The sequence below is a fragment of the Convolutriloba macropyga genome, chromosome 6 (assembly GCF_964194025.1).
Source record: "Convolutriloba macropyga chromosome 6, txConMacr16.3, whole genome shotgun sequence".
NCBI classification, from domain to species: Eukaryota; Metazoa; Xenacoelomorpha; order Acoela; family Convolutidae; genus Convolutriloba; species Convolutriloba macropyga.
Genome location: NC_134473.1, coordinates 75,230,593 through 75,302,681, shown reverse-complemented (window position 1 = coordinate 75,302,681; position 72,089 = coordinate 75,230,593). Strand labels below are relative to the sequence as shown.

The window sequence follows — 72,089 nt, the reverse complement described above, 5'->3', positions numbered from 1 at the left end:
CAAACGGATAAAATGGTACGGACACATCCAGAGAATGGAACCAGGAAGATTAGCCCGCAGTGCCTTCGATTGGGACCCGCCCGATCAATACGTCCATGCTAGACGCGCTCCTGGGGGGCAACGGAAAACGTGGATGAGTCAAATCGAAGGAGACTGTGTACGAAACAAAGTATCGTTCACCAGATTGCAGGAGAAAGCAGCAACCGGGTCAAAGAATGCCTTCAACAATTTCGTCGTACAGCACTTCACAGAATAACCAAACAAATAACTCTTCTTGTTTTGTTTGTATTTGTTGCCAACCGTGCCTTTATTTCATATTTGGAATTAAAGTGTTGAAACAGTAGTAGTAGTAGTAGTAGTAGTAGTAGTAGTAGTAGTAGTAGTAGTAGTAGTAGTAGTAGTAGAAGTAGTAGTGGTGGTGGTAGTAGTAGTAGTAGTGGTGGTGGTAGTAGTAGTAGTAGTAGTAGTAGTAGTAGTAGTAGTAGTAGTAGTAGTAGTAGTAGTTGTAGTAGTAGTAGTAGTAGTAGTAGTAGCAGCAGCAGCAGTAGTAGTAGTAGTAGTAGTAGTAGTAGTAGTGGTGGTAGTAGTAGTAGTAGTAGTAGTAGTAGTAGTAGTAGTAGTAGTAGTAGTAGTAGTAGTAGTATTAGTAGTAGTAGTAGTAGTAGTAGTAGTAGTAGTAGTCGTAGTAGTAGTAGTAGTAGTAGTAGTAGTAGTAGTAGTAGTAGTAGTAGCAGCTGTAGCAGGAGTGTAATATGGACCATTTTTCACCCATATTACACTTTGGCCACAGAATGTACCCTTATCCATAATAAGATGACCAAATTAAGCTTTGAAATAGGTACCCAAGGTACCCATACTAAGATCCGAGGTTGCCCATATTACACTTTTATTTTTTCGACCATTTTAAGATTTCGCCCGATACCCATTTTCACTCACAGTCATATGACTTAATTGACTAGAGTAAAATTTGGGTAGCATTTCGTAATTTTGTGGCCAACCACAAAAAAATGGCCGATAATAGGTCTAGATAAAGCAATTTTTTGAGGAAAAATCTGAAAATGTGTCGTTACTCCTGAATTGTGTTTTTTTGCTTCGAAAAAAAAGTTTTTTTGGTGAGTTGTCTTTTCGTTTCCTTCGCGTAAGAACAGTGCTCAGCTTCTTATTTTTTGCTGAAAATTAGAGAAAATTTACAAAAGCTAACTTCAGAAGACAAATTTTAATTGATTCCGAACTCACAGAAAATTGAGTGCTTTTTACAGAAGAAGCGTAGACAATTTCAGTCAAATTCCATCTGTCTGTTTGAAATGTGATGTCACATTTTTACAACAAAGGCAGGTTTTACATTTTATAACCAGGCTCATTTACAGCGTAATTAACCTTGTGAGTTGCATTTTGGACTACGAATCAATTTTATAAAATTCAAAAAAGGAAATCGGAGAAAAACGTTAAAAATCATCTTGATTGTTGCAGGTTGTTGTGTTTCTTACCACACGTTTTTCCGTTCTCTCAGTAACACTGTAATCTATGCTGCAGAAATTGTTGCCCGTTTTATCATAGTTTTATCAGTATGTCAGTAAGGTGTTAGTAAATTCAACTTCTCTTTTCGATAAATAGAATTGATCATCAACAGCTAAACGGCCACCTCTTCTGAATTTCCTGCATTTTGTCTTCTATACGTTAATTTTCAACTATCCAAAAATTATTTTTCTTGTTCTCTTTTGCCCATTTTTATTTAAGTTTTGCGGCAAAGTGTAAAAATCATTTCTTGGGTTAGTAATAATAATTTCAAACTTGTGTGTAGGCAACAGTGTGCTTGTTATTGGCAAAAAAAATTCAACTTCTCTTTTCGATATATTGAATTTTTCATCGACAGCTAAACGGCCACCTCTTCTGAATTTCCTGCATTTTGTCTTCTATACGTTAATTTTCAACTAGTTCCGGCTACAATACGTGTTCAGATTATTCAAACTTTGTTGCAATAGCTCCCAAGTAATAAGTCATCAGCGTAAAAAATAACATCTATACCCTTGCATTTCAGCTCAAAATACAAATCAGCCATGAATAAACTAAACAAGAGTGGTGAGAATTTGTCTCCTTGTGCTACTCCTGTTTTCTGTTCAATCTCGTTTGACAAGAAATCTTCATCAAGGATCTGCTGGAAGTTGCATTTTAGCACTGATTGTATTGTGTGTATAATGGTCCCATGCATCCCCACTATCAGTTTTGTAAGCAGCATATTCCTGTTCGCGAAGTCGTAAGCTTTTTCGTAGTCAATGGAACAGGCATAGTTTTTGCCACTGCAGCTGATGTTATGCTTGATTGCTCTTGTCAAGTGCGAAACTGCTTCGATTGTTGATGACAGTTTGTGTCTGAAACCATATTGGCTTGGTGATAAAATTTGATTTTTCTCGACCTATGTTTGCAAAGGCTGGTTAATGATACCCGTGAACAATTTGTTCATGCAACATAACAGGCTAATGCCTCTGTAGGAACTTGGTAAACTTTCAAAAACTGCTATTTGTGTTTGTCATTTTAAGCCTATTTCCAGAATCCAGAGACTCCTCCAGTATAAATTGAGACTTGTTTTAGCTTTTGTCCTGATAAAACTTAGCTCAACTGTAAACGTTAAGGTTGGTTAAGGCAAAGTATATGTTGCAAGCTTTAATCTTTTGTAAGCGTCAATAGCTCCGTACTTATAGTGAAGTTATCACTGTGTCTGTTTTTGATCCTTTTTAGAATTGTTGGCCTAGGTCTCTTGCGATAAGGTCCATCTTTTGTATCCAAAATTTATTTTTCTTGTTATCTTTTGTCCATTTTTATTTAAGTTTTGCAGCAAAGTGTAAAAATCATTTCATGGGTTACTAATAATAATTTCAAATTTGTGTGTAGGCAACAGTGTGCTTGTTATTGGCAAAAAAAAGTTGGGTTTTACTTGAAAAACTTGAAAAAAAAAGAAAAAAACTTCAAAAAAGGGGGACCGCCCGAATTGGAGGCTTGGCCTCCAATTTGGATGGTCCCCCATTTTTTCTGGCCGCCATAAGATCTGCTATTTGTGTTCGTTATTTTAAGCCTATTTCCAGAATCCAGAGACTCCTCCAGTATAAATTGTGACTTGTTTTAGCTTTTGTCCTGATAAAACTTTGCTCAACTGTAAACGTTAAGGTTGATTTAGGCAAAGCTTATGTTGCATGCTTTAGTCTTTTGTAAGCGTCAATGCTCCATATTTATAGTGAAGTTATCGATTTATTTTATTGTCAAATTTTACAAATAGTTTCTTCTCATTTTCGTCCAATTGACCTCAAATTTTGGTAATAGCTGTATTTTTCGCTTCAGAAACGTTGTTTTGATCCGTTTGACAACTTCACTACCTCTCATATAAGCGTTTTAAAATTGGCATTTTGTGGGTCGTTAACTTGTCTTTTTTGTAGACATATCTGTAACCCTGGCGCATTTGAGTTCAAACACCTCACAATTACCCATATTCCACTTTTCGGCCAAAATTGAAAAAAGTACTTTTTTGTCTCAAAAGTAATTAGAGGAAGTATTTGATCCATAATTGCTTTTTAAAAATCCTGAAAAACAGAAAAGGGCGTTGAGTTTTAACAAAAACAAAGTTAAACAGCTTCAAGTGTGGTTCAATTTTGTATATATTGTTTTAACAACTGTGCAGATTTTGGCAATTTTGTTGCCGATTTTGATTTGTTTTTATTCGAAAAATGGTTTCCCGATTCCCCGAAAGAGTTTGAAAAAAAGTTAAAAGATTTTGTTGATCAGAAAAATGAAAACACTATAACTTTTTTCGTTTTTTACTTTTGCTGTCGTAGAATTGTTTTCTGACGCATTAGGTTTTTTCTGTTTTTTTTATCGAGTTTAGTTTTGGCCAATATGGAGAGGATTCTTCAAAAATAAACTAGTTCCAAGGAATAGTACGATTGTAGTTCATTCTTCTTTAGGGAAAAACTTTTTTGAAACGGCCAAACGAACATCTCGAACAAGTTATCCATTTTAAAAAAAAATTGATTATAAGAGAAACGTACTTTAAATGGTTTTTTCAATAGATTTTGCCAGCTGCACACAGAGACACTAAAATATTATTTTGTTTATTTCATTTAGACAATTGGAAAAACTTCTTTCTGCTATCAAATTTTTCAAATAGTTTTTTTCTCATTTTCGTCCAACTGACCTCAAATTTTGGTAATAGCCGTTTTTTTTCGATTCAGATGCATTGTTTTGATGCATTCCATAGCTTAACTTCCTCTCAGATAACAATTGAAAGACCTCAGCGTTTTAGAATAGGCGTTTTTGGATCATTAATTGGTCTTTTTTGTAGACATTTTTGTAACCCTGGCGCATTTGAGTTCAAAAACCTCACCATTACCCATATTCCACTTTTTGACCAAAATTGAAAAAAGTACTTTTTTGTCCCAAAAATAATTAGAGGAAGGAATTGATCCATAATTGTTTTTAAAAATCCTGAGAAACAGAATAGTGCGTTGAGTTTTAACAAAAACAAAGTTAAACAGCCTCAAGTGTGGTTCAATTTTGTATATGTTGTTTTAACACCTGTGCAGATTTTGGCAATTTTCTTGCCGAATTTGGTTTGTTTTTATTCAAAAAATGGTTTCTCGATGCCCCGAAAGAGTTTGAGTAAAACCTAAAAAATTTCGTTGATCAGAAAAATGAAAACACTATAACTTTTTCGTTTTTTCTTTTGCTGTCGTAGAATTGTTTTCTGACGCATTAGGTTTTTTCTGTTTTTTTTTTAATTTTTTATCGAGTTTAGTTTTGCCAATATGGAGAGGATTCTTCAAAAATAAACTAGTTTCAAGGAATATTATGATTGTAGTTCATTCTTCTTTAGTGAAAAACTTTTTTGAAATGGCCAAACGAACATCTCGAACAAATTACCCATTTTTAAAAAAAATTGATTATCAGAGAAACGTGCTTTAAAAGGTTTTTTCAATAGATTTTTCCAGCTGCACACAGAGACACTAAAATATTATTTTGTTTATTTCATTTAGACAATTGGAAAAACATTTTTCTGCTATCAAATTTTTCAAATAGTTTTTTTCTCATTTTCGTCCAACTGACCTCAAATTTTAATAATAGCCGTTTTTTTTCGATTCAGAAGCATTGTTTTGATGCATTCCATAACTTAACTTCCTCTCAGATATCAATTGAAAGACCTCAGCGTTTTAGAATAGGCGTTTTTAGATAATTAATTGGTCTTTTTTGTAGACATTTTTGTAACTCTGGCGCATTTGAGTTCAAAAACCTCACCATTACCCATATTCCACTTTTTGACCAAAATTAAAAAAACTACTTTTTTTGTCCCAAAAATAATTAGAGGAAGGAATTGATCCATAATTGTTTTTTAAAAATCCTGAGAAACAGAATAGTGCGTTGAGTTTTAACAAAAACAAAGTTAAACAGCCTCAAGTGTGGTTCAATTTTGTATATGTTGTTTTAACAACTGTGCAGATTTTGGCAATTTTCTTGCCGGTTTTGGTTTGTTTTTATTCGAAAAATGGTTTCTCGATGCCCCGAAAGAGTTTGAGTAATACCTAAAAAATTTCGTTGATCAGAAAAATGAAAACACTATAACTTTTTTCGTTTTTTCTTTTGCTGTCGTAGAATTGTTTTCTGACGCATTAGGTTTTTTCTGTTTTTTTAAATTTTTTATCGAGTTTAGATTTGGTCAATATCGAGAGGATTCTTCAAAAATAAACTAGTTCCAAGGAACAGTACGATTGTAGTTCATTCTTCTTTAGGGAAAAACTTTTTTGAAATGGCCAAACGAACATCTCGAACAAGTTACCCATTTTTAAAAAAAATTGATTATCAGAGAAACGTGCTTTAAAAGGTTTTTTCAATAGATTTTGCCAGCTGCACACAGAGACACTAAAACATTTTTTTGTTTACTTCATTTAGTCAATTGGAAAAACTTCTTTCTGCTATCAAATTTTTCAAATAGTTTTTTTCTCATTTTCGTCCAACTGACCTCAAATTTTGGTAATAGCCGTTTTTTTTTGCTTCAGAAGCACTATTTTGATGCATTCCATTACTTAACTTCCTCTCAGATAACAATTGAAAGACCTCAGCGTTTTAGAATTGGCGTTTTTGGATCATTAAATGGTCTTCTTTGTAGACAATTTTGTAACCCTGGCGCATTTGAGTTCAAAAACCTCACCATTACCCATATTCCACTTTTTGACCAAAATTGAAAAAACTACTTTTTCTGTCCCAAAAACAATTAGAGGAAGGAATTGATCCATAATTGTTTTTTAAAAATCCTTAGAAACAGAATAGTGCGTTGAGTTTTAACAAAAACAAAGTTAAACAGCCTCAAGTGTGGTTCAATTTTGTATATGTTGTTTTAACAACTGTGCAGATTTTGGCAATTTTCTTGCCGATTTTGGTTTATTTTTATTCGAAAAATGGTTTCTCGATGCCCCGAAAGAGTTTGAGTAAAACCTAAAAAATTTCGTTGATCAGAAAAATGAAAACACTATTACTTTTTTCGTTTTTTCTTTTGCTCTCGTAGAATTGTTTTCTGACGCATTAGGTCTTTTCTGTTTTTTTAAATTTTTTTATCGAGTTTAGTTTTGGCCAATATGAAAAGGTCTTTTCAAATATAAACTAGTTCCAAAGAATAGTACGATTGTAGTTCATTCTTCTTTAGGGAAAAACTTTTTTGAAATTGCCAAAAGAACATCTCGAACAAGGTACCTATTTTTAAAAAAAATTGATTATCAGAGAAACGTGCTTTAAAAGGTTTTTTCAATAGATTTTGCCAGCTGCACACAGAGACACTAAAATATTATTTTGTTTACTTCATTTAGTCAATTGGAAAAACTTCTTTCTGCTATCAAATTTTTCAAATAGTTTTTTCTCATTTTCGTCCAACTGACCTCAAATTTTGCTGATAGCTGTTTTTTAAGCTTCAGAAGCGTTGTTTTGATGCATGCCATAACTTAAATTCCTCTCAGATAACAATTGAAAGACCTCAGCATTTTAGAATTGGCGTTTTTGGATCATTATATTGTTTTTTTTTTGTTGACATTTCTGTAACCCTTGCTCATTTGACTTCAAAATTCTCACCGTTACCCATTTTGCACATTCGTGCCAAAAAAAAATTGAGTATAAAAAATATTGATCTATTGATTTCTGAACCAATTTTCATACTGATCATTTAGAGATCACTAGATTTGCTTTTCAAAAAATCATTCTTTGGATAAGGAAACGGTCGAAATCAAGGATTTCCCGGCAACACATTAAAAAAAATTTCTTGTGTTTTTTTAGACTTTGGGGTTGTTTCTGAACAATTTTTTTTGCCTGAATTTGTCTTTTTTAATATGAGATTTGAAACGCAGCATTTTTAGTTTATGGAAAAGTTAGTTTTCCAACACTAGCACAATCCGGATCGAAATGGCCACAGTTTTTTATGAAAAACCTTTTTTTTTAATTTTCATTAATTATTTTTACAACAGTAAAACATATTTTTTTAACTTTTTTACACATGGCCAGCATGTCACCTCCTACTTTTCATCTTTGCGCTTCCAAAAAATTAAATTTGAGGCAAAAATCTGCAATCAATTAAAAAATATCAGAATTGGGCCAAAAATTATCCAAAAACTGTTACCCATATTTGAAGGCCGTTTTTTTCAAAGTGTTTTTTCTGCTTTTTCAATACATAAAAAGCTCCAATCTTTTGGGAGGTGGGTTGTCGTACTATTCCGAACTTGCATGCCAAATTTCAGAACTCTGTGGTCATTTATCAAAAATCACCTCATTTCGGATCTGAGGATGTCCAAACGCACTCGACTTAGTCAAACCGGTTTCATAGGCCGAAATTTTCACCGTATCTGAAAAAGCTACGTCAAACATTCATAAGACCAAAATGACAGAAAGTAGTCATACAAGACAGGAACAGAAAAAATTTTTTGGAAAAAAGTAGTTTTTCGTAGAGAAACTGCCTGTTCAATTTTCCTTACTGTTCGGCCAAAAAAGGCAACCTACTCCTATAGCTCAATATCTCAAAGAATACTTAACAGAAATTTAAAAAAACACATGTTTCAGAAAATAGAGTTAAAAATCTATCAAATAACGTTCAATTTTGATGGTCTTTTACTGTTAAAAAAGGAGAAAAACGCTAGAAAAGAAAAAACAATTAAATTTTTTGAAAGGCTATAGCACGAGCACTACTGGTTTGTTTTTAAGTCCGTTTCGGTAATCGTCAACTATAGCTCATAAAAATCAATCTCAGGGGTTGATTTGAGTTTAAACATCAAAATTGAGGCGGCTCGGACGTTTTCCAGAAACCGCGGCCGCCCTTACCCAAATTGCTCTCTGCTACAGTAGTAGCAGCAGCAGCAGCAGTAGTAGTAGTAGTAGTAGTAGTAGTAGTAGTAGTAGTGGTGGTGGTGGTAGTAGTAGTAGTAGTAGTAGTAGTAGTAGTAGTAGTAGTAGTAGTAGTAGCTGTAGTAGTAGTAGTAGTATTAGTAGTAGTAGTAGTAGTAGTAGTAGTAGCAGTAGTAGTAGCAGTAGTAGTAGTAGTAGTAGTAGTAGTAGCAGTAGTAGTAGCAGTAGTAGTAGTAGTAGTAGTAGTAGTGGTAGTAGTAGTAGTAGTAGTAGTAGTAGTAGTAGTAGTAGTAGTAGTAGTAGTAGTAGTAGTAGTAGTAGTAGTAGTAGTAGTAGTAGTAGTAGTAGTAGTAGTAGTAGTAGTAGTAGTAGTAGTGGCTTAGCCTCCGCTAAGCTTTTCAATCTTAGCTTCCGGCCATCTTGTGTTTCGAACCAGCCCGCTTTCTTTTTCGTTCCCAGCAGCACCTCCGTGCTGATGGTTAGTACTACTACTACTACTACTACTACTACTACTACTACTACTACTACTACTACTACTACTACCACTACTACTACTACTACTACTACTACTACTGCTACTACTACTGCTACTACTACTACTACTACTACTACTACTACTACTACTACTACTACTACTACTACTACTACTACTACTACTGCTACTACTACTACTACTTTTACTTCTTTGATTTATTCATGGTCCACGTTTCAGAGCTATATAAGACCACTGATAACACAAGAGCTCTGCATAACTTGCATTTGAGGGGAATACTAAGTTGTTTGCTCTTTCAAAGCTTCTGAAAGCTCGCAAATCGCTGTCTCCCTTCCGCCAGCTTGACACTGATTTCTTTAGATCCCCATGTTGCAAGCTCACGAAAGAACCGAGATACTTGAATGCTTCTACATTTTCGAACTCCACTCCATCTCGGTCGTGGACATTGCAGGAGAGAATGCGAGATCGTCTAGCTTTTTCTCTGCCGCAGTATCGTGATTCGTGAATTCGTCGGCCTTTCACAGTCGCGATTTTCATAGTGCACTTCTGACAAGTTCGGCTTTTCTCTAGCCCAACAAACTTTGACGCGCTGTCTTTGACACTCTTCGAATTCTTAGACTTGCAGAATCTGGCTTCATGCACTTTGCAGCCTCTTGCAGTGTCGAAGCGACCTTTACAACCTGAACATACACAACTCTCGTCATCAGAGACCGCAGATGATCTGTTACTCGCCGTAGACACTAAATCAGCAACCACTGACCTCTCGTCGCTGCTAACTGTCACAAGCTCAGCCTCCGCTGAACTTTTCAATCTCAGTTTCTCGCCAGCTAGTGTCTCGAACCAGCCCTCTTTCTGCTTCTTGCCCACCAGCACCTCCCTGACAATGAGTATCCGGGATTGGTTTTCGGCCTCAATAAGAGTCCCAAAACGGCCTTTGTGGTTTCCTGTAAGAACTTCCCCGTTTATTTGAGCAATGGGTACACTGGCTCCGGGTTTTTCGCATTTAACACCCATATTCTTTGTCTTCCCAACATTGATCATTAGGCCAACAGCCTCGGCGGAAGATTCAATTCGGTGTAGATTTGCTTGAACTTTGGATTCAGCGACGCCCAATAGGGCCACATCATCGGCGAAATCATGATCATCAACACAGCGTCCAATGTCGATTCCTCCTTGAACTGAATTAGCCAACACATAGTTTATCACAAGTCCAAAGAGAATAGGCGACCATACATCGCCCTGGCAAACACCAGTTTTTACATCGAACATCTGGCCCCTCACACCCTATGCCTTGACGGAGCACTTGAAGCCTTCGTAACTTGTTGCGGATGACATTCACAACTTTTTGTGGGAGCCCGTAATGTTTCATTATCTTTTACATCATCTCGCGGTACACCGAACGAAATGCAGCGCGGTAATCAATGAAACAAAAACTGACATCCAATTGGAAGGCCATGCATTTCTCTAGTATTTGCCTCAACGCAAACCATTGGTCAGTGCAGCCCCTACTCTTTCGGAATCCGCATTGTTCGTCTCTTAGCACTTGATCAAGTGCATCATTGCATCTATTCAGTATGATTGATGCAAAAACTTTTCCAGGTAACGAGAGCAGTGAAATTCCACAATAGTTCCCACACTCAGATCTTTTTCCTTTGTTTTTGTATAGCGGGACAACTTCTGCTAACTTCCAGATTTTCTTCAGTCCAGCACTTGTTGCAATGTCCTCACAGCCATTCAACGATTCCATTATGCGACTTTAGCATTTCGGTAGAAATATGGTCTGGTCCACTTGTTTTACCGTTTTTCAGTTTACGGACGGCATATAGAACTTCATCAAACCGAATTGGACCTAAGTCTATTTCAAGACTCTCGGATGCTTCCACTATGCTCAATACAGAATTGCCGCTTGTCGTGGCTGGATTTAATAGATGCTTAAAGTGCTCGGTTCAACGTTCCAACCTTTCTTCATTTGTTTTCAGAGACTCGCCTGTGGTTGAAACTTATTTTCTTATATGAGGACTCCACTTCCGGCATAACTGTTTTGACTCCTCGAATACTTCCTTCAGGTCACCTTTGTCTGAATGATCTTGTATTGTTTCATCTTTGTCTTTCAGCCACTGTCTTTGCTTTTCAGCCACTTTCTTTTGCCACAGATCTTAACGCTTTTCGTACTTCTTTGCAGCAATTAGAGAACACTAGCAGCGCCTCCGCGATACTATGCTTCATCTACTGTAACTCAGCCCGTTTCTTGGTCCTAACGTTGTGCAAACAACTCCTGGGCCTCGAACCGAATAAGATATAATCCAACATTTTCTTTCGCATCTCTTGGTCAGGTGGGTTAAATGTATACCAGTGCACTAACCGGTGTCGAAACCAGGTTCCACCAATCAACAGGTCATGAGAGACACAAAAGAACAAAAACTTTTCTGAATTATCATTCTCCTCGCCCATTCCAAATGGGCCTCGGCAAGGCACGTTGACATCAGATTCTTAACCAGGTTCCACATTGAAGTCTCCGACGAGGAAGACTCTCTCCCTTTGTTTGAAACTGGATACCAAGCTGCTCAACTGATTCCAAAAATTGTCTTTCGCTAAGTCGTCAGCTTCATTTTTGGGCTCATAACACACAATCACAAAAAGGTTAGCTCGTCTCTGAGCTGCAAACTTCACATAAGCCATTCGCTCACTAACAGCAACTTGCTCAATTATGCTACCAGCAAGTCTTTTCGTCACTGCAATACAAACTCCTCCTTGTCTCGCTTTTGCGGTCGATAGCCAGGAGTCTGTGAGAAAGAGCTTGTGATCGCCAAGATCTATTTCCTGCTCCTCCAGTCTTGTTTCCTGCACTACCAGAACGTCCAAATTGTACTTCTTCAGGTCCATTTTCAGGCTTTCTAGTGAACCTGATTGAGCCAGTGTCCTGACATTGAGGGTTCCAATTCTGAGATTTCTATTCCACGGGAGATTCTTCGTACCCCTTACCCGGAACTCGGGGCCAATTGTGTTTGAACTCATTGCATTGGGTTTTAAGGCTAGTATACAACTAGTCGAGCCACCAACTAGAGTTTTACAGAAACCTTTAACGTAGAAAGTGCATGGGTTATCAATAGGAAAATGAATCCAACTTAGCTTTTAGATATTCAGTTTAGAGGTTCTAAATGAAATTAATGGCATTTTGAAAGATTTTTTGCTTAGCTTTAAAAGCATGTTGGCAACCCAACCCTCGGAGCACAATTGAAGAAACTATTGTCACTCTGGGTTTTTCTTGTATATGGAAATTTAAAGTGTCAAGTTTGTCATTACCCAATTTCCACACTAAGATGAGATCAGTTTTTATTGTTGACAGCATATAAGAAGTTGTTTAAGTTGTTTGAGAGTAGCGTTATAGCAAACTGCGCTTTTGATCAATTTCACCACTCAACATTGAAATCTTTCCAGCAGTCGCAATTGGATGATTTTGAGTAACCAATGACTGAGTGTACTATAGAGACTTTTCTTCCGTTTCTCTGAAACATTAAACGGCATAACTTTTCTAAGAAAAAGAAAGACATGAAATGATTTGGTCATTTTTGTATCGATTTGAGTTTCCCAAGATAGATTTGACCTAATAAAAAAACTCAAGTCAGTTATTTGGCTCGATGAGGTGAGTGAGTTGTTGCCCAACGTTAAAGGCTAATCAAATCTATAATTAAAAGATAATACAGAACGCTTAAACGGGTAGAAGGTGAGACTATTGGAAGACGCCCAATAGAAAGGACATCCAGATCCACCTGCACTAGTTCTGTCTCTGCAGATGAAAGAACCTTAAAGAAGTCACAATAAAGAATTTATTTGCTGCTTTCAAAATTGTCGACAATGTCATTAATGAACAGAGGGAATAGTAAGAGCCCAAATACACTGCTCTGGGGAACACCAGATTTTTTCGGAATCTCCGAAGAAACAGAGGAGTGGAGTGTAAAACATTTTCTCCCGTTGAAAAAATAGGAATTCAATAATGCCAGAAAGTTGATGTCAAAACCATACTTCTCTAGTTTCGTCAATAATATGTTATTTTTAATGGAGTCAAACGCTTTCTTTACGTCAAAATATATTGCAACTACCGGCACGTTATTATCACATAAAGACTAGATATGGTCCCTGTACGATGATATATGAATCACAGTGCCGCAGGATTGCATTAAGCCATGCTGTTGATTTGAAATTGAAGAGCGAACCCTAGGATAGACATATTCAACAAGGAGACGTTCTTGTTCTAGTGTCAATTTAGATAAAATACTAATCGGACGACAATTGATGATGTGACTAATTGAACTACACTGTCACTAACTCTGAATGAGAGTTACATATGGTATGGATCTGACAACACATATGACTTTTTTAAATGAATATTACTTTTGTCGTTGTTGTTGTTGCTGGGAATATACGACTGCTTGTCGAGGGGTCGTTCTGACCCTTGAATCTTGCTTTTAGAGAATTTTCCGTAAAGTTCTGCATCGGTGACAATCGCAACACAGTTGCCACGTGCAGATATTTTGAGTGTCGATCGGGTTTGCTAGTCTGCAATTTTTGAAAACGAATTCATTTCGCGCCTTTTCGAGCCTTACTTTTCTTAGCGTGTATAATTCTGTGGATCTTCCTCGAACTTTGTTTATTTCAGGTATTTCAATATCGTCTCTTCCCTCTTGAGTAAGCTTTGAGAGAGTGAGGAGATCGTTCATCTGAATGTACATTGGTAATGGCAAGATGTTCAAAAGCCTCAGTTGATTCTCGTAGGGCTCGTTTTGTCCTGTTATCCACCTCACTGCTTTTTGCTGGAGTTTTTCAAGATTGACTAAATCAGATTTTGATGGCGTGGTACAGTTGATTCCGTATAACAAGACTGGCAGAACCAGTGATTTGTATAATCCCAGTTTTATGAAGGGTTTTACGGCATAGGCGACGTTCCTCCTGATCAGGTAAAGGACTCTGTTTGCTTTATTGAGTCTGGCCTTTATATGATCTTTCTTACTGACGTTGATACCAAGATCCTTGACTGCTTGCAGAGAGTTCAAATTTTGATTTAAGAGTTCAAAATCCTTTTCTGGCCCGCTTGTGTTTAGTATTGCACACTTGTCGACTGCAAGTTCCATTTTGTTTGTCGCTACCCAGTTTTGTACTGCATTTTTGTCCTCCTGGAATTCGGTGTCACTGTATCCTATTGAGAGAATCTTCAGGTCATCGGCAAACAGGTATGGATCGCTAAATTTTAGGACATCTGGGGGGTCATTGATGAGTATACAGAACAAAAGGGGTCCAAGAAGAGATCCTTGGGGGACGCCACTTGTGATTTCAAGAATCCGGGAGCTTGTATTATCAGCTCTGACGAATTGTCTTCTATTGTGGAGATAGTCAACCAAATCTTCGAGGAAGTATCCGCCCACACCAATTTGACCTACTTCGATGAGTAATTCTATATGCGGTACTTTGTTGAAAGCTTTGGAGAAGTCAGAGTAGAAGGTAACTATGTTGTCACTTGTGTTCTTGTCCATTGCCTCGTAAATCTTTTGCAGGAAGGAAAGCCTATTTGTAGTTACAGATCTACCTCGAACAAAACCATGCTGATGCTTGCTCAAGTGTTTTCCAAAGTGTTCATATAGTGGCTCGTACAAGCATTTTTCGAAAATTTTACTGTTGATATTCAATAGAGAATCCGGACGACAATTCGTGACCAGCCTCCTGTCGCCCTTCTTATAAATAGGGGTGATTGATGCGATTTTCCATTGGTCGGGAATTTTTCTCAAGCGCTTTATGTTCTTAAAGACTAGGTATAAGACATCAGTCATTGGTTTCGCTGTTTTTTGGTAGAAGATAGGGGGGTACCCGTTAGGGACACTAGTCTTAGTGATGTCGAGGTCCGATTGTATTTGATTAATTTTTTGTTTTGATATACAGAAGCTTGTTAAAGTTGGGTTCATAGAATTGATGTCTTCTATGCTAAAGGAATGTTTAGGAGTGTAGACAGAATGAAAGAAGTTGTTTAGTAAGTTAACTTTGTCTTCAATGTTGGATGCTGATCTTCCACAATTTATTAGAACTTTTGGGAGGTTTGGTGACTTATTAAGACTATTGAGATGTTTGAAGATCACACTGGTGTCTCTTGTGCTCATTATTTTCTCTTGATAATTACACCGGTTTATTTCTGCGGCCTCTGTCACAACGTTTTGAAATTTTCTTGCGATATTTTTCCGATATGACGTTGGTTTGTTCGCTACAAGTTTACGCTGAGTATTCAACTTTTTCATCAAATTGGACGTACTTTGTGTGATCCAAGGTGGTAGAGATTGCCTATGCCTGGTCCTTTTGGGAATCGTTGCTTGTGCTACCTTGTCGATAAAGTCGTACATCTCTTCGCACATGTTGTTTATGTTTGTGTAACACACTGGTTTGAAGTCAGCAATTTTGATCATTTCGCTTATTTCCGAGTAATCGGTTCTTCCAAAACTTCGAAAATTTCTCACTGTGGGTTTCATTTCCGTATGAAGGCACTCAACTAGAAGACTGATTGCCTTGTGATCTGAGCAGTTAAATGTTTTTGTGAATTCTTCGTCAAGAGCGGAGTGCATGTAACAATTTCGATAGAAGTCAACGTCCAGTATGTTGTTTTTGCGGTTGTTAAAACCAACACTTTGATGAAAAAAGTTGTTTTCGAAGAGTTCTAGCTTTTCTTGTTCGTCTCTGTCCTCACTTGAGAAGTTATGCCAGTTTGTGTTCGGAAAGTTAAGATCTCCACAGATTGTTGCTGTGCTGTTTTTTAGTAGGGCTGAGAGAAGTGTTCCGAAGTCCTCTTGTGTGTATCTGTACCCATTCCTTTTCGGGGGGTTGTAGAACACAGAAATAAAAAAGTGAGTTTGTTAATTTCTAGTCTGCAGGTGAGTGAACAGTCGGGGTGGTCAGTACTAAGTTTTTCAGATTCTAGGCTGTTTTTGACGGCAATCATTGCACCTCCGTGAGTGTTGTTTTCCGCATCTTCTTTTCTGTCTGATCTATATATGGTGTAGTTGTTCAAGAGTAGTTCAGATGATGAAATGTTGTCGTTTAACCATGTTTCGCAAGCACAAATTATCCGCAAGGGGAAAGATCCAACATCAACCAATTTTTTTTTATCAATCCATGGGAAGCTATCACAAAAGAATTTTGAATTTTGAATATCACTTTGTGTTTTCAACGAAACTGTTTGAGAGAAACAAATTCAATGTGTGAAGGCAGTTTTCTGAAATTTGTCCCCGATCAACTCAATCTCCTCCACCATCCGACATACCCCATTTCACTCTTAACTCAACAACACGCTCAACCCCCTCGGTTCCTTCTCACTGCGGCGCTCATAAATACCTCCCTAATGCTCACCACAAATTCCTTGATTTATGCTAAAGATAGCCTCCCTAAACTTAAATGAAGGCAACCACGCTCCAATTTTTCTGTTCGCATGTCCATGTGAATAATTGGATCACCAGAGGTGCTATTACATCGCATGACTGGTGAAGTACAAAACATGGGATTTCATCAGGACCCATTGAAAGGGAGTTTTCATTTTGACGCAGTAAGGATTCAATTTGAGCAGTAGTGAGAACGATGTTGCTTAGAACAACATTGGTAACATTGTTTGCCTCTGTAGACAGAGCCGAAAAACTTATTGAAAAGGGTCGCTTTGATGACAACGGAAGAAGACGATTCGCCCCTAGATGCATCGTTGTCGGGTAGTTCTGGGTCTTTGAGACTTCTAAGAAATTTGAAACACTCTTTCGGATCCTTTAAGTCCGATTTCTCAAAGAATAGGCCTTTATCGAGATCTATGGAATCTGCAACTTTTTTGTAGATCACGGCACCGCAGCGAGCCGAGGATAGCTCAAACTGCGGGAATGTTTGCGAGATGAGGCATGAGATAGTAGATGTAAAAATAGATAACATGAATCTATTAAAAAGAACAAATATGAACAAAGAACAGGTTGAGAAAGCAAGGTTTTGTCCGCTTACCTTTGCATGCACTGGTGGAGCTGGCCCATCAGCTGAAACAACTGGAATCAAAGCTCTCTGCGCGAAAATAGGAGATCTACACTGATATCATGTCGTATCTAAGGACAAAAATCAGCTTTGCTCTCCTGCGGAGCTCTATCCTCTGCAATCGTGGGTCAAGGACACTTAGGTGGCGCGAAATTGTAGATGCCTCGATGGGAGCTGTGGTTGAAGAAGGGAGGCTGTTAGTGTGACTAATCTACTTTCGTCATTATTTGTATGGTTTCTAATGGTCTGTCTTTTGTTTTTTTTCCTCAGCTGATGTTTGTATATATCATTTTATTGATAGATTTAAACAATACGAAATGCTTCATGAAGACGTAGTGCTGGGAGGGCCACGGACCAGCCAATATTCACCCAGTGTTGGGGAGGGGCATTTAATTTACCTATTTTATTAACAAAATTGCATAGTAAATCATTAACAATTACTTAGTAAATTTACATAGTAAAATAAAAAGTTGTTTAATAAAAAATTAGAACTGTAAATCACAGTAATATTAATAACAAACTGAAACTGTTCAGATCGCAGACCCTTGAGTAAACTGTAAATCCCATTCTACAACTACTAATCGAGTGTATATGATTCGCAACTGTTATTTTTTATAGTGATTTACTATGTAATTGCAAGTGTTCTATAACTTGGCAATTAATCTGCTATTTTTTAAAAAATATTTAATAAAGGGGGCTTGCTCTTAAGCCGCGTAGGATAATACAATGGATGAGTAGTGATCCCCCACTATGAGACATCACTGCATCTTATATAATTTAAGTCAAGGCACTATAACACTTTTAGAGCTGCGTCAAAAGAATTGAATTTCTATGTAAGCTGATTTGTTATGAATCTATTCTCCCCTCCCGCTCTATGGCACTGCATGAAATTTGGGCTCTGCTATTGAAATTTGGGGTCTTTCCCATGATAGCGTACCCCCCCCCCCCCCCAAGCTTAGTGGTCAGATAACATATAGTCCCCCCAATCTAATGAGAAAGACCCGAATTTCGCAGAAAAATTGCACATTGAGTTAATGACGACTTGTATAACTTCAATAATTGTCCAGTTTGTTGTTTTGTAGAAGGATAGCTTTTTCGTATGTGCAATATTAATGTTTTCCAGGTTTTATGGCAGCCGACGTAAAGTCAATATCTACTTCAGTCGCGGCGCATTACAACAAAATTGAGGAGATAGGTCTGCAAAAAAGAACCGAAACAAGAATTTATTATCTCAGAAATTTTAATAACTGGATTAAATCATGCCTAATCAACCACGTTGCAAGTAACTTTAAATCGGTCTGCGTGGAATCAAGAAAACGAAAATCGAATTTCGAGGACAGTGAAGTGGGCTCCAAGTATGCCAGAATGGAAAATGAAAACAGAAATTCCGTCCATAAAAACGAAGCTGATGGTATAGAGGTGTTAGACATGTGTTGTGGGAAAGGCGGAGACTTACTGAAATGGGCAAACTGCGCCGCACCTGTTAAACTTCTCATTGGTGTAGATATAGCCGATGTTTCAATCGAACAGTGTCGGACGCGGTACGAAAAAAGCAGAAACCGAAATCAGAGGTGATTCCTTTGCTTCCTGTATGAATGATTATTACTTGCACTGTGACTGAATATGTTTTAGTTGGTTATTTGGGAACAATTCGGAGATTAATTGGACATTGATTGTCTTAAATTATCGATTTCTTTTTCTACTTTAAAACGAAACCTCAAAGTAAGGGGCACTCAAAGCCGACATTGGGGGAAAAAGGGGGAAAGATCCAGCATCAACCAACTCTTTTTGTTCAATCTAGGGGAACTTGTGACTGAATTTGTGACTGAATTTGTGACGGAACTTGTGACTGAATCCAACTCTTATAAGACCCCATCTAATCTCTATGTTTCTCACAAAGTTCTGCAATCCCGAGAGGGAACTACTCAAGGCGACCCACTTGCAATGGCAATGTATGGACTAGCTATTCCTCATCGAAAAGGTTTCCGACGACAACCTGATTCAAAATGGTACGAGGATGACGGAAACGCCGCCGGATCGGCCGAAGCGCTGAAAGTCCTTCTATCGAAGTTGAAACTGCATGGTCCTTCATTCGGTTATAATGTTATCAAATGCCATCTTATCACCAAAGCAGAGTTCGTCAATGACGCAAAAAACGTGTTTAAAAGTGAAGAAGTAGATATTATTGATGGATCAAGAGTCCTTGGATCTGTTATCGGAAACGTGGACTCCTGCAGACAATACATAGAAGATCAAAAGCAAAACTATCTACGTATATTGCAAAAATTAGCCAAACACGCGAAAATTGCACCTCAAAATGTGTACAAATGCTTGACGAACTCTGTGCAGCATAAAAAAACCTTCTTATTGAGGACAACGCCAGACACGTTCGACTTGTTGGAAGAAGCCGAGAAAGTTATCAATGATAACCTAATCCCTAACCTTGTATGTAACACAAATTATGACGAGACCTATCGCGACATATTTTCTCTCCCCGTACGCGAAGGTGGACTCAACATCATTCGCCCTGAAGATAGAATTCTCGAATACGAACGTTCAAAAACCATTTCAGAGCCGCTATCCCTCGGGGACGTATCAAACATCGAGTCCGAACAATTAAAAAGAGTTGAGAAGATCAGAAAAGATAAATCAGTGAAAATGATTGAGAAAAAATCCAGCATTGAAAACTGTTTGAATGCAAACAAAATGTATGCAATTGATCTAGCCTCTGAAAAAGGAGCTTCATGTTGGCTTAATGCCATGCCATTGAAAAAGTATAACTTCAATCTGCCCAAGTCTGAATTCCGAGATGGTATTGCTCTTCGGTATGGTTGGGAGCCCCCCAAACTTGCGTTCAACTGTGTTTGTGGTGAGCCGTTCACAGTTGCCCATGCCCTTCACTGTCCCAGAGGCGGGTATACCCACTTAAGACATAACGACATCCGTGACTCTTTTGCCAATCTGCTTGAAGAAATTTGTTTTGATGTTGAAATCGAGCCTAATCTTCTGCCGTTGCAAGGTGAGTCCTTTGCAAATAAAACTACCAGCACTGAAGATGACGCACGATTGGATATTAAAGCCATTGGCCTCTGGGACAGCAGATTCACAAAAACGTTTTTCGATGTAAAAATCTTCAACCCCTTTGCCAAAAGCTGCCCGAAAAATATCGAAGACGCGAATAGCTACCATGAAAATATCAAAAAATTGAAATACGAGCCTCGAGTTATAAATGTTGAGAAGGGCGCTTTCAGTCCGTTGATTTTTTCTTGCACAGGAGGAGCAGGACCTTCAGCAACTCGGGTGATAAAGCAAGTTGCCAGCAAACTGAGCCTTAAGAACGACTACTCCTACGCCAACATCATCACGTTTATCCGAACGAAAATCAGCTTTGCGCTACTCCGGAGCTCCGTACTCTGCCTGCGCGGTTCCCGCTCGCTCCGACGATCGCAGCCGGTCGAGGCTTCCATGGGGGCGGTTGTCGAGGAAGGGAGGCTTTTAAGTTGATACTCCTTTATTTGATTTTCTTTTAGATTTGTTTTTCGTTCTGATAATTTTTATCTCACTTCAAGTTGATTGCTGGTTTGTAGCAAACCCTTCGCTGTACCCAACCTTCTCTCATCTCCTTTTTAAATTCGTTCTTTTTCTTAACTGGTACCGATTGAACTAATTTTTGCCACCATTTTTGTAAATACTGTTCTCGACCTTTCTGTAACTGTTCTGATTAAACCCCACATACATTTTGTCTCTATGCTATTGTAGTTTGTTCCCTTCTAATTTAAATTATTAATAGCCGCAAATTCTAGGGGAACCTAGCGCAAAAGAATTTGGAATATCAATTAGTGTACCAGTTAGAGTGTAACTGGTGTCAAAAATATCTATGTCGACAGTACAAGTCGATCGACATGTAGCCACTAGGTTTCAGAGCATCAGAAGAATTATTACCGGGTAGGCCATAATTTTAGAGAATGCTATGACTGGACAAGCAATATATTTTTCGGGAATTCCTGGTTCATGTAGTGTGGAAAAATTAAGGATAGAGGCTTCTGTTTTCACCGTAACTGTTTAGGAGAAATAAATTCCATATGTGATCGCAGTTCTCTAAAGTTTGTCCCCCCCGTCAACTCACTCCCCTCCACCTTCCGACACACGCCATTCCACCCGTAACCCAACAGGACGCTCGACCCCCTCGGTCCTCGGTTCCTTCTCACCGCGGTACTAATAAACACCTCCCCAATGCTCACCACACACTCCTTAATTTATGCTAAAGCTAGCCTCCTTAAACTGAAATGAAGGCAACCGCTCGCCAGTCGTTTGAGAAAAATTCACACGGCGTTTGTCGGTTACGTTTATCTTGATTTTTAGTAGGAATATTTTCAGAAGGTGACGATTGCGTTTTACTGGTGCATTCTTGTGATTTGTGGATTCATCATAGGGGGCCGTTAACGGTTTATTTAGGGGGCCGCATGTTAAAACAGCATCTGCTCCAACAATTCAAACTTGTATCGCTGGAAAGGAACGTTGGTGGCTTCAAAAGTTTTTTTACCTTTAAAAAACGGAACCACTAATTTTGATTTTTAACATTGTGCTAATTTTGAATATAATTTTAAACTTGTAATATTTAACCCCTGGGTTAGATTTTCAATTTACTTGTTTAAAAAAAACTTCGACACTAATTTTTTCATTAAATTTTACAGGTTTTTAATAGCCGCACAGCGATAGCTGGGGCTATTATTGGCCTTCTCTTGGTTTTTTTTACAATTCAAAGAATTTGAATTGTATTGGGGCGCTGTCCTTTTTACAATTCAAAGAATTTGAATTGTATTGAGGCGCTGTCTTTTTACGACTCGAAGAGGAGTATTGGAGAAGTCCTTTTTTTTAATCAATTTTATTGGAGTGATTCTTGAAGCGGGAAATGAAACGCGTGAAAAAATTTGGAGTGATTTTGGCGCAGAACAAAAGTGAAGAGCGGAGCGAAAAGAGTGGTTTTTGTTCATACCGCTGTTTTTGAGAGAGCGAAAAATTGGTGTGTGAAAAAATTTTCTCTAAGCGAGCGAAACTTTTTTGTTCACATGCGGCAATTTGAAGCAGTTTTTTTCATTTATTTTGGTTAAGAGGTTTGGTTATGATTTTGTTTTAATTTTAGGCTGGTTTCGGTAGTGGTTTGAAGGTTTCTGGATATTCATCTGAATTTTATGATAATTCGGAGGTTTTTAATGTATTTTGCTAATTTTTTTGGGCTAATTTTTGCGTTTTTTTGACGATTATTGTTTTACTGGCTCAAATGGGTATTGAAGAGACACCTTCTATTTGAGCAATTTTATGATAACTATTTTATTACTATTTATGATTACAATTTTGTGGGTAAGAATCATTTTTTTGTTGAGAATTGACAAAAAAATGGCGAAAATTGGAACTAATTTTCTTAATTTTTGCTGTTTTTCGTTTTTTTTTCCTGTTTCTAGCTAAGTCTCTCTGCCTATTATGACTTGCCTATTGTTTTTGCGAGCATCTGGATGACCTATTGGCTGAAGGGAATTTTTCTTTGGATTTATATGTGTTTGAAATATTAAAAAAATTTAGTAACTTTTTCCAGTTTTTCAGAGAAAGTTGTTTTTGAGCTTTTTTTTTCATAATTTTAGCCTAAAGTATTTTTTTTTTCAAAATTCTCATATGTGGTTTTTTGTAAGTACTAGTTGTTTTTGATGAAGTTATTTTTGCAAAGATAGTTTTTTCGGGATCTCTTATTTATCAGAACAAAATTTATCAGATTTTTTATCATATTTAAACAGATTTGATTTTATTGTTTTTACTTTTTTGTTTCATGACTTTGTTTCAAGATAATCATAAATTAGTGAAGGCACGTGTTGTTTGATGAGTAGTTGGATGGCGTTTAAATGGATTTTCACTTCGAGGCGTTTCCGGAATTCTTCCGGCTATGTTTTTTTTTAAGATCTGTTCACACATTTTCATGATTTTTGAAGTCAAATTGGAGTAGTGATTTTGGTCACGCCGAAAAAGGAAATGGAGCGAAAGAGCGAGTGGTTTTGCGGCGTGAAATGTTTTTCGCTCTAAGATTAATGTAGTGTGAGAAACGGTGTTTGAAGAAAAATTCGCTTTCTCGCTAGTGGTGTTTTGTTCACACGCGGCAATTACAAAAATTACACTCTGATTTTTACTGTTTTTTCGATTTTTTGGTTCGGATTTTTTTTCTAAATAGTTTTCCCAATCCTTTCACAGCTCATTGTGGACCTAGTTTTTTGTTAGAATCAAAATTACATATCCCACTAGTGGTTTTTGGTTCTCGCTAGCAGCATTTTGACATTGATTTTCTGTTTTTTTTTTATCTGATTTTTTTAGAAATGGTTTTCTCAATTCTCTCATTGTCCTTTCTAGGTCTAGTTGTTTGTTAAGTCAATGAAAATTCTTCGAATTGTACGTCAGGACTTGTCCTGCTATGTTTTTTATTTCGTCGTCATGATTTTTGTTAAGACCATATGACGTCACAGCCACTTTTTGTTCATTCGTTCATGCAATTTCAACTGAATTGCATGTGTGACGTCATTTTTCGCTCTTAGTGGAGCGAGTTTTTTTTGTTCATGCGCGTGATTAAATTATTGGTCAAACTTGACTTACCACACTCTCAAAAATGACTTCCTCACTTTGAAATTGACTTTTATTTACTTTAATTCAAAGAGATAAGGTCAAATGGGTGTGTGTCACTCTAACTGAAGGTTATTTGAGATCAGCTAATAGAGGCAGCAATAACTTATACAGATTTTTAATCAAAATATAACATATCAGCCTTCAATGAAAAGATGAATTTTTTTGGTCTGTCTTTTTTACTGTTTTCTTAGACTGTCGATCTACGAATCTATTGCGGCTATTTTCTGGCAATCTGCCAGCTATGTTTATAATTTTTACTTATAGCTGTAAGCTGAGCGGAGCTATATTGCGGTACCCTTGGCTTTTCATTTCGTCGTCTGACGCTGTTTAGCGTTTTACATTTTAATGTTTTTTTTTTCGTTTTTATTTTAATGACGTTGATAGCACTATTTTTAATGAATGGTACGTGAGAATTTTTTGCATGTCTTCTTCAATATATAACTCTTCAACTTTGACGTCTGTTTTTCTAATGGAGCTGATACCAAGATGTTAAGTATTCGGATTGATTGTATTGGTGTGCTGTCATTTTTAAAAGATCTGATCTTTTTCGGCTTTTTCACGTGTGAGAAATCAATTTTGCGTAATGATTTAAGTCACTCTGATTTAGTATATAAAGCTATAAAAGAAGTAGGCTTGAAGCGTGATTTTTAAAGTCGTACTATCTTTCAAGGGAAGAAATTGCTGTTTTTAAAAAAGTTCAGTTTTTGAGAATTTTTTTCACGTGCGTTATTTTTATGTCTCTTTTGGTTTTTTCTCTTGATAGCTGTTTATATGTTACAGATTTTGCTCAACTCCAAATGACATCAAAATGGTTCGCACTTTAAACTTGATTGTAAAAAATCATTTTTTGCTAGTTTTCTCTTCTTTCAATCCCAATCTTGGTTATGGGAATCAACGGCGGCCATTTTCCGGCAATCTGCCGGGTATGTTTTTCATTTATTCTCTGTAATGGCAGGTTGCATGGGTTGCTAACGAGGACTAAGTGAATATCCTTAAATGCTTTTTCATAGCAGTTGTTTTTAGGATTTTGACATTTTCTTTGCAAATAATAGAAGTAATTTTTTCCGTGCTTTTTATTTTGTCTTATCGCTTAGTCTCAAATTACTCCTCTCACTGGCCCTGTAGCGCAACGTAATTTTTTGTCAATTTATTCTCCGCAGTTATTGAGCCTACGTCTTCATTGACTGGGATGCCGTTTGTACTAGAAATGATGACGTGAACTTGTGAATCTTACCATCAATTGTAATTTGTCTCTTTCAGCCCTCTGACTCTCTAAAATGTTTTATGATCTCTTTCTCTCTCTCTCTCTACCTCTTTTTGTTGATGCCGCACTTCAGCTGCTGTTATGTGGCGTAATGTTGTCATCTTTTATCCTCATTAACACTCAGTTAAAGTAGAAATATTTTTATGGTAAATGATTTAACGGAAATCTTTGTTAATTGCTCTCAAAAGCAGTTTGTAGCAACTATATTAATCCTGTGTGTCTCTTTTATGCAGTTTTTCATTTGACCGATTTTTTGTCTGGCCCATTTGACTATTTGTCTTCAGAAACGGGATAAAGAGTTAGCGCCCTGTGGGCCATAAGTTCTCTTGGAGCCGTTCAGTCCTCTATTCTCCAAGTATGCGATTCACCGAAACTGTTTTGAAGACTTATACTTATGTTGTGAAGGGCGGTTCTTAGAAATTGATCCAACACGCACACCCACAGCCCCCACATCAGTCTTCCCCATTCTTCTTTTGCACCCCCGCTGCGCTAACCTGTTTTTCGGTGTGCTATCACTTAGTGTCGTTATTCGTACGACTCATTGGCTCTCTCATTCCTTATAGAAAACATAAAACATTTGACATGAAGGATACTTAGGGTTTGGGTACAGAATTTATGAGTAAACACTCTGTAAAGTCTCCCAGGGCTTGAGAATTGGTTTCGGGGTTCACACAAGCGAACGTTTCATTTCACACAAGCGAACGTTTCATTTTACTGTACAGTTGCTTCTACGTTTTAACTCGAATTGCTCTTTTAACCTCCATGTTTTAATGAGATGATTTTTGCTTAGATTAGATACATTATTTCGCTTGCTTTTACGAATTATACCCTTATTGTTAATATTGTTCCATCTGTAAATAAACAAATTGTACATTTCTACCGCAATGCTATCATTCCAATCCTTCGAAAAACTCTAAATGCGAACTTTATCAAATTTATGTTGACCTTTTCAAAAAAGTTGAAGAAAAAGATGACCTTATAAAGAATTTTGTTATACAATGCAGCACTTACATCAAAGAAAGGAGACAAGACGGTGATCAGGCAATATACAAAAAAGATCAGGAAGTACCACATAATTTAAATAACGAATACAAGGTTAGAACGTTTCCAACTTTTAATATTCCAGAAAACACGGAGAATTTATTACTTGGAAGTAGTTTGGTTAAGAATCTGGTCAATGATCATTCAATACCGCAAGACATCTGCATTCACGCATATAGAGGTTCAACAACAAAAGAAAAGATAGCTGTTCTAGAAAAATATCCCGAGAAAGAACTTAAAACTGTTGTTTTGCAAGATGGAACCAATTCGATTTTAAAACAAAAACATCGTGATGTGAACGACCTTTTCAATGAATACATTGAATTAGTGGAAGTAGTGTCTCACAAATTTAAACCCAAATCTCTAGTGCTAATGGAGATCCCACCAATCAAGTCATCAAATCATAACTCTGTTGCTAATGAACGAATATCTGCTTTCAACAATAAACTTGAAATTTATGCAAACTCTGCTAATAATATGAATTTGAAATTATTACCCATTCATCAAATGATGCTGAAACTACCCCACTACAACTATCTGTTTTACGATGATTTACATTTTAATTACCAGCAGGGAGTACCTTTTTTAAAGAATGCAGTTTTAGGACACTTTCTTCTCACATCAAACAATATAATTGCAAACGCTCAATACAATCGCAGTTTCAACCAATCGTTCAATAGAAATAAATTTCATTCCTTTCAACGCAAACCATTCAACCAAACGTATTACTACACCAGGGGAAATAATCATTTTTAATAATTCGTATAGTAACGCGAGATGATGTATTGCTTGTTTTATATTTCGATGTTTAGGGAAGGCACTTCATGGAAATGGAGAATCAGTCTCATTATTCTACTCATTTTATCTTCACGAACTGTATCTTCAAGTGAATTGGTGTACGACAGTTTTCATGAGGTGCCATTATTCGTGTTAAACAATAGAATATCGGGAACGCCTTTTATTTTCATTCCAATTTCTTTTTCCCGTGTATTAAATATTTGTTTTGTCTTAATAATTAAGGCTTCTATCATGATCCAATGTGGAGATGTAGAAGAAAACCCAGGGCCAGTTCTGAAATATGCTGAGTGCGTTAAAACAGTTGGCGCGTCTTTTAAAAATAATGTAAAGATTTTCTCCCTCAATTGTAGAAGTATTGTTGGTCAGAACTCCACCTTAAAGCAATTAATGGATGATTTGGGAAAAAAAAACAATTTTTGGCTTTACAGAAACATGGCTCAAAATGAATGACGATATCCGTTTTTGGGAAGTACGCAGTGAAAATTTCCAATGTTTCAGAAAAGATAGGAATCTTTCATTACATGACAAAACAAGTGGAGGTGGTCTGCTGCTCTATATATTTAGATCTTTCAAACCTAAAGAACGTTCAGATCTTAAAACCATCTCGGAATCGCGTTTCGAAAGCATCTGGGTAGAATGTGAGTTCATTAAAAAAAAGTATTTGATAAATATCTCGTACTGCCCGACCAAACACCTTTCTGAAATGTTTCTGTCAGAACTGGCGCTGGGAATTGACTGTGCTGCAGCTGAGAACAAACGAATAATTTTGATGGGCGATTACAATATTGATTTTTTTCAAAAGAACGAAAAACGAAAATTAGAAACGCTATTTATTCCGTACGGGTTGGTGTCATGTAACACAAAGATAGGGACAAGACAGAGTATCAATAAGACTGCATTGATTGATTATATCATCACAGAAAACTTCAAAAAATGTTTTGTTACAGAGAGCATCTTGAATAGTGATCACTATGGAACAGTTGTTATATTAGAAGAAAAAATGATGATGAAACAAATGCCAATCAAAAAAACTTTCTTCGACAAAAAGAACTATTCTAAAGAAAAATTCCAGGAATATATTCGGAGTTCAGATTGGAGTTCTTTCTGGATGTCACAAAATGCTAACGAAATGATATTCCAATTTTGTATCATAGTCGAGCAAGCAATAAGTGTGCATGCACCATTGAAATCTTGTTTTGTGAGGAATGATAAACCGAAAATTTTCCTGAATAGAAATAAATTCATATCTGGAAAAAGTTTCAAATCAGAAAAAGAAGCTTCCTTATTAAAACACTTTGTTTCTCTGAACACAGAAAAAAGTCGCTGGAAATTTATACAAGAAGTTAGGAACAAAGAAAAACAACGAATTGTAATAGATACTCTGCGTAACAGTTTCGGTGAGCTTATTACGAACGGAAAAGACATCGCAAACCTTTTGAACTTCAAGTTTTCAGTTTTGGGGGAGTACTTTGGCGAAAGAAAAAAATTTGATGAAACATTGTTCTCAGCTGATACGGGAAATGCAAATAAATTTTTTTTCAAATATGTTACTTGTAAAGAAGTCCATGATTTAATAAAATGTTTGAATGTGAACAAATCTTTGGGTCCTTCTAAAATTCCCGCATGGGCGTTGAAAGATGCCCAATCGGTCCTTGCGGAGCCTCTCTGTTTTCTGATAAACGAGTTTATTTCTGAGTCTTCTTTTCCGACTGACCTCAAAAAAGCTTTGGTCTCACCTCTTTATAAAAAAGGAAACACAGAAGATCCCACTAACTATCGTCCAATATCGGTAACCGGCGCATTGGCAAAAATTTTTGAACAAGTTATAAGGAACCAAATTAATGACTATTTGATCTCAAATAACTTGCTGTCACCTAAACAATTTGGATATAGGAAAAAAGTGTCCACAACAGATGCCATACTACAATGTACGGAATATGTACGAACCGAAATGGATAAAAAGAATACTGTTTGTGGAGCATTCCTCGATCTCTCAAAAGCATTTGACTCAATCTCACACGAAATACTAATAGAAAAATTGAAATGTTTAGGATTCGACGGAACATCTACACAATTGATTAGATCATATTTGAAAGACAGAACTCAAAAAGTAGTTTTCTCGGGAAATGAGTCCGACTGGATTTTACTTAACAGAGGAGTGCCGCAAGGGACAGTATTAGGACCAATATTGTTCAACATTTATGTGAATGATCTTCATAGAGCTATTGATAATAACAATTGTCAAGTAATCCAGTACGCCGATGACACTTTCCTCTATTCTTCTCATACTAATGAAAATATAGCCAGAAGTTATTTGGAAAAAAATATTGAAAAACTATGTTATTACTTCCAATCACATCAATTAATGATGAACAATAAGAAGACAGAATATATCGTGTTTGCTCCATCAAAAAAAGCACGAACTCCGTCTTATCTAAATGTTAACAATGTGAACATAGAAGAAACTTCGTCGGTAAAATATCTAGGAATAATATTAGACAACAAATTAAATTTTAAAGAAGAGATCAAAAGAATACTCTCCAGAATGGCGTGCAGCATCAAAATCTTGAAAGATATAAGGAACTGTTTTCCTATAAAAACTAGAGTAACACTATTGAACGCTCTTGTTTTAAGTCACATTCAATACTCATCTCTTATGCTCGTTGGTATCAGAAAAAATCTCATGATAACATTAGAAAAACAACTTAATTGGGGAATAAAAGTGTGTTTCAAAAGAAAAAAGTATGATCGCTCGACTGATTTAAAAATAAAAAACAGAATCATGCCTGTTGAATTCCTTCTCAAATATCGATGTATGGTTTTTTTCTTGAAATATATTAGGAAACAATTGCCAGCTTTTAGTAACAACAATTTATTGCAAACTTCTAATTGTAACCAGAATGCGAGAACGGGAAAAATTTATCCGGCTGTGAAAAGTAATTCGGAATTCCTCGATAAATCATTGATGCTGCAAGCCATGAAATTGTACAATGAAGTTCCATATGAACAAAGACAAAAACTCGATAATGTTAAGAACATCAAAGGTTTTTTGAAAGAATTCTATTTCAAGGAATATCTGAAGGACCCAAAGGCGTTGGAATACAGAGATCTGTTGCGGGACCTTTTTTAAGCTTTCATTGTTTTTAATTTCCTTATTATCTAATATATTTATTTTTATGTTTTTAGTATTCCAAACGTTGTAAATAAAATATTTTCTTATTGTTTTATGTATTTTAGAACTTGTACATTGCCATTTTGTTGACACTTTTAGGTGTGTAACATTTTGGAATTCAATGTTTTCTTTTTTTTTGATATAGGGTAGTGGTCGAAAATGTTAGGGGTGAATGGGGGGGGGGGAGATAATTCATCCAATGCCAGTTGATTGCACTGTTTATACTGTCTTAACCCAAATTGTTGTTCTAGACCCGAAAGAGCGGAATTTTTTACTCTGGACTGCACAAAGCATTCTATTTCGGAATTGGACAAGTACCCTTCAGATGCAAAATTTGATATCAGCAGCTGTCAATTTTCATTGCATTATGGGTTTGAATCAGAAGCTCAAGCTTTGTTAATAGTCGAAAATGCATGTTCAAGTGTTAAAGTTGGAGGATATTTCATTGGAACAACTTTGAATAACCGCGAGCTCATTCGCAGATTGAAAATTGCTCAAAAAACGGACGAACAAGCGCATTCGTTTGGAAGTGATGTTTACCAAATTAAATTCGAAAATGGGCATGAATTCCCAGAATACGGTTGCAAGTATCGATTTCAGCTGGACGGTGCCGTGGATTGCCCAGAATTTTTATGCGATATTGGTCTGTTAAAGAAATTAGTAGGGAAGCATGGTTTTGAACTGCAGGAAAGTTTCTCATTTCGAGAGGCGTTTTATAAGTTTAAAGATGACCCCAGGTGTAAAGACCTGCTTTCTGTCATCAACGCTTTGGAGCCGTACTACCCGAGGTCCCCAAACCTGTCCTCCAAAAACCCTCAAGATTACAAACACGCGTCAGCGTTCTTCGACGAATGCTTAAAGAAGAAGAGAGAGTCTAGAAGTCAAGAACGATTTTCAATCGGAACTATTTCTCAAAGCGAGTGGGAAGCTATTTCAGTGTATACGTGTTTCATTTTCAAAAGAGTTTCGCTTGAAGAAATTGATGTTGACTACAAATACGATGAACCGGAACTAGTGAAAAGTATTGAAAATGATTTGAGTAATAATACTGAAATGGAACCTCCTCTTGTTAGTGACTATTTTCCGAGAAAACTCAATTATGCCAATCGAAAATAAGTGATGATTTTGATAATATTTGAGTGATCGTTTCAAAAATAGTATTTTAATAGTCGTATAATGCAAGACATTCTTTTCTCAAAGTTTCTTAAAAGTCGATTAGATTCTATTTTGCGCTCTCCTTTCACAACACGAATCAGTAATTTTCCTATAGCAGAATACTCTGTAAAAATACTGCGAGGGCTTATGTTTTATGCAAAATCAGCGAGGGGAAGGTGATTTAATAGATCGCGGCAGTTGATGATAGCTGCAACACCTCCGTAGTAAACTAAGTATAACTTCTTGCTGCTAAATAGTGACCCTTCATAAAAAGTTTTTTTCAGCGTCCTCTATTTTTTATTTGAAAGATTTAACCTGATTTCTCAAACTAATATGAGCGCGCTTATTAGAGACAATCAACTAGAGGAAAACAAGATGAGATGCGACAATGTTGTTAATTGATCAATTCATATCAATCAAATGGTGGGTAATAATACCGTTGTGATGTGCTCCTTACTATCTGACTAGCTGCACCTCCTTTGAGCATAATGGCACTAGAATTTAACCGATTCCACTTCCCAACAGTCATTTGAAAACAGTTCTAAGTCGGCTAGTCTCACAAGTTATTTTTTCTTTACCGTTGCTTTGCCTCAGACTTTGCCTTAAACAATCTGACTTTTCGGGTACTTAATTTCAATTTCAGAAAGATGTTATTTTCAGATTTGTGGTAATGAATGATAAATCACTTCATGCCTCTCTTGAGACCGAAAGGTGAGAAAATTTCCATATTAAGTGCTATAAAGAGTTAACCTAGTTATAAAGAGTATACTTAAGCTGACCGAAAATTTCCGTATTAAGTGCTATAAAGAGTTAATTACCAATTGAACGTCAACGCAAACGAAGGTTTTGACAATTTTTTGGGCTTTTTCCGTTTAAATGGTATTTTGCGTACCTATGGCTTGTCAGTACTTCTGTCACGGTTTTTAATTTTCCGCCGGGCGGAACCAAAAAGATCTTGATATGCTTTCTTATGAAGAAGATAAACCCTTATTCAAAAGAGTTCGGTCAGTAAGAAGAGCACGACAGTTTTTTGTGAAATATTATGAAAATGTGAGCGATGTGTGATTTCAGTTTCTCTAACCCTGATTGTGACATATATACTTGCTAGTCTATTCTGGCTACCGCTCCAGTCAGTACACACCTCACCTGTGTCTCCTGATGTGACCAAAACCCATTTACCCCATACATCAAGTAAGTCCTACTTAATGTATGTTCATCTTTTTCGTGGCCGAGAGGTAAAGCGTGTGAATAGCCCGCCTTGGACCGGAGACCGAGTTGTTTAATTATGCATTCTTTCGGTCCGAAGTAAAGTAGTAAAATTGTTGTTTGTACCTTATTAAAAAAGTTTACGATTTAGTTGTTCGCCTTGATTACCATTGAGCCTCCAATATTGATCTACAGAATCGTGAATATTTGAATTTAATTGTTGCCAATTTTTAAATCTATAGGAAAAAGTGAAATAAATTTGATTCAGTCTTCAGATGAACAACACATTCATTCTGCGCCTAAGCTGAGGTAGTTTTGAGCTATCAGGGCAGCTGTAATAGCACAAAATCTGTTGAATGTGATTGTGAAATTTTGCAATCATTTGTTCTCAAAAATTTTGATTTCTTCTAACCATGGCACCCTTGTAGGACGCTATTGGACAAAAAGTAATATTGGAGATATAATGGAATTTTCGGTCCTAGGCTTTCAGAGACAAGATTCCTAATCAATTTTCTTAGACTTGAATCATGACTCAAGTGCAAAAAGGCAGTTTTTTTCCACATTAATACTCCGATGGCCCGTGCTTTTAAAGACGTTTATGTGAACCTTGATTTGCAATGTGAGCAAAATCAGTAACTTCTGACATTTATCTAATAAAAATTATAGATCAGTTATTTACATATGAAAGTGACCATTTTTGTAATTGTGTATGAAACAAGCAATCTTTAATTTAATCATAAATAACTAAGCTCGATGAAACGCAGGATCAGGTTCGTATAAATTTTATCTTTCAATTAATTGATCTATAAATTAATAGGAATGATGAGGCATGGTAATGAGAAAGCTTCATTGAAACATTCAGTTCATCTTCAGCCGAAGAAATAATACGTAAAACCCTTGCAGCATAGAATGTTTACTCAAAGGGTTCTTCGAATTTAATTTTCTAAGATAAGATGCCTTGAAAATCCCTGCATTTTTGCAGATAAAAATTAGGGATAATTTAACGCCGTAACGCTCAAGTTTATTCCATTTCTTATGTTTGGGGACCTATTGTTTCTTTTCAAGCAGAATTCAAATAAATGTCCCAAAATATGTTGTTTAGATAAACACTGAAGTTTTAAAAAAAAGTTTGAAAACTTCATCATCAGCTTGTTTGATCCAAAAAAGTGATGTTTTGATTCGTCCCAATGCTTTTGTCAAGTTGTCCAATGGCATACGATTGGCGGGTAAGTAGCTAAGCTCTAATAGTTGGTTTCCATCTGAATTCCAAAGCAAGGGTACTTTAAATGAGAATTGTATTCTTGTCATTTTTCATAGAATTCATTTTTAGAGCAAACCATTCCTGGTTATCCCCAAAATTTTTGATCGGGTCTTCAACCTTTAAATCTTTCTGTGAGAAGATTTGTGAAGTTTGCCGCTTTCTTATCTGCTTCCGCCTTCTGAACTGCTTTCGAATCTGCAGTTGAGGTGAGACGCGTTTGTAACTTGCTAGAGCAACTTATTGCTCTTGAATAATTGTGTAGTTTAAAGCAACAGCCATTAGTGCTACATTATTACCTCTAATACCAGCCCAGTGAGCGTCTGGGGATCCTTCTATGTTTAATTATCACTTTCAAAATCTCCTGCCAGGGGTCTCTTCAAAAGAGCTCACAATGTTAGCTCCAAGCGCGATATCTTGTCAGTGCCAGATCATTTAAACATCCTACAATACCTCTATGTCACGCGATTTCATTGATGGATGCTGATCACTTAGCGACTTCTGGTTAATATAACTTTGAAAGCTTCGGACTACCGTATAACTATTTCGATTGTCTTGAAACAACTAATGTGAATTTCTGTAACAATCGTTCAAATATGCTTTTTGACTCAGCGTGTTCTAATTTTTTCTGCGCTCTATTCTCATTTTAGGGACCAATTTAGATTGCCACGGCTGCTAATTTTGTGTTTTTTAAATTTATTCCTAGAAATTTGGCAGCTCAGCCCAATACTCCTAATGTTACCATCACGCCAAAGACATTTTATTTCATCCCGCATTGTCGTCCTGGACCTTTTTAATAAAATGGAGTTAATCCTTTTTAGATTTTCACAAACCTAAATTATCTGGAAAAGATTTTTGTTAGATTCTAAATTTGCCTTGACTGTTTCAATTCGTATAAGGGTTTCTTAATCGGCATGCCATTGATTGTCCTTTTCACCAGCAAAATTCCCAGGCTAGTGCCTAAGAATTTCTGTACCTATTAAAGGGTTTAAATAAGCTGTTTTGATATCCCTTTGCTAAGCTTATAACCACTCGAATGGTCGATAGGTGTGTAGTAGGTTAGTAAATCCCCGCAGGAACCTGAGAAAATTCTTGCAACAAATCTTCCTTTTAGTCTCACAATCTAACCATCAGATCCTAATTTTAAAGCTGTCTGCTGGCTACTGCCTATCGAATAAACGCCTTCGCTCTTAATATGTTCCTACATCTCATTGTCGACAAAAAGCAAATCTACTCTTCTTTTATAGCTTGAAACCGATTTTTATCGTTAATAGATGCTTTTGCAGTTTGAGGCTGTTGATGCTCCTTTAGAATATCCCCGAAAAAGCTGCCAGACTAAGTTGAGCAGGACTTGTTTTTTGCTGTTCGAAAATCTGATTTTTACTTGGGTATCGAGATTTCATACACATTTCGTTTTCATTGGAGACTACGATGCGGGACCTAATAAATTGTATCTCCCATTCTTTTTATCCCTATGAGATGGGTGTTGCTATCATCTAACGCGCCTAGCAACATGCTTTTTGGAGAGGTCCTATTGACCTTAGTCTTAATTGTTCTATTAGACTTCTACCTTAGGAGTTTTCGTCCCATAATTGCGTCCCACCTTGTCATTCTCTTTTGGCGTATGTTGAGAACTCTAATTTAACACTTTTTTCTCTAGTAAGCTTCGTAATGTCCTTTGAAGTAAATTAACTTGAAACATTGCACAGCAAAGTTCCTGGCTGGCTTATAGCATCAAAAAAATTGCCCAAAATTTTCTGTTGCCTCATCTCTGGTCTTAAACAAAAAAACTTTTTGATACCTACTATGACTATCCACAAACCCTGTAACATACTTGTGACAATCGACAGCTTCTGGAAGAATAGGCCCTGGTATGTATGTATGCAAAATGTCTGGTATCTTTTTTGCTGGAGTCTTTTAGCACTGGGAGTTTCTTAGTCTTGTTCAATTGACAAGTTTAACACATCGTTATATCATGTTCACTTATGTTCAGCCCTATTGCATAATCTTATAACTTTAGCATGCCTTCAATTTTATTGAGCTAGTCTGTTATGCCATGAACTGAGAGAATATCCAAAGAATAAATTGCAAATGTATTCTTCTGCCCTGGGTTTCTAAAGAACTTTCCTCTTCTGTAAAAGGAAATATTGTCTCAATTTTGTTTTGACCTCTAATGCTTTATCAAGCAGCGCTTCATTTTTTCTGCCTTGAGCGTCGACACTGAAACTAAGTTTCTAACATTGTTTGGTACAAGTAGGACATGAGACAACTTAACTGAATGTTTTTTTTGCTTCTGAATGTATGAATGTAATTAACTATAACTTTTCTGTTGTTAAACTTTACTGCTATATGGGTTACTGATATCACCTGATTATTCCCTGTCTAGCTCAATAAATAAACTTTCATACCTTAGCATGTGACAGTTGCTCCGAAGTCTAAAACCAATTCACAACCCAAGCTGTTGTATGTTGTCTGAAAGAAAGAAAAGAATTCCTGCGTATTGTTGTAATCAACGATATTTTGTGAACCACTCTGAAAAGATCTTCAATTTGGCTAACAAGTTTTTCTGTCCTTTGCTGAATTTTCCTAGCTGATCTCGTTTATTTGACCTGCGCACCACATTCATAATATTTTTTCTGTGACTTTTGTGGTTTGTGGACATCTTTTTAAGTTTGCAATCTTGCTATATATCCAAGGCTTTTAACAGTTAAAGCATTTGCGCTCATTATTAATGAGATCTTTCACTTCTCTGAACATTCTTTCCATCGAAATTTATGAGATCTTGCTTGATTTTTTGATTCTTTCATCTTCACCATACATAACCACTGTTGTGAAATTATCATTTTCTTTTGGTGGCACCGTTTGTTAAATCGAGATAAGCATTGTATCACTAACTCCGTCATCTACGGGCTTCAACTTGTATTGCATGTCTTCTGCTCTTGTGAGTTCAGCCAAAAAGTTTTCGTTTGAGCTCTTTTTCAGGCTTGTTAGATCTGCTTTAAATATATTTAATGGAAGCCTCCGAAAACTTCTTTTGAAATAATCATTTTTTTTGGTGACACCGTTTGTTAAATCGAGATAAGCATTGTATCACTAACTCCGTCATCTACGGGCTTCAACTTGTATTGCATGTCTTCTGCTCTTGTGAGTTCAGCCAAAAAGTTTTCGTTTGAGCTCTTTTTCAGGCTTGTTAGATCTGCTTTAAATATATTTAATGGAAGCCTCCGAAAACTTCTTTTGAAATAATCATTTTTTTTTTTTGGTGACACCGTTTGTTAAATCGAGATAAGCATTGTATCACTAACTCCGTCATCTACGGGCTTCAACTTGTATTGCATGTCTTCTGCTCTTGTGAGTTCAGCCAAAAAATTTTCGTTTGAGCTCTTCTTCAGGCTTGTTAGCTCTGCTATAAGTGTATGTAATGGAATCCTCTGAAAACTTCTGAGGCGTTGTCAAATGACATTACATGCTTTGGTGCCGTCTCAGGAAAAGAACTGATTTTTGTCTGACTCATGCTACAGATCTATTTTCTGCTCATCTATTTGCTCTATCGTTTACTTTCGGCTGCTTCTATTTGTTTCTCTGTAGCTTTTTTTAACCGCCGGTTAGATATATCCCTCGAAAGTTGCTGTCCCACTTAGTACTAATTTAAGCGGATGCCTCAAATTGTTCTGCAAAGTAAAGGAAGCCGTCCTTTTGTGCACGAAAAACCTCCTGACCTGGAGCTCACTTCTATCGAAGACTTTTTATACCTTCAGCTCTTTTTTGCACTTTCTTTCCTTCACTTTTTTAAACTTAAATTCGCTGCGCCTATTGCTCTGGTTCTGGTATTTTTTTAAACTGAGGTTGAACTTAGTTCGGTCTTATATCAAAGGTTCTCATCGTTCTCTAAATCAATTCCCTGTTTGTGGCGTTTTTTTTGTAACAAACTTCAGTGATCTCTTTTGCAGCGACACCAGGGATGACGGAAAGGGGAGATTACTTTTTAGAAATGCCATGGGCGCATAACCTATCGGTCCTAGGCTTTCTCAGACAATACTCCTAATCATTTTTTCCTTTATTTTCGGCCCACGTAACAAAAGGCCCCGTTTTTGTTCCACATTAATGCTACGATGGTGTCCCGCTTTTACACTAATGTGAAATTGATTTATAAATTGAACAAAATCAGTATTTTCTGACATTTGTGAAGTAACTTTAAAATCATAGATAAGGTATTCACTCACTGAAAATGGTTATTTGCGGAATTATTTTGTATAAAACAAGCTTGTGTGAGCAGCATCTTTCATTTAATCTTAAGTAACTAAGCTCGATAAAATGCACTGGGATCAGGTTCGTGTGGTTCGTGTGGTTCGTGTGAGTTTTATCTTTCAAATATTTGATATGATAAATTAATAGCAATGATAAGTCATTGTTATCAGAAAACTTCATTGAAACAAAATGGAAAGAGTTGGGTTAGCTCTAGAAAAGTATTTATATTTTTGGCTGAAATATCTTAAATGCGTTTAAAATCTAGGTTTTACCTATAACTTTGAAAAAGTTAGGCGACTTTCAATAATTTTCCTTTTTTTCTAATGGATTCTTCGGTTCATCCCTTTCGGAAAAAATAAGACGTGAAAGCCCTTGCAGCATAGAATATTTACTCAGATATTTTTTTTTCGAATTTTGCTCTTTTTTTTAAGATAGAATGCTTTGAAAAACCCTAGGTTTTTGCAAAAAAATAGGAATAAGTTAACCAAAACGTTTAAATTTATTTATTTCCTCGTGTCTCAGGACAATTGTTTTTATTCAAACAGAGAACCAATCTCTTCAAGTATTTTGTTTTGATTTTTCTCCATTTTAAAATATTTTATTTAAATAAACACTTAAATTTTAGAAAAAAAATATTCAAAGCTTTTCATCATTAGTGTAAATATTTGCTTCCGCATCTTTGATTATTTACAAAAGCACGAAAAAATGAGTGGCATAACCGGTGAACGAGACGTAACTTGATTCGAACTGCAGGGAAAACTCCATTTTTTTTCTTGATGTTAATTCTCTTTTGTCATATCATCCATGAATGTCTCTGACAAAACATTTCCTTTTGCGTTTCAACTCAAACGTTGACTTTTTATAGAAATGATAGAAAATTTGACAATTTCGTTTTACAACCAGAACCGGAGAATTGAGGAGAGTATGACCTTTAGAGGCACTGGGACATTATATGCGGACGCATATTACCGAGCCCCCTATAGTTGATATGCCTGGTGAAATTTATTTCCCTCATTACTGTAATTTTAAATAAAATGTATACCGAATTATCGATTATCGTGAAGAATTTTTAAAAAATTTGTAATTTTCAATATTGACGTCCTGTGCTTGCTTGGGACATTCATATTTCCAATCGACATAGTTTTGTTAATTTTATGAAGGAAAACTGTTTCAGGATGTGTGGGAGAAGAAATTCCCTACAATAATAAAGCGAATGAAAGAGCGTGTGTAACTGTAGTCCACCACAGACAACTAGAGTACTCAGAGTCAGAAAGGGCTTGTGTGAACAGTGAATATTCGGCCAATTTGCCCATATTTGTTGACCAAGAAGACGCTGATAATTTCACAACGTATTTGGTCAGCAAGAGTCACAAGCTGTCAATCAATCAGCCATTTTTCGTGGCCTATGAGACTGAATACAAGATATTAGCTAATGAGTTCGAAGTGGAAAGTGTCTCTTTCAAGTGTTTTGTGCCTACTTTGATGACACACGATGAGACGGAAGATGGAAAGAAACATCATTACGTCAGTGTCGAGGGCAACAAGAGTTAGTTAATAGTAACTCATCTTCAATTTTCGGCAAATTACCTGACTGTTTTTTCGGAAGAAAAAATGTTTCCATTGGTTTGCGAAGTCTCTCAAAGAATATTAATTATTTGCTCTCCTTTTTCACAATTCAAAAAATTTGAATTGTATTGGGGGGGCTGCTTTTTACTACTCGAAGAGGTGAGTAATGGTGATCTATTACAATCCAAAGGAAGGAGGTAATGGTGTCGGTTAATTGCTCTAGAACGAAGTTTGAAGCAATTATTATAAAGGTGTTGGTCTTCTTTATGCAAAATTATACTAAGCTTTACTACACACACACACACACACACACACACGGGTCACGCCCCTCCAATGCCGGCATCCCTAAGCCCCAGCTGGCTACTGCCGACGCCAACCACTTGCCGGTCGTTTGTGAGCAATTCGCCCGACGTTAGTCGTTTATGTTTTCAGTTGCTCTCATTCTGAAATGAGGTTTGCTGCTAATATAAAAGTTATTGTTAGCAGGGGATTAACAACATGGTTTTAGCTGAGAGGCTAAGATGTCTGAATGCTAGCCTAGAGGGCGATGGTTCGAACCCCTATCAAGTCCGAGGTATTGGACCCAAAAAATTTTTAAGCTATACCCCTAAATTAAATTGCTCCCATACTGTCGTTCGAGAGCAACAATTCATCCAACGTTTGTCGATTTTTCTATAAAAAACAATTGGGGACTTCTCTGTTCATAAGATATAATGTCTAACCCCACACTTGAAAACAAGTGTTTAGGTCAATCTTTTGAACAAAATTCAAAAGCAGAGAAGTTTCGAGAGATTGTAAGAATAAAAGTAGGCGTGGAATAATGTATGCTATGCGATCAAATTTATTTTGATAGGGTGCAATATTTTCCAAAGCAGTTTTATTTTCAGTTCTTACTTTTCATCTCAATTGAAATTTCTAAAAACTGTTTGCAAATAATTATGCGCTTTGCACTTTTTTGATGATTTTAAGCATGTACTTTAAGATGACGTTTTGACCTATTTGTCGTCGTTTTGGACTTTTTTTAAAAAAGTTTTCGTATTTTTAAATAGCCGCCGTCAGCACCTCAACGTCTGTTCTTTAGGTGCTTTCCATTTCAGATTTCGTTTTACCTTTTGTTCGCATTTTTAGTTTTACATATGTCATGCCTTTCCCGTCTGGTTTTTATCTTACCTCACTCACTTTTTCTCTTGAATGGATTCAAAACCATTTCACTGAAGTAATTACGCAATAAAGTAACCTTGGTCAAGGTCAAAGGAGCAAAATAAAAAGTAACGGAATAAACCGATAATAAAGCCAGATCATTAAGCCATGGTACAGTGCATTAGGTTATCTTTTACATAGCTTCTTTACAGAGCTTGCTTGCTGGTATTAGTATTAAGTTTAATAGACATCAGTTTAGAAGCTGAGTAAATTTCGAGAATCTAACTGAACCTGTACACAAAATTAGTACATGTTTTGAGACTTAAAAAAATTAGTTCTATTTCTATCCCTTTTTAATATCTCTCAAGCAAGAAGTTTGTAGCAATTTTATTACTCCTTTGGTCTTTTCATGATGTTTTGCTTGACCAATTTTACGTCTGACTCATTTGACTTTTCGTCTTAAAAAACGAGATAAACAGTAGCGCTCGGAGGGCATTAAGTCGAGCAGCAGCTCTCTTAATGCCTTACTAGTCTCTTAAAGACTTACAAAGTATGCGATTTACCGAAATTGTTTTGAGGAAACAGTTTCAAGGTGTGAAGGGTGGTTCTTAGTTTTAAAAGTTTGAGCCCCCTCAGTGACCTCTCTCAATCCGACCCCTAACGCTCCTCCATCCACTCTCCTCCAAACTGACGATTTGGACCCCCTCTAGTCCAGCTCTTGCGCAACCCCCCCCCCCCCCCCCCCTCCTTTGCTTCGTTTTCGTTTGCTGGTTGAATCCTGATTTGTTAAAAGATCAACGGCGGCTGTTTTCCGGCAATTTGAGGGCTCTATTTTTATTTTCCTACAGTCTATAGAGTTTTGTGCTATCAGTAATTCTTTCTGGAAGTTGTTGGTTTTCCATTAAGAAAGTTCAAAGTCTCATTTTGGACTGTTTTTGTCCAGTTTTGAGAAAAGACCCAAGCATTTTTTTTATCTCTTTGGGGGTGGGGGTTTGAAGCAGTATCTTAATTTTAAATCTATGTAAACCGTTCAAAGTGGTTTGAACGATAAAATGCTATTTCAAAAAAATGTGTATTGGTATCGAAAAATGTGTATTGGTATCGAAACATAAGCTGAGCGTAGCTATATTGCGGTGATTTCGATATTTGTCGTTATAATTCGAAGACTATTGGTATTCTATAGGTTTTTAAAGCTGAAGCAAGTTTGTTCCTAACTTTGACTGATCTGTTTTCGAACATGACTTCCGTTTAAGAACATTGATCTCTGTTTTCGAACGTTGGAAGTTCACAGTAGCTTATTTTTTATTATTAAGTTGTTCTCAAACATATTTTGTAGCTATTATATTTGTCCTGTGGTCTTTTTAAATGCGATTTTTTGCTTTACCGATTTTTCGTGTGACCCTTTTAACTTTTCGTCCTCAAAAACGAGATGAGCAGATGAAGCCCGGAGGGCAATAAATGACTGAGCAGCTCTCTTAGAGTCTTGCTTCTTATGAGTCTCTCTCTCTCTCTCTCTCTCTCTCTCTCTCTCTCTCTCTCTCTATCTATCTATCTATCTATCTTTCTCTCTCTCTCTCTCTCTCTCTCTCTCTCTCTCTATCTCTATCCAGTCACCCACCCCCTCACCACCCCCCCCCCCCAACGCTCCACCGTCCACCCTCCTTCTGGCTATTTGGAACTCCTCCCTATTCAAACAACAGACACCCCCACCAACCTTAAACTCATCCCCCCCCCCTCTCGAAGAAGACAGACCCTATCTAACTCCGGCCCCCAATAACCCATGCAACCCCCATTAAATCCCCTCGATGAAGCACCAGCTCCCCACCCCCTTCAACCTGGTCTCAGCCCTAAACTAAAAACTGTCTCCATTTTGTTCTTTCTTCGGGTATTCCAGAGGCTATGTTTTTGTTGTCGTCTGATACTTTTATTTCGTTTTACATTTGTTATCGAACCTTTTTTTTCTCGAGTGATTCGACTGCTCGCTTTTTAACGCTTGATTTCTTGTTTTTTAAGTGATTCAATTTGGAGAGAGTGCTAAGGCGGAATAGTTGAGTGGTTAAGGACTGTTATACGAAGATTGCGGATTAAAGGCCCGCCGTGTCGGAAAATTTGCCTCCGTAGAAATTGTTTCGGATACACTCCCTCTGAATTCAATTGTCATGCCTGTCATGACTAGATTTTGATTAAGCGTGACTTAGCTCGCTAACAAAAATTATTTTTGCACCTCATGACTAATACTCTAATATGAATCAGTTGAAGCTCAAAGAAAACTTTTATTTTTAATGAAAATAATTAAAAACGGCTTCTGCGGAGTGAAATTGAACAAGCCAAATCAATTGATCACTGAAATTTATTAAATAGTTTTTAAAGAGCCCAGATTTTTCCATCTCGTTTTTGTACGTTTCTATGTATTTTACAGTACGCAGGTCACTTTGCAGCTCTGCCCGTAATATGCAGGCTATGGTTTTTGCGATGTGTTTTGGTTAAAGGTGGTGTTTTTGGTACTTTTGGCCGAATTTTTAAATGATTGTTGTTTATTGTATTTTTTTAATAAAGGAAATTGGTTAAATTAAATTTTGGCGTTCAGTTTTTGAAATTGTCAATCTATTTCTGTTTCTCAGCGTTTTTCTAGTTTATGGTTGAATTTAGAGTTTTTGTATGAGAGGTTCTTCTGAGAAAAGGCGCTTTCTTGTTCCTTGGTCTCGGTTTGCACTGTAACCTAATTGTTTTGTTTATAGTTTGTTTGTGGTCTAATGAATAAGAGTGCACTGTATTAGCGTTCTGATGCAGTTAATTGTTTTGGGACAGCTACTGATGAAGACTTTTTAGGAAAATGATATACAATTCTGATTTTGTCATCTTTTTCTTTTGTTTAATAATGGTTTGCTTTGTTAGTTAATAATTGGTTTTCTTTGTTTAGAAAGAAGCAGACTTAGGTAGAAGTAAATTCCACTTTGAGGCGATTCCAGAGTCTTCCGGCTGCGTTTATTTTTCCGTTAATATTTACTGTTTATTTTACTGTTTATTTTACTGTTATCCAAGCGTCATTTTGACCTAAAAGCCAAATGGTAAAATTGACGTCTTGGAGAAATTTTTGCTGAATGAGAAATTTTTGTTCATGCGCTGTGTTGATTTAATGACTTGATTTTTTTTCGTCCGAACTGTTTATTTTGTGCCGAATGTAGCCGTTTTTGTCTGATTTAAAAAAAAATGTTGGCAATCTTTATACCTTTACAATCTTTACAAGCCTTCAAAAGAATAAAGTATTTTGCTGCTTAGAAAAAATTGTTTTTCAAAACGCATTAGTGGTTCAGGTAGAAATTGGGCTCAAAATTCTTTCTGGATACCTTTCTTTTACACTTTTCCTTCTGTGGAATTAACTCGAAAGGAATGATTTTCCTTCCAACTTTGGTTTTCGATTTTGTTTTCGACAACGTTTTTGAAATCCTAAATTCTGATTGCATTAAGTTGTTTGTTGACCAAATTATCCTGAAGTTCCCTGTTCATGTTGTATTTTAGTATTAAATTAAGGATATTTTTCAGGCCGAAGAAGCTAACGTGCGTTCTCTATTTTGCCCCTTTTTGGCAATAAAGTTTTACGTTTCAAATGTTTGGTTATCCAGCGTTTTACTCTTAAACACATTTTGAAGTCGAGCTTGCATTGGAATGTATAAATAAACCTTTCTATTCAATTCTTCTGTTTTGATTCATGGTTTTAGTTCAAGTTTTCCTTCGATTTGAAATCGGTTTGTTGTTTGTTTTTGAGTGTGGACTTTTTTATTCCATGGTTGTTTCTGATTCCATATAGCTACAAAAATGGTGGGCAATGCGTTATTTTTATCAGAATTATTTTTTCCTGATGAATTTTTGCGTGTTTTATATGATTTCACATTTTTGCCTGATTTTTTTTGATATTGCTTTCCTGTTTACTACTGTTTACTTTTTGTTTTTAATAATATCCTGATGTTCAGAAGTGGCATAATTGGATGTTTTAAATGTTTTTGGCAACTAGGTTGGATGGTGATACGAGTTTCCGTATAATATTTTTCTCTGAAAGATTGCTTGCATCTGGAGTTTGGTATTAAAGGGTTTTGTAATAATGATTTGCTTTCTGGTGTTAGCTGTTTAATTGCTCTCAAACGAAGTTTGTAGCAATTATATTAGTCCTGTCGGTCTTTTTTTTATGCGATTTTTCGCTTGACCAATTTTTCGTCTGACGCTTTTGACTTTTCGTCCTCAAAAACGGGATAAACAGGTAGCGCCCAGCGGGCATTATGTGCTCTTAGAGCCTTTCAGGTCTGTTTCAGCTCAAACTGTCTTGGAGACTTATACTTATGGTGTGAGGGGCGGTTCTTAGAGGTTGACACCCCCCCCCTTTGTTGACCCCCCACCCCCACTATTGGCTCCACCCCCCCCACCGCGCTTTTGCCACCCCCCACCCAGTGCTGCCCCCATCAGCCCCCGGTGCACCCCCCCCCCCCGTGGCTAGCTACTGACCAAGCCAACCGCTCGCCGGTCGTTTGAGAGCAATTCGCCCGACGTTAGTCGGTTATGTTTACTTTTTTTCTGGATTACTTTCAATTTTTATTTTAAATTAGTTGATCGGACATCTACTATCTAACAAGAAAGTACTAGCAATAGTATTTTTGGTATCGAAGCTTTTCTCTGTTTACAAAATAATAGATCTTCTGCAGTGTGGACAAAAATATTTTCTGTTTTCAAAAGTACTTCGGTTCGTTTCCCAAGATTATGAAAGTTTTGCTTTCCTGTATGCCTTAAGTAGTAAGATTTTGTCTATTTAAGTCTCTGATTGAAATAATGCGATCTGATATTGTTAGATGGCTCAACTTTTTGGAGTTTGCAGTTTTTGTTCCTCATAGGAATGTAATTTTTGAACGTTACGAGATATTCTATTTCTAATTATTTTCCCTTGTCGAAAAAATTTTCCATTGTTTTTTGGGGGGATTATTTAGGGTTTGTAATTTGTGTCTGGACTCTAATCTAGCTATTTTGGTGAGACTTCGCGTAAATATCCGTAAGGATAAAGCCCTCGTGACAATTGGTTAAAATTTTCCTTCAAGTTTTTCAGATGATTCAGCAACCACACAAAAATTTTGAATCTGCTTCAATAACGTTTAATTTTGGTTCTCAAATTCAATTTTTGTTCGATTTTTTTTGTGTTCAGCTAAATGAATTCAGTGCTCAGTTAAGTTAGTTCCGTTAAATTTGCTTTCGTTTTCCTGTAGTTTTTTGGTTAAGTACCGACGCTTCGAGTCGTTTCCGGATTTCTTTGTCTGGTCTTAAGATTCAAGAACTTTTGAAAACCGCGTGGCGTCAACTTTACTTCAAATCAGCTTTATCTATCGGTTTTTTTGTAACATCAAATTTCTAATATAAGTGATGGCCACCGTCAGCCTCTCAGCAGCTACTTTTTACGTGCTTATCTTTTCTTTATGCGTTTTACCGGTTTTTCGTTACATGTTTGACTTCTGACTTACCTCACTCGCTGTTTCAACTGAATGGAATTTAGAATTCAAGGAGCAAATTAACCCAAAGACGACCAAGGTCAAAAAGCAAAATCAAATGAAACGGGCCAAATCAATAAAGCCCGGGCACTAAGACTTTAAGTTTAAAGATTTATTTCATTAAGTTTTCATCAGTTCCTGACTTAATATGGCCAGTTGGTATTAATATTAAGCTGATTGTTATCCAATGCTGATTGTTGAGCTGAATGTTTCCAATTTGGAGGGTGAATTGACCATGATGAGTCTTCGTACCCATTTAAATTTTTTTTGAGGCAATGGTCGATTTTTCTCCAACTGTTTCAATCCCAGCGTTAGTGGGGTCTACGTCGGCTATTTTCCGGCAATCTGTCGGCTATGTTTAGAGTTAATCTGCTACTCATGCGAATGATGTTTTTGGTCTTACATGACTTACCTCATTCTCATAAATGACTTTGATCACTTTCGAAGACTTTTTGTTGGTTTTAGTGGAATGAGTCAAGGTCAATAAGGTCATGGATAGTCTACTCGAAGGTCATTTGAGGGTAGCTATCAGAAAGAATACGAATTAAACAGATTCTGAACCAATATATAACATCACTGCAATCATTTATAAGATGAATTTTCTCTTTGGCCTTATTTATTTTTATTGGCATTTTGAGACTCTAGGAGCTGTCTCATTTAAAACTGCGATGTTTTCAAGTGTTTCGTCAAATCAACGTCTAGGGATATAATTTAAAGACTGAGTTAGGAGTTGTGTATTTTGAGCTATTTATATGGCCATAATCGGTGAAATTTATCATGAGAGCACTAACTGACTTGTTTCTGTAGATGAGCAAAGCTACTGCTCTGACTATGAGAAGCACCCTCGCAATTATGAAGATGACGGGGCGGATGCCAATGAACAGAGGATTCTAGACTGTGTTCAGGTTCAGGCCGAATCAGCAGTTGTGGGACTAGCGTTCAACAATGCCCTCTTCTCACGCGCCGACTGCTCTCAACCAGCACAAGTAGTCTGCATCCGATGTAGGTTGAGATTTTTTTGAAAAACAATAAAATTTATGAAATTATGTTTAATTTCTATAAACAGGTGAATTTCCAATTCTATTCAACAGTATTAAAAGCGTCATAATGTGCCTGTGATATGGCTTTCAGATGTCTTGTATCTGAGGTGAGCTAATCTAGAGAATCATTCCATTTATCAATGAATTGAAACTTGATGCACCTTGGTAAGACATGCAGCTTGACACTCTTGACAAAACTTTTGTCTTTGAGAAGAGCTTGCTGATTGCTGTCGAACGAAGTTGGACGCAATTATTGTAAACGTGTGTATTTATGCAAAGTACTCAGTTGCTGAGTGATTTGCGTACTTTCACCTCATCTCTCCATTTAGTTCTCGTCTACTTGTTTTAACTGTTGTAAACTACGGGATAACTGAGGGCAATTTTAGAATTTATTCTGTAGGCGTGGAGTCGTGACATTTTTTTATATTATATTGTTGGTAAAAAAAAATTCACGTAAAATTGATATTTGGTTTTTCAATATTTTTTCTCTCAATTTGTATTATCTCTAATTCTCCTTGTTCTGATTTTGGTGGTCCTTTTCTGGAACGTGTCATCGAAATAGGTGCGAAATCAAAACCTGGGATTGAGATCGAACAGAACTTTATGAAACTTTGAAATTTTGTTGAGTTTTGTTTTCTTTGGAAGATTTTTAATTATATATTAATTGTATGTTGTTAATAAGCGCCCTCATTTTTCAGCTGGCTATTATAGCGGCACTAATTTTTTTTTGTCTTATCTATGCTAGCTTTTTTCTTCTCTCATTTTGCTCAAATTGTTTTTAAGCAGTTGCTCAGCAAAATGATCTCGAATCCACAGTGTCTGTATCGAAAGCCAAAATCGAAAATAGAACCCTTGAAGACCAATTTTGGATGCCGCTACTTGACCTTTGTTCTTATATCTCAGTTTCCATGTCTAATGCTTATTGGTATTGATACTAACCACTGCATCCCCTCATTAGGAAACGGGAGTATGCCTAAGTACGGAATAACATTAAATAGTTTGCACTTCAAAAGTATTTTCTCTACAAAAATCAATTTTATTTCAATCCCGATCGGGGTTATGGGAATAAATGGCGGCTACTTTCCTTCAATCTGCTGGGGTGTGTTTTCAATGCTGACTTTGATAATTAAGTTGAAGACATCGAACAGTGCGGTCATTTTCCTGCTAAGGGTTGTTCTGTTCATTATTCCGGCTAGTTTTTTAAGGAGATTTTTACACATTCTTGCAATTATTTGAAACAAGTACAGTCAGATTAGGGTATGATTTTTGTCACGCCAAAGTACTAAGAAGTGCGAAAATGCGATTGGTTATATGGTGTTTAAGGTTTTCTTTTAAATAGTTGTCCTTTTCTTTACGGGATAGAGTCCCTAAACTAAGTTAAGTAGTCTTTCAAGTGCTTGAATTTGAGTTTTGAATGTGCTGGCTGGTCATAATGGTTTTCTGAGTTGTTTTTAATAATTGGTGTTCAATTGTCGCTTGTTCCAGTCCGCAGTGGTCTTGCGCAAGAATTTTGTTGCAAGGTTTTTTTTGAAGCAAATGTTTTACTGGCTACTTAAAAAATTTTGAATTTTGCTATTTTCAACTTTTTTACTTTCCTTTCTTTGACTTCTTAGATTAGTTGCGGTTCTGACAATCAGTGAAATTCTTTGAATGGCTTTTGGCTTGCGAGTGTGGTAGTTAATTTTTTTCTGCACCAAATTTGCTTTGACTTTATTATCTTCAAGAACTTTAACAATTTTTCTTTAAGTTGTGCAAGTTTTTTTTAATTTTTTTTTAAATTTTCCAGTGGTTTGTGCCTCTTCTTGACTATATTATTTCTGACCAGTTTTCTGCTGCATAGCAAATAATCTGTGTGGGTTTGGTTTTTATGAATTGGTTTTGAAGTCTAGAAATAAAAATTAGACCAATTTGCATTATTTGTTCAAATAGTTTTTTTTTTTGCGTTTTTTGGTTCAAATGGTCAATTAAACCTTTTAAGAGGGGCACTTGCGTACAGGTTTGCTTTTCAATGTTTCTAAACACATGAGAATCAGGAACCTTCTGCGAATCTATAGTATTTGTTGCTAATTTCAATTTTATGAATTTTTGATGTTTCTGCCTGCCTTTTGCCTGCATCTTATACGTCAATCAACATTTCTCTTGCGTAGAAAGTTTCATATTCTGACTTCATTTCTCCTGCATTGGAAACCTTGATATTTAACACGCTGATGTCAAAAAATCGAAATGTCTACAATTTTCATTTTTGCTTTTTAAATTTTGTCTCTGGATTGTAATTGTCAATTGATCTGCTGGTTGGTCTGATAAAAGATTTTTTTCATTCAATTTTTTATTTTGTTTCAGAACCTGTCATTCTACGTTTCCTAGACTGTTGCTTAGACTGAATAAAGACAGGTCTCATTGGTTCTCTAATGGGTATCACTGAATTTATTTAATGGTTTCAACTCATCTATATTGATTATAACTTCATTTGCTCTCATGAAATGTTGGGTTGAGTTTTGCCCGTCTTTTTAATACTATTTGAGGTCTTGTTATTTGGTCTCATTGATAGCAGGTCTCAATAGCTCTCTGTTGAGGCTTAATTGAATCTATTGAAACCGTACAATTCTAATCTAGCGTTTTTACAACAGTTGTATTCGAACGTTATCAGTGATCTATTTTTTACCCGTGATTGTTGGTCTTTTCGTTTGTTGTCTTTTAACTTAGTCTGACTAATTAATTGTGTCACCGACTATTTAATTTAACAAATTTGGATCTCTTTAGGTTTCTGGATTCTTTGTGCGTGCTGTCGGGTCTCCTACAGCGAACGTCTGATAGACGTGTTTTTATTCAGTTGAATAATCGTGAGAACACGTTGGAAAAATCTGAGTTTTTATTTGTTTGTCGTGTATGTATTTGCATAAGCTTTGTTGGCTATCAAAGGCTCTTTTTGTTAACTAACTGAGGTTTATTGTCAGGTCTTTGGTATTTCCATTTCTTTGAATTTTAATTCAAGACTTATCTTGCTGTTTTTAACATCCTTTCACACATTTTGATGATTTTTGAAGTCAAATTGGAGTAGTGATTTTGGTCACGCCGAAACAGGAAGTTGAGTGAAAAAGCGAGTACTTATGCGGCATGAGTTTTTTTCACTCTAATTTCAAAGCAGAATGAGAAAACGTCGTTTGAACAAAAATTCGCTTCCTCGATTGTGGTTTTTTGTTCACCTGCGACATTGTGACTTATATTTACTGGTTTTTTAATTTTTTATATCAGATTGTTTTCTAATTAAATTCTTTGAATTGTTTCAGGACTTGTCCTGCAATGGTTTTTTATTTCGTCAACAGGATTTTTGTTACAACCATATGACGTCACGACCATCACTTCAAATGTGGTTTTTGATCATTCATTCATGCAACTTCAACTGATTTTCATGCGCAACGTCATTTTTCACTCTTAGTAGAGTGTTTTTTTTGTTCATTTGCGTTATTAAAGTTTTGTTCACGTGACTTAAGTCTTTACTTGACTTTTTTTAAATTTATACGTGACTTAATTCAAAAGGATAAGGTCAAATGAGTGTGTGTCACTCTAACTGAAGGGTTTTTAAGGGCTGCTCACAAGAATCAGCAATAAGTTAAACATATTCTCAAAATAGAACAGTTCAGCATTTTGAAGTTTCTGTTTTGGTCTGTTTCGTTTACCATCTTTTTGAAACTGCAGATCTACGAAGCTATTGTGGCTATTTTCTGGCAATCTGCCAGCTATGTTTTTTTACCTGTCAATTCAGTTCAATACCTGTTGCTATCTTTATTGTACGGCACTTGACTCTATTTCGCAGCTATTTCGGCAATCTGCTGGCAGTAAAATATATTTTACTTCCTTATTTTTCTGTCATCAAGCCATGAAGTATATTGTTAGCAGAACTAATGTTTTCAGATATCATTTCTTTGTTCCTGTCTTCATTTTTCTCGCCAAATGAAATTCTGCCAAAGTTGCCATTTTGCTCTAAAAACTTGGTATGGCGTGATTTTAAAATCAATTCTACGGGTCTTTATCTAACTGCTTAAATTTTGACAGAGAGTACGCCACAATTGAAGTTGATTTAGACCATCTAAATCCTCTAATTGGTCAATACCGACCTCTAATCTGTCATCTTTGATCAATTAAGAGCTCTCATTCTTGAGCAGTCTGTTCGGCTGGGCTGTATGTATCATTTGAAGAAGATAGCAACTAGAGTTGAAGGTCACTGAGGCTCCATCGTTTGGTCTTTAAATTGAATCTAATTGATTCTAATGGTCAGATAGTACTAATGCTTTGAATGTGCAATGTCATGAATTGCTGACGAGGTAGAGCTAAGTCATACAATTAGGCCTTACTAGTAGTTTTTAAAGGCCATGCGACAAATTAAGAGAGTGACCAACTTTTTAGTGCAAATATTGATAGTGGGGCTGACCAAGAAAGAAGCCTCTTTTACTTTATTACCTTAATTTCACCGTGTTCAGAACTTTGTACGCACAAATTTCGTTGCTGTGTAGCGTTAAATAATTATATTTTCAGCAACTTAACGACAAAACTAAAGGAAAATGCTTCGAAATCGTTATTAGAAAATATTTCAACTTCTGAATATAAAAATATTTTAATTTTGTTAATTTTAAGCAAGAGAAGATAGAAGATTTCAACTTTTTAACTTTTGAGGTGCAAATATACGTTAAATATGTAAGGAACAATTCATGAGATTATAAACAATACGTTATAATTAATGTCTAAATAATTCCCGAAGGTCTTTTTTCAGGGCTTCTGGAGTTCGAATGTGAAGCACCCGAGGAGATTGGGAATATTGATAATGAAGATGCATTTATGGACGGGGACATGAGGTTCTTCTACGATGGAGAAGAAGAAGTGTGCTACAGATACGACTGCAATAAGGACAATGTGAAGAAACACGAGACAACTTGCAAGGTTGCTGATGAGTGTTATGGGAAGGATAGAATAGAGAATTGTTTGCCTGGAATCCCACCAGTGACAAAACCCCCGGTTAAGAAACCCGAATCACCTGGTACGTTCATTGTATATTAAAATTTAATTGCTCAGAAATGAAACTCTTCGAAAAATGCATCAAAAATTAACGTTGATTATGCAAAATTCGGATCTATTCGGTTCCCCCCCCCCCAGTTACAAACTTTATGTTGTTATACAGCCCGTTACTATGTAAAAAAATTGCGCGTGCGCTTGGGGGGCGTAAAAAATATAAGCCCACACTAAGATTCAAAACAGAATAGATCTCAAAATTCTTTTAGCTTCATTTTTGCACTAGTTGACGGTTTGTTTAGAATACAAAATCTATCCTATTTGAGCTGACAGGAGTTCAGCAAAAAGTTAAAAACTAACCTCGTAAATTTACTTAAAAACCACACTCCTTGCCAATTAAAATCACAACGTGTTGGTAAATGATCCTAAAATTTTCCAAAAATGATGAGCTGTAAATTACTTAGTTTATTGCTGACACTGTTCTAATTCAAATCAACAGTCTACTAATTGAGTTTACCGTCCCCCTCCTGTTCTTTAATTTCATCAATTGCTACCGTCTTTTTCGGTTACTCTGGCAAATTGTTCAACACCCCTCTCATTGGGTGAGTCGAGAAGAATTAATTAATAAATTAAGTCCCCTCCCATAGGGTGACAGTAGTTCAGCCTCAAAATTGAAGCAATCGTTCTGCGATATCTTTAATTCCTCCTGACGAGCGTTGCTTATATACATGGGGTGAAATCTGACTCTAATTCGTTCCATATAGAAAGAGTTGGCCTTGATTTTGATCCTTTTTTGCACACTGGTGTGGCTGCTGGTTTTTCGGCTAATAACCCTATCGGAAATTTTTAGCAGCGTTTAAGTTAACTGCAGAAATCATAGTCGTTACTGCAACTGCAAACATGTGTTATTTTCTGAGATAATCATGTTGAAAATTTAATATTATAGACTGGAAATATGTACAATAAGCTAGAAAGTGTCTGAATTAAAAGGTTCAATTTTTTATGCGGCTGAGCGTAGCTCCTGGTAATTATTCAAAATTGTGATGCAAATTTGGTCGGAAAACTTTATCTATAGTTGATTGATAACAGGCTGGATTGTGCCTATATTGTGCGTGCCTTAACGTTTCAGCCGATTGAGCCTTAACGTTGTGTTTCAGGATCAGGAGGTTCTCCGAGATCAGTGTTGTCTGAATCCACAATCTGGGTTGTGATCTGTGCAGTGTTAGCTGTGTTGATTCTCTTGATCCTTCTGGTTATTTATCTTGTCAACCAGAAGGACGAGGGCGACTCTGCTGCAAGTATGAACCCCTACAGGACTATTCATGAGTACTGGAGAAGCAACAGACGCAATTCTCGCTACACCATTGGAGATGACGAACCTGTGGAAGCTGCATATTCTGCCTACTCGGTATGTATCAAGTAGTTCGATGACTTCGTTGATTTTGAATAACTTCACTTGAAATACACAATCAGCTTGAAAGATTCCAGATCTCTGCTGTGACAGATTCTACGATGTCAGATTTCGGACTCGCAAGTTTGTGTTTATCGATGATTTTGTTGGATTGTATTTGAAAGAATTACCGCGCGCGATAACAAGCTGTTTAGACCAAACTGCTGACCAAATTGAAGAGCAAAGAAGCGAAAGCCGTTTTCCGTTTATGCCGGATTTTTTATGCCCTCATCTTCTCAGACGTCTATTATAGCCCTCCTATTCTTTAAATTAAATTTCAAAAAATTTGATTTGTATTGGGGCGCTGTCTTTTTTAAGATCTCTTCACGCATTTTTCAGAAATTTTTTGAGGTCAAATTGAAGTGATGATTTTGGTCACGTCAAAACATGCAAAAAAGCAAGTAGTTTTGCGTGTAATTTTTTAACTCTAATTTTGAAGTGGAGTGAGAAAATAGTGTTTGAAAAAATTCGCGTTGTCGCTAGTGGTTTTTCGTTCACATGTGGCAATTAGACATATCAAACGCTAACATATCAGCCTTCAATGAAAAGACGAATTTTTTTGGTCTGTCTGTTTTACTGTTTTCTTGAGACTGCAGATCTACGAAGCTATTGCGGCTGTTTTCTGGCAATCTGCCAGCTATGTTTCATTTTTTCACGTGCCATTTTTATGTGTTTTTATCATGTACAGGTTCTTGGATTATTTGGCAGAGGCGACCCCTCGAGTCGTTTCCGTAATTCTTCTGGCTCTTTTTGTGCAAATTCGTCGCATGTTTGTTTTTGCGCTTTTGTTCTAGAGCGTTTTTTGACTTCTTGGGTGACTTTTTCACACTTGAGTGCTTCATTTTTGGGTAATCTAAGTTGCTCTATTTCTGAAATAAAGTTTGATGCCTATATCTAAGCCATTTTGAGCGAAAAGAATAAACGACCATGTAGATTAGTGGTTAATTCTTTGGACTGGCATCCTAGAGGTCCGCGATTCGATTTTGCACCCATAAAACATTTCTAAGTTAGATCCACTCTAAATTACATTAACCCCGCCTGTCGTACTAGAGCAATTCATCCGACGTTAGTTAGTTTGCTTTTTACTGTTGCTGTTTAAGATCTACGATGAGAGCCTGTCAGACACGTCATCCCTTCAATTAGCTGGTGGATATGGAGATGTGATAAGACGCACAGTGTCTACGGGTGCAACCGGCAGTGGTCCAACTTACCTAGGGACATCTGGAGGCGCTCCAGGAGATATGAGTCAAGCGTCCTCTACTTGTAATGTAACTGGCGAACCTCCGCCTATGTATAATGACGATTTCCACTACAAGAGGAAACAGCAACGGATGAACTCAACCAATTCCAGTTAGAACAATTTCTAAAACAAATACTCTGATTTTTCCTATACAATTTTATTTTGACGACAAACTAAATGAAATATTTGGAACACAAATTCTATCGTTCAAATTGTGCTCGAATCATTGTACATCGTTAGAATGATTCTTCGAGTTCAATTTCTGCGAATGTTTCCTTATTTTTTAGTATAACGATGTCTGATATACAAAAAATCTCTGACAAATGAATTTCTGTAAGCTTGGGCTCAAAATTTCTACATTAATCTTACGCCCGAACCATATACTGATATTATTTAGAAAAGCTGGAGACCTGTGCTACCAGATTGACATGAAAGCTGCAAAGAAATCAACAATCCTCTGAATTTTGATATTCTAGTTCAAGAGACAACAAAGGCTGGTGTTTTTTTGCTAACACTTAATTTTTTATCAGTAAACTCGGCTGGTGAATATGCTCCTCCCTACACAAGCCGCCCAGTGTCTGCCGCGTCCAGCTTCATGAGTCTGGGTGGACCTGGCACTGGACTGCCTGGATCCCAGTTTGCTAGCAACAACGACATCCACAAACCAATCAGCAACGGCTCAACCTGCCAAATTTTCCAAGGCACTAGAGGCAGAAACCCAAGTGGAAAGAAAGTCAAGTTCTCGCCTCATCCAAACCCGCCCTGCCCCGGGCCAAAAGATCGTCATCGACATATGTCAGATATGGACCCTAGCACTGCCAGGAAGCGACACCTTTCTGATTTGCCCATTCTGTCAAACTCAGCTGGTGGTGCAATGATGCATAATGCTATGGCAAATATGCAGCCACCTGTAGGACCGAGGTCAGTGAATCAATCCAAAGGTGCTCCGAAAGATCTGAAACCCGCTCTTCGAATCCGGCACAGATCTGCAGAACAGAGTAGCACGGTCAGTCAGCTGGGATCAACAGGAGCTGCTGGAAACGGTTCTGCTCTGCCCACAATTCAACCACCGCCACATCATCCCAATTCGCGTTTGTTGAAAACCGCGACAACTGGAAGTGGCGGCAATTTGCTAAGTGGCAGTAGCAGAAGCATTCTAAACGAAATATCTGGTGCTAATTTGACGAACGGAACTGGTCAACAGGCAAATAAGGCGATAGTAGTTTCTCCGAGTGGTGTCACTGGCAATCAAATTAAACCAAACAGTGGGTTTGACACATCCGTGAGACAACGTCATGTTTCTGCCGATCAGACTTGGTCGGGTAGAAAGAGAAAAGATAGCGACATGATCGGATTGTTAGATGATCAGAGTCCTCTTATATTAACGCCGGGAAGTGATGGCAATTCCAAAAACGTAAACATAAACCCCTTTCTATTCAGCAAAGATGGAAAAACGAGCAATCAACAACCTCAGTTGCAGAAGCAGCAAAACAGACCAATAGCGTTCCGAAACAACTCAAACTCGCAGATTGCCCCCAGTCCTTTGAACGTATCGAGTTCAGCTAACGCTTTAACTGTCAGAAGTCCCCATCAAGAATTTGCATCTGGTCAGAGCCTCGTGCCTTCTCAGCCCCAGACTGGTGCGTTGAAACAACAGCAGCAAAGGTTTTCGGACCAAGATCTGACCGACACTGCATCCGGTGGAAGCTCCGGTAATTTCACTTTTCAGAGCTAAGAGGCTTTTGAGGCTTTTCTATTATCCAATTTTCTGATTCGATATAACTAAGAATCTGTGACTTAATCTATGTTGCCAACGAAGTTGATTTTTTTTGCGTTTGCCGTGAACGTTTCTCGGGAGCTCAGTAGTAATATTTGTTTTAGCCGCGAAGTGATTCTAGAGTTCAATGAACTTGAATTGCATCGGGGCACTCTCGTTTTCACTATTTGTAACGAGGTGCTTCCTTTTTTTCAGCAATTCGAAGAGGAGTATTGGTCGAGTGACTTTTTAATTAGTCTTGTACAAATTTTGAAGTAATTGTTGCTGATATTTGCGTCTTTTTTGTGCAAAATTTTCGCTTGACCATTTTTGGGCTCTTGTTCTAGAACATTTTTTCGATTTCCCTTCTGGAATGAGCTGCAGGTGAGTACGCCGGGGGTCGCGGGTTCGAGTCACTCTCTAGTCGGATTTACTGCTCCCATTAATAAAAAATTATTTTGACTACAGCCCTGTCAATATTAAATTCCCTTGCCAATTTGTCCGACATTAGTAGGATTGTGTATAATTATCGATTTTTTTGTTGGACTCATTTTTTTCTGTGCAGTGTGGCCGTGTTGGACTGAATGGTATTAAGTCCCGCCAGTTAATTATCTCTACTGGTCTTTCCCTCAAGTCAATCACTTTAAGCTCCGTGCTGTTCTTACTGATGTTGAAATTGTGATTTACGTCATGCGGTGCTACTTCACATTTGGGATATCAATAATCAATATTGATAGGTGTTTCTTGCAATTTTTGCGAATTTTGATCTTTCCATTTGATCTTCTTCTGATGAAAACGGAAAAAAGTAAACACCGGAAGATATTAAGTGATTGAGCATCTCTTAGAGCCCTGTTCCTTACTAGTCTTTCAATATGCAGTTTACTGGCACTGTTTTTTGGAGACAATTTCTTGATGTGAAGGGCAGTATCCAGTTCTCAGTTGTGCCAATCGGATACTTGCAATTCGTGGCAGCGTTTCTTATTCCTCTGCTATTTTTGGTGGAGGTGTGCTCAGTTGCTTGCTATCTTTGTTCAGCTGCGTATGGACCATGTCTCGGTGAAAGCTTCTGAGCGTATTTTTGTTTTCATTGCAATTTTTGTTCTTAAACGTTGGTGTGTTGTTTCACCCAGTCCCTATTAGTATCATTTAGTGCCGTTCTCATAGGACGAAAACTGTTTGTAGATGTAGTTTTGTGATCGGCACTCTCTCGATAACTGCCGTCCTGATAATTGCAGGTAATATTTCGAGCTTTAAAAGGCAGTATTTCACCCACATTGTGGAAGTCATTGATGTCAGAAATTTTATACAGACAGTAATCGTGCGAAGAGCAATGTTTTGTTTTGTGTTTGCAGGTGGTTCCATTTTGTACTGCTAATTGTGGAAGCCAAAACGGGAGCACCGTAGTTCAGGACGCTCCGAGCGATAGCTTTGTATTAGCTGAGAGTGTCTTTTGTGCAGCCCCATTCTTGTCAGAAATTTGTTTTTTAGTATGTTGCTGCCCTTTTGTATTTTGTTTTATGCTCCATGCGTGTTCTCCAAAATAGAGCATACTCTCAAACATTACATCAAGTATTTCAACTTTACTGGTATTGGGGGTGTCCTATCTCCAGGTTGCTTGTGTGCACAATGGCACTTGAGTTCTCAGCTGATAACTTTTTTTTCTAGCTAGTAGTTTAAATATTTAGGTAGGGAGTTGTCATGTAATTTCTCAACCTGAGTTGAGATTTTTTTGAAGTTAAAGATTTTTGTGGCCTTTTTGTTAAGGCCTTTTTTCAAAGGCCTTTTTGGATGTCTGGTGACAATATTGAGAGCTGTTGTTGTTTAGTGTTCAGGTCTAAAACCGTGCTGATATTCTTAAGTGGATACTCTATACAGTTGTTTAGTTTTTATTTCTTAGTTTTGAAATGGGCGAGAGGATTGCAATTGGGCTGAAGTATTTAGATTCCTTTAATGGTTTTCCCAGCTTGTGTAGGTTTAAAAGGCCGGCTTACTTCCCAGATTTTAGCGAGTTTTGCATGGCTTACAGAAAAGTTTACATTGCCAGTGCGGTATCTGAGTGCTATGGGCCCTAGATAGTGTAGGTTGATTGGCCTGATTATATCTGGCAGAGCGCCTTACTTTGCGTCTCATAGAGTTTCTTTCACTGTTTTACACTTATACGTTCTGCCCTCCATTTGCAGTTTACTTATTATTCTTAGTGTTTTTTCTTTTTCATTTTTGTTTGTGCAGAGTGTATTGTTGGTTTAACTTTTTTGCGTTTTTCTTTCGATCATGGAGAGGAGTAATCTTGCTTCGGTCAAAGTATATGGCTCTGTTTGCAGGTGGTTTAGTGTTACTTGATGAATGTCCTACTGTACTCCAGAGTTTAGAGCAGTTACCTCTGTAATTAAGTTTTTGTACAAACTCGGTCAATTTTTTGCTTTTGATTTTAAACGAGTGTTCATTTCATAATTTAGTGGTGTTATTTTGGCGTCCCCGGATGTTTTTGAATTTCATCTTATTCAAAAGACTTTAGTGCTTCGCTAAAAAAAATTGGCAACCAGTTTTAATTCTTCCTTGTGGGCCTGTGGGATACGCCTGCCAAACGCGGTGGTGTTGGCTATCCTTAAGGTCTTTTCCACATGGTATATTTTTGTTGGCCTTTGTTGTTTCTTCAGTTTTTATTTTATTATCGTCCTTAGAACTGCCTGTCAGATATTCGAAAGTTGATGAAAGTTCGATGTGGTGTTATGAGTGATGTGTTTGTGAAGTGGGTGTTGATGTGTGATGAGGTCAGAGGTGATTCAGATTGTTCTATTTTTGCTGATTTTTGTAATTTCTGTAAAATTTTTGTAATTTTATTAAGTGCTCTCGAACGAAGTTTGAATCATTTGCTGTAAACGTGTTGATCAAGTTTTATGAAAAATTTTCGCTTGGCTGACTTGACTTTTACGCCTTTTGACTTTTTCGTTTTTTGTGAATTATTTCCTTCATAAGTGTCAGCAGCTGAAATCAAGTGCCTTTTTCCACTAATGAAAGTGCGCAAACGAAAAGTGCGCCAAAATTGATGTTTTACATTTTTTAACACTTAGGTTGTCAGTTTTTATCGGTTTTTTCTAATTGTTTGAATCCCAACGTCGGACATTTGAGTTAATGGCGGGTATTTTCCGGCGATTTGGAAATTAATGTGTTACTTTTATAAAGGCGATCGCAACTTCATTAGCAAGGACGATGTAGCTGAGTTGTTAGGGGCGGAGATCGCTAACCGAGAGGTCGCGGTCTCGAAACCATCGACTGTAGATTTTTTGTACGCATCAATTTATCTAGATTTTGCTCCCATCCTCTAAATTAATATGCTCCCATCCCCTAAATTTCAGTAGTACGAAAAATTAGTGATTCGTCCGACGGTTTATATTTTTCGTGACAAATGGTTAAAGCTCTGGGAATTAAGTTTCACAAGAGTCTCAGTTATTTTTTTGTTTTAAGTGCTAATTGTGCTGTTACTGGGAAGTTCTATTTGACCTTAAATTGTTGTTTCTTTAAATTTAAGCAATTTTTGGATGATTTTTACCGTTTACCGTTTTTTAATAGCCGAATTTTTAATAGCGCTTGTCAGCCGCTCAACGGCTATTATTTAGGCGTCCTCCTTTTTTTTTAATTCGCTTTACCTTTTGATCACGCCTTTTATTTTACATAAGTCACGATTTTCTCTCTTGACTTCTAATTTACCTCACTCATTTTTTAAACTGAATGGATTTCAAATTCTTTCACTCATTGAATTACGTAATGTAGTGAATACGGTCAAAGTTAAAAGAGCAAAATCGAAAGAAATGGGATTATTTAATAGTGCATTAGGTTATCAAAGTTCATTTAAGTGATTGCTAGCTGGCATTAGTTTTATGCTTAATAGCGTTTATTTTAGAAGCTGAAATAAGTGTAATTTTAGAATCTAACCGAACAAGCAGAATTTGCTCTCAAAAACACTTGGACACTGTTTGAATCCCAATGTGCGTCAAGTAGGTCAATGTAGGCTATTTTCCGGCATCTTGCGGCTATGTTTTGTTAATCGGCTCTTTGGTTAACGATAGTCACAATTTATCGAGGTCTGTTACAGGCAAGATTTTCTTTTCACTTCGTTTTGTCTAGTATGTTTTTTCTTATTTTAACTTTTGTCATTCTACAGTTTTCCATAAAACTTGCAAGTACTTTATTTTGTAGATTTTAGCAATAAAAACGTCGTTTTGATTGCAATAATATCAAGTTTTTGAGCAACTGTTCAGAAAATTTTGCTTTTTTCACTTTTTCGACCATTTTTATCGTTTTGGAATGCATTTGTCTCTTGTATTTCCAGTCAGATTTGTGCCAACTTGTTCGGATAGTTTTTTTTAATTTTGGCGAGAAAACAAGCATCAAAAAAGCTGGAAATGAATTCTGCCCTGTTTCGGTTTTTGAAAGTTCTGTAGTTTTTGTTGAATTCAATAAAAATTTCTCTGGGGTTTTAAAGAGGTTGTGGAGATTTAAGCAATGAAGTGTTAGGCCGAAAGACCTTAGCACCTAGAACCTTAAGTGATTATTCAATTTTTGCTATGTTGAAGTTTCTCAAACATTTTTGTATTTGCTCGCCTATATTTGTCTCCCATATGCCCAGCACATTTTTTCTTGTAAGCCATGTTTTGTTTTTGCAAGTGGTTTGTTCGCACTTTTGACTTTTAATTGGTCAATTTAGTTTTTAATTGCTCTCAAACGAAGTTTAGCAATTATATTAGTCCTGTCGGTCGTTATTTATGCGATTCCCCCCCCCCCCCGCTGCGCCCTCTTACGCCCCTTCAATTAAGCTAAAGCTAGCCTCACTAAACCTAGCTACTGACGAAGCCAACCGCTCGCCGGTTGTTTGAGAGCAATTCGCCCGACCTTAGTCACTTATGTTCTATACGTTAATATGAAAGGCTTTACAATTAAATGTTATTATTCTATCATTAGAATATGCTATCGTTTCGCTGAATCATAAAACAATTTTTCATCTGTTTTGCTCGTAATAAGGCTTGGTGGACAAGTTATGTCCGTACGTTTCAAATTTTGCACTTCATTCTTAGTTGATTTAGTTATGTTGGTCAGTTATGTTGCTACAAAATGGGGTATTTAGATATTAACTAATCTGAGTTTTGCTGTTCTCCGGGTGACAAGACTGTGATCCTTCGTGAAACATTACGGGCTAATATTTTCTTCAAGCTTTTGACCCATTTAGCGGATTTTTGTATAAACCTTTTAAATCAAAAGTATTGATTAATGCTTTTAGTAAATAAATATTTGTTGACACTTGATCCTATTTGCTCAAATGTTTTTCTGAAGTTGTTTCTCAATTTTTATGAGACTTTGAGACTTTAATAAAGAATTTATTAATAGTTCCCTTGTTTTTTGTAAGCAATGAGATAGATTTTAACAATATAGTGAATACTTAAAAAGTCGAAAAAGCGAAATCAATCGCAACTGATTAAACCGATAAAGCACGAGCATTAAGACTGAGTATCTTACGGCTTAATTTATGATTTTTGAGCAAATACTAACGTGTTTTATAGGAAATCATTCTCCTCCAACTTGGAGAGTCATTTAATCGTTTTTCTCGTATGTTATGAAATTTTTGACCTAATCAGATTTTTTTGCGACACATAGAAGTCGCATTTTGTTATCTTGTCTGAGTTGTTGATACCTCATGTCTAATTTATAGTTTGCATTAGAAATGGACTTGATTGAAGTATTGAAGTAAGTAGTGGTCCGCGCTTCAAAAATTTGTTCAAAAAATTTATTCTAAGAATTGGTTTTCAAGCTTCTCAATTTTTTTGTTCCCTGCAATTTTTTTATGATCAATTTCATCGAATAGGTTTTAGGGCCCGTGCTTCGCCAAGCGCTCTTTGATGGAAAAGTAATTTCTCTTTAATGATTTCCTTTCTTATCAATTAAAGGTAATTTTAAAAGGCAAGAATTCTTATGAACTTACAAACAGAAGGTCAATCCAACAGAAGATAGTGAACCACTTCCTGTGTTTAATTGCTCTCAAACGAAGTTTGTAGCAATTATATTAGTCCTGTCGGTCTTTTATCGCTTGACCGATTTTTTGTCTGACGCTTTTGACTTTTCGTCCTCAAAAACGGGATAAACCGGTAGCGCCCAGCGGGCATTATAAGTTCTTAGAGCCTTTCAGCTCTGTTTCAACTCAAACTGTTTTTGAGACTGATACTTATGGTGTGAAGGGCGGTACTTGGAGGTTGAAGACACCCCACCCCCACTGTTGACCCCCCCCCACTATTGACCCCCCCCACCGGCGCTGTTGCCCCCACCCCACTGTTGTCCACTCCCCCTCCCTCCCCTTCAGCTCCCAGTGCCCCCCCCCCCCCCCCCGGTGGCTACTGACGAATAACCGATCACTAAAAACACGCAATTTTATACTAATTTTCGCAATTTTTTTTCAAGTTTTTTGAAAATTTCTGTCTGTTTTGAGTTCTTTCAGCCCTGGGTGTCTGGGAACCTCCTCTAGGGTTTTATAATAAATTACTGCATGGTTTCTTACGGTAGTGCAATTGTTTGAACAATTTTAACATCACGAATTTTAGCATTTATCAAACGTCCAAATTTTTTCAATTTTTTTTCATTCATTTTTCGTTATTCATGTCTTTCCGGACGCAAGGGGCACGAAACTTCCTTAAGGGTTTGATAATAAGTTACGGAACAAATTTTATTTGCCATGTCATAGCTTTCAATTTTTTAATATGACAAATTTAAGCAATTTTTTTGATAAAACTTGCATTTTTTCATGTTTTTCAATTTTTTTTTGTCTTTTTTAGGTTTTTCCGGTCCCAAGAGCCAGCGAACCTCCTGCAGGGTTTGGTAATAGGTTACTGCATTGCTTCTAGTGGTAATAGAATGGTATTCAGCGTTTTAACATCACGAACTTTGGCAATTTTTTGATAAAACTTGCAATTTTTTTTCAATTTTGTAAAATTTATTGTCATTATGTAAGTTTTCCGAGACCCCGGAGCCAGGAGGTCTCCTATGGTGTTTAATAATAGGTTATAAAATTTTTATTGGCCACGGAATGGTTTTCATCATTTTATTGTTTCACATTTTAACAAAATTTTAATAATACTTGCAATTTTTTTGAAATTTTGTGAGTTTTTAGGTTTCTCCAAGCTCAAGGGCCAACGAACCTCCTGCAGGGTTTGATAATAGGTTACTGCATAGCTTCCAGTGGTAATAGTAAGGTCTTCAACATTTTAACATCACGAATTTTAGCAATTTTTTTATGAAAAATTTTTTTTCAAATTTTTTTAAGGTATTTTGTCATTTTTAGGTTTCTGCAACCTCAAACTGCGAAATCAGGAAGCGTTTTTGCACAAATTTTACAATATTTTGCAGTTTTTTAAAATATCAGTTTTTTATTTTATTTATTTACTAAAAGGGCTAGAAAACTAAAAGATGCAGAGTTGAATCAAGCTAAAGCTAGCCTCACTAAACTGTGGCTAGCTACTGACAAAGGCAACCGCTCACCGGTCGTTTGAGAGCAATTCGCCCGACGGTAGTCGGTTATGTTGTTATTAATTGCTCTCGAACGAAGCTAGAATCATTTATTGTAAACTTGCAATTTTTTTTCAATTTTGTAAAATTTATTGTCATTATGTAAGTTTTCCGAGACCCCGGAGCCAGGAGGTCTCCTATGGTGTTTAATAATAGGTTATAAAATTTTTATTGGCCACGGAATGGTTTTCATCATTTTATTGTTTCACATTTTAACAAAATTTTAATAATACTTGCAATTTTTTTGAAATTTTGTGAGTTTATAGGTTTCTCCAAGCTCAAGGGCCAACGAACCTCCTGCAGGGTTTGATAATAGGTTACTGCATAGCTTCCAGTGGTAATAGTAAGGTCTTCAACATTTTAACATCACGAATTTTAGCAATTTTTTTATGAAAAATTTTTTTTCAAATTTTTTTAAGGTATTTTGTCATTTTTAGGTTTCTGCAACCTCAAACTGCGAAATCAGGAAGCGTTTTTGCACAAATTTTACAATATTTTGCAGTTTTTTAAAATATCAGTTTTTTATTTTATTTATTTACTAAAAGGGCTAGAAAACTAAAAGATGCAGAGTTGAATCAAGCTAAAGCTAGCCTCACTAAACTGTGGCTAGCTACTGACAAAGGCAACCGCTCACCGGTCGTTTGAGAGCAATTCGCCCGACGGTAGTCGGTTATGTTGTTATTAATTGCTCTCGAACGAAGCTAGAATCATTTATTGTAAACGTTTTGGTCGTTTTTATGTCAAATTTTTGCTTGACTTTTGACCTTTTGAGCGACTTTTACGCCCTTGTTCGTTTTGCGTGATCGCAATTTTCTCATTCACAAGTGCTTACAGCTGAATCTAAGTGGCGGGCAGTTCACTACTAAAAGTCAAATGAAAACTGCGCTGTAATTGGTGTAATGGTTTTCACTTTAAATTTTATTAGCGATTATAGTGATATGTATTAAGCTCTGATGACGTCATTTGAAGCCCCCTTAGTGAATTCAGTTACTCCCCGCAGATTGAAGCAAGCTGCAAAAGATCCGAGCTCCCAGTAGTCGTTCGAGAGCAATCTTCCGACGCGTCGGTTATGTTTCTGAAAACATTGATGTATGGTCCTCAAACCCAATAACTAAGTCGATCAACGTTTCAAATTCGGCTACCATAAAATTATACATCTATTTTCATGAGAAGAATTTTATGGAAATGCGAGCAAAACTCAGTAATTCAAAATTTTTGAAAACAAACGATGTCAAAACCATTATGAAAATTAACTCGATGCGAATACACTATTTATGACCTATTAATGCTTTATTAATGCGGTTAGGGACAAAGTAAAACAGAGAACAGGAGATGAGGTTATAGATATTCGTTGAAAATATGACTACTTAGTGAAACCTCTAAACTTTGAATTATGAATCATTATAAAGCAATTTAGACTTGTCTGGAAAACGACTAAGGGAACAGATAGCAAAGAGAGCGAAAATGCGATCAAAGCTGTTTACTGATATTTATTGAAAAGACGTGGTGTAAAAGTCAGCAGAAACGCTGGCTAAAAGTTCGAAACTAAAAAAAATAAAATATGCAGTGTTTGAACGAGGTTGAGACGTGTCAGTAATACTACGGGATAAAAATAACAAGCTCAGCAACGAATCAAGGCAAAACTTCACTATCCGTAATTAGATAGGCAATCAAATCTGTTATTAATAAGAATCAGAGACAAGGCATTAAAGAACTCAATACGGACAAAATACTTTATTCAAAATCATTTACTTTGGCTGCATAGTAAAACATTTATTGAGTCCGGGGATAGCCTTTGATACCTGCCGTCAATATGACGGTGACAGAAAGAAAAAAACCGCATCTATTCTGTTTCGGCTCCCCAGCTTAACTTCTAAGTCCACTGTTGCACGTAATAATTTTAACACGGTAACGTGCTATATAACATAATTTGTAAGTGGGGGGCCTTAAAAACACTGGGGATGGGAGAACAAAGTAGATGCAAACTTTCTTATTCTATTTGTGTTACAGACCAGCTTGTATAGGCAGACAGATTGAGGATCATTGATTGACTGTAAGAATGACATCTATTCTGCCCCTCCCGCTCAGTGTTTTTATGCCCCCAATAACAATTTAATGTTTATCAATGTTTTCTGATCGTATATTGTTACGCAAAGGGTTAAATAGTTTCAAGATAATTATACAATTTTCAACTGCATATTAATTGGGATCAATTATTAATTGATCTCAAACAAAGTTTTTTTTGCAATTATTTGTTCTCGCGTGATCGGTTTTGTCTGGCCAGTTCGACTTTTTCTCCCAGAAACGGGATGAATTGTAAATCTCAAGGGTATTAACTCTCTGCGTGGCTCATTTACTCAAGTAGTGCGAAAAGCTAAAATCAAAAGGTTGTACGGTCTGTAATTCTTTCACGCTTCGGGTCAGCTATAGGAAGTCCTCCGGCCATGTTTTTTCAGTTCAATTTGTTCTGCTTGTTAATAGTTGAAAAAAATCACTGTTGGTTGACAAATAATTTTAACCTGTTTTTGTGAAATTTTAATGCTAGCTTTTAGTGAAGAGCGTTTAAATTGAGTTGCAGGTGGCGTGAGGCCGCGTTCTAGAAGTGTGACAGACCAGAATAGACAATTTAACCCAATGGGCACAGATACAAATACAGAAAAAAATGTAGAGAAGACCGATGATCCAGTCACATTCAAACTAGGCTTCCTTGGCAATGGAGGCTCCGGGAGCAGATCAAGTATCTCTTCGTCTTCTGAGAGGAACGCTTCGACATCGGTGGGTCCTCCGAAACAAGGCGCCATTAATGCTTCTTACGAGGATGAATCTATGTGCTAGCCGGCCGCTCATCGTATTGTAAACTGTGTTTGTACACATGCGATTTAGAGCACAATGCAATGCACAGTAAAAATGATCCAGGGCACATTCTTTCTTGAAAAAAGTTGACTGGATACCGCAGCTAATTCACTTTTATTTGCAATTTTTTAAAGTAAACAAGGGAACCTGCATTGCCCATAACTTTTTTGAAAGCACAAGACGCAATGATCGTTTTGCTGAAAATTGGGAGATATTCTGCCCCCCCCCCCCCCCCCCCCCCTCCTCCCCCGCACCCACTGTGTTTAAGACCCCCACTTGCAAGTAAAGTGTTTTTAAATAGAACGTTACCACATCATGTAAAAAAAATAAGACGATCTTGAGGGGGGGGGGGGGGGGGGGTTCTCTAGCACATCAAAGTTCAGGCGTAAATTGATAACAAAAACTGAAAAATAACTATCTCAATGGACTTTTTAGGAAATAATAATCGCATGTGTTGCGTTGTGGAAAGATAGCTTCGCCTTGTTATTTTGATTAACGTGTGTTTGGGAAAGACAGCAAACAAATCGCCTCATATCGTTAAATTAATGTTTTGATTTTGGGCTCCATTGTTCCGTGTTGAATTATTCTTTGTAGTCTGCTTGTACGATATATTGATCAGCCGTCGTCAGTTTAATTTATTTTATTACTTTGCTATAACTTTGATTCTGTTCGCTCCAAAATCATCACTTAACAGTAATCTTTTTTCACAAATTTGATGCCAATTTATTCTTGGACAGAGTAATTAAAACTTATATTTAGTATCTTCAAAAGTGTCTCAAATTAGTCCCAATAGCGTTTCATTCTGTTTCCATGATTCAAGAATATATACGGTATATATATGACTTTAAAATTGTTGAAAAGCAATTGGTCTCATTTATTTCTATAATTTCACTGTAATAGCATTGAGAAACATTTTGAACAGAAGTTGAAAGATCCTCATCGGAAATATAACAGACTAAATTTACGTCAGCATAAAGTTCAAGAATTACTTTTTAAAGTTTGGTTTGGCCCTCTATTTGGCCCCTATTTTCTATTATAAATTAACCAAAATATTAACCGAATGCTCCACTGTTAAATGTCTAGAAATTGATGGTTGTTGAAAACACATAGAATGTTAGGCCTTGCCAAAAGTCAATTGTCTAATTATTTATCATAGAAATTCCAGATAATTACATCATAAACATTGCTGGAGCAATTTTGCAACATAATGTAGATCCAGCTTAAATAAGTTAATATTGATTAGGCTGGAACAGTAATTAGATAAAATATTCGTTGACTCAATAGTCAGAAAAAACGCTGGTTATTGCCTTTTCGGAAGCCTTGACATGAAAATTGTCTTATCTTGTGTCTGGTGATTCTGAACCTTTTTTGGACGAGAATGACTTAATTTGGCAATTTTATGGCATTTTCTGTCCATAAGAACCATTTTGATATGTTTTAGAGATTACTGTAATGACAAATCTGGACAGTAGTGACGGATTACTTTAAAATTGAACTAACTTCTTATTGTAGCTTATTGTCACTCACAAATATCTAACTTAAAACATGAACCGCGCACAACTACCAAGCTCGAGTGTATGTATTTGTCAAACGTAGAACCTCAGACGTAAAATGACGAAAAATATTCCACCAGACATCCTGCTGGTTGATTTGAAACCAGCGTAGATATTTAATATGTGATTTTTTGAGATCGAACGCAATGATTTTCCAATGTCCGAGCAGCAATATTCAAGGTTCAATTAATCAAGGTTCAAAAAATAAGCCAAATTATTAAGTTTAATTTGTAACGCCATTAATACAAGCAACGATTCTCTTGCCATCACTTAGAACAACTATAACGCTGAAAAAATATCAGCAAAGAACTTCCATTATATACATTTCTAGAGCATAGTTCGCAACATAGCGCTGATAAAACTAAGTTTAATATTGATTAATAGCCGCCGTCAGCCTCTCAACGGCTATTATTTAGGGGCTTTCCTTTTTTACAATCCAAGAATTGGGTTGTATTGGTACTCTGTCTTTTTATTACAATTCAAAGAATTTGAATTGTATTGGTGCGCTGTATTTTTTTTTAATGTGTTCACACATTTTTCAATGACTTTGATCTTTCAAAACGGGGTAAACAGGTAAAGCCCAGCGGGCATTAAGTTTCATTAGAGGCCCAAAGTGGGCTTTAATAGTCCTTCAAGTGCTTATAGTGGTGCAGCTGTTGGGATGGCCTTAATTTAGGGTTAAAAGGTTATTTTTAGGAGTTTTTGGGCTCAAAATGGTGCTATTTTTCATGTTTTTTGTGATTTTTTTCAGTTATTTTGTTTGATTAGTCTTAGGTTGATTTTTTTTAAATTGACGAAGGCCTTTTGTGAGATAAAATTGCTTGTTATGACCATGTTACGAGCTATATGTTTTGGTACTACAAACACAAAAAATGATAATAATTTTTGTAATTTTTTTCAGGTTTTTTGAAAATTTTTGTCATTTCTTGAGCTTTTTAGCCCTAGGTTTTGAGCTTTTTACGTGTCAAGAAACCTCCTCCAGGGTTTGATAAAAAGTTTGATGATAGATTACTGCATGGTTTCTATTGATAATGGAATGGTTTTCAACTTTCTGCCATCTTGAATATTAGCATTTTTGACTATTATTTTCTTATTTTTTGACATTTATTGTTATTATTCAAGTTTTTTGAGTCCCAGGGCCAGAAAACCTCATTAGGAGTTGGATAATAAGATACTGAAAAATTTTTAGTTGCCATGGAATAGGTTTCAACTTTTGAATATGGCAAAATTTAGCATTTAGCTAAATTTAGCCTAAAGTTTTTTTGTCAGTTTCTGATATACGTCCATTCTCAAAAGCGAGAAAACCTATTCCTTGTTCTGATATGAAATTACTGCCTGGTTTTTAATTTCAATGATTTTGTGGTCAACACTTTAACTTTTGGACTTTTAGAAGTTTTTTGATAGAATTTGCAATTTTCTTTTCAAGTTTTTTCAAAACATTTTTTTAATCTATTTTTTCCTTCCTCAGTATCTGGATAACCTCATCCAGAGTTTGATAGTATGTTATTAAATAGTTGCTAGGGGGCTATTGAATGGCTTTCAACATTTTAATGAACGAATTTCTATCTTTTGAGGTTTGAAATTTTCTCTAAAATTTATTGCCTATCGATCTATGAGCCAATGAGTTTTTACAGCTTGGAGTTGAGTTACTGGATAGCATCTAGAGACACAGAAATAATTCTGAAGATATTTATATCAATATTTTCAGCAACATTTCCTAATAATTTGCAATTGATTTTTTTTTCTCAAATTTTTTGGTCATTTTCGAGTTAATCAATCTTCAAGGGCCAATGAAGGCCTTGCATATATTTTTCAGGTCTTGCAGATATAATACTGGAGCAATTTCAGAAACAAAATTTGGTTTTGAAATTATATTTGAAAAAGGGCTTTTAAAGGGAAAAAAATTTGCCTTAGGTTTAAAAGCGTCAAGAGTTTTAGCAATGAGTATGTTTTAAAGTTTTGATGTTAGTTTCTCAATTTTTTGAGATGATTTTTGTGTTCTGGCAGGCAATGTTCAATTGATGGGCTAGTCAGGAAGAGTACGTTTGAGTTTTTTTTCAATTTTTTGAATTGTATTTCAGGACTTGTCCTATGTTTTTTTTTTAATGTTTTCACACCATTTTCATGACTTTGATCTTTCAAAACGGTACAGATAGGTAAGGCCCTGCGGGCATTAATTTTCATTTGAAGCCTTAAGGTAGAGTTAGTAGTCTTTCATCTGCTTAAGCGCTGAAGCTGCTAGAAAGGCCTATATTCAAGGGTAAAAGGTAATTTTCATGAGTTTTTGAGCTCAAATAGGTGCAATTTCTGATGTTTCTTAATAGCGCCCCAATCTTCTCAGCCGGCTATTATAGCGCTCCTTTTTTTTACTTCGTCGAACTTTTTTTCGCTTTACCATTTTGCCGCTTTTTCGGCATTTGCGTGAAATCTTTTTGACTTCTCTAGGCTAGTTTCTCTCCTCTCATTCTGCTAAAAGTGAATTTGAACATCAGTTGCTCAGCAAAGCAATTCAAAATGAACAGAGTCAGTATAAAAAATTGAAGTCAGAAATAGAAACGGGATAAACCCATAAAGCCCAATTTTAGGTGCCCGCTATTTGAACGTCGTTCCTATAAGTCTTAGTTACCATCTCTTATGCTTATTGGTATTGATAGTAGCCCCTGTAGCCTCTCTCTAAGAAACAGAAGTATGTTCAACTACGAAATGCCATCAAAATAAATCGGACTTAAAAAATTCTTTTGTACAAAACTCTTTTTTTCTAATATCTATTCGTTCAATCCCAATCATGCTTATTGGAATCAACGGCGGCTAATTTCCGGCAATCTGCTGGGTATGTTTCTTCATTTTTCGACTTTTTGTTCTATTAGTCTTCAATTTAAGTTTGTTTATTTTGATTAAGTTCTTTTGCAAGATTTAGTTACTTCTTATGACCTTTTTTATGAGCTTTGCTTTAGTACTGCAAACATGAACAGGAAAATTGATTGTAATTTTCTCATTTTTGCGATGTTTTTCAAGTTTTTTTTTGAAAACTTGTGTCAATTTCTGAGTTTCTCCAGCTTGAAGTGCCGTGGAGGTTCCTTTAAGGTTTGATAATGGGTTCTGGCATAGTTTCTAGTGGTAATGCAATGGTTGAGATTTTTGCATCTGAAATTTTAGCATTTTATTGATAACTTCTTTATGATTTTTCTCTTTTTAGTGATTCTGTCACCAGTGGCGAGAGAAGCTCCTCTGGGGTGAGAATTACTACTATGTTACTGCATAGTTGATAGGGATTATGGAATTGTTTTGAATATTTTAGTGTAACAAATTTTTGCAATTTCTGATAAAACTTAAATTTCGAATTCTGAAAGTTTTATATTCCGATCATCGGTCTTTGTTTCAGTGAAGTTTTTTAGGGCTTGAAATTGGTTTACTAGATGGAGGCAGTGAAAGAGTTCTGAAGAAACTGATATCACAAATATTAGCAGCATTTCATTAAAGTTTGCATTTTTTTCTCCGTTTTTAGGTATTTTGTCATTTTCTGAGTTTTTATCTTTAGATATTAAATATATGATTTTTTGAGATCGCACGCAATGATTTCCCAATGTCCTATCACTTAGAACAACTATAACGCTGAAAAATATCAGCAAGGAACTTCAATCATATTCATTTCTAGAGAATAGTGCGCAACATAGTGCTGATACAATTTTTTATGCGCTCTCCTGTTTTCAATCCAATA

At 36.4% G+C, this 72,089-nt stretch overlaps 2 protein-coding genes across 2 annotated transcripts; both read left to right on the top strand.

Moving 5' to 3' along the window:
• Positions 1 to 17,993: 17,993 nt before the first annotated feature.
• LOC142340626 (mRNA cap guanine-N(7) methyltransferase-like) lies at positions 17,994 to 31,272 on the top strand. The gene is made up of 2 exons (XM_075391319.1): positions 17,994 to 18,462; positions 30,081 to 31,272. The coding sequence occupies exons 1-2, from the start codon at positions 18,020 to 18,022 to the stop codon at positions 30,943 to 30,945; spliced, it is 1,308 nt and encodes a 435-aa protein (XP_075247434.1). The 5' UTR covers positions 17,994 to 18,019; the 3' UTR covers positions 30,946 to 31,272.
• A 353-nt stretch (positions 31,273 to 31,625) lies between these two features.
• LOC142340625 (uncharacterized) lies at positions 31,626 to 67,038 on the top strand. Its single transcript, XM_075391317.1, has 9 exons — positions 31,626 to 31,695; positions 32,056 to 32,175; positions 38,871 to 39,242; positions 46,735 to 46,929; positions 51,736 to 51,999; positions 53,129 to 53,379; positions 54,522 to 54,771; positions 55,192 to 56,373; positions 66,544 to 67,038. The coding sequence occupies exons 1-9, from the start codon at positions 31,659 to 31,661 to the stop codon at positions 66,798 to 66,800; spliced, it is 2,928 nt and encodes a 975-aa protein (XP_075247432.1). The 5' UTR covers positions 31,626 to 31,658; the 3' UTR covers positions 66,801 to 67,038.
• Positions 67,039 to 72,089: the final 5,051 nt, after the last annotated feature.

Coding starts and splice junctions, on each gene's coding strand:
- LOC142340626 (XM_075391319.1), top strand. CDS start 18,020: ATGGCAGCCGACGTAAAGTCAATATCTACTTCAGTCGCGGCGCATTAC. Junction 18,463..30,080: donor AGCAGAAACCGAAATCAGAG/GTGATTCCTTTG, acceptor TTGTTGTTCTAG/ACCCGAAAGAGCGGAATTTT.
- LOC142340625 (XM_075391317.1), top strand. CDS start 31,659: ATGATAAATCACTTCATGCCTCTCTTGAGACCGAAAG. Junction 31,696..32,055: donor GCCTCTCTTGAGACCGAAAG/GTGAGAAAATTT, acceptor GTGTGATTTCAG/TTTCTCTAACCCTGATTGTG. Junction 56,374..66,543: donor TGCATCCGGTGGAAGCTCCG/GTAATTTCACTT, acceptor ATTGAGTTGCAG/GTGGCGTGAGGCCGCGTTCT.